This window comes from Eschrichtius robustus, chromosome 15 (genome assembly GCF_028021215.1).
Source record: "Eschrichtius robustus isolate mEscRob2 chromosome 15, mEscRob2.pri, whole genome shotgun sequence".
NCBI lineage: Eukaryota > Metazoa > Chordata > Mammalia > Artiodactyla > Eschrichtiidae > Eschrichtius > Eschrichtius robustus.
This window is the reverse complement of record NC_090838.1, coordinates 51,533,487-51,605,575: the sequence shown is the minus strand read 5'-3', so window position 1 is coordinate 51,605,575 and position 72,089 is coordinate 51,533,487.

Genomic DNA, 72,089 nt, shown 5'->3' with positions numbered 1-72,089 from the left:
GTATATATAACGTCAATTCAATCACCCCTAATAATGGTGCTAGATATTAGCAGCTGTGTTATAGGCAAGTGTAGGAAGGGTGAAAGACTTTGGGCAATTTAATCTCTTCTTGGTTTATGAAAATGTCTTGCTGTGCATATATTCAACCCACAGTCATCTGGGGACATGACATTTGTGTGTGGATTATCTCAGCTTCTTATGTTCCAAATTTCCATTTATCTGCTCGTTCAGTCAGTTGTGATGAGTTGGAAAGCTATTTAACCAGGTCCTACACGTCAACTCTTAGATCAGGCTCAAGGGAGATATGCAGAGTGGGCACTCTTGGCAAAGGCATCCTATTGATTTCATCATGGCTTTGGCCCCATGCCCTAGTGTGAAACTTGTGTTCCTGCTGAAATCTGCACTAGCATGGGTCACAGGGCTCCTTTAGCCTTTCTGGCTGAGGGCCTGGCTCCAAAGCCGTCTAGTGATCCCTTTAGTCCTGTCGCCCCACACTCTGAGCTGAGTCTTTCAATTTTGCCTCTTGAGATGAGAAAAAGTGCAGGTCTTCAAGGAAGAGCCAGTGAAGAGGACATTTCTCTTTAAGGCTAGCGTTGATCTAAGACGCCCACCTTGGCCAACCCACAGAAGTAATAATCCCAGGTTCAGTGGCACAGGAATACTAAGAGAGGAGTATGAGTAGATGAGACCGGAAAAAGCACCGGACCCAGACACTCCACACTTCTTCACCCTTCTCTCATCACAGGGAGAAGCTTGGGAGTGGGAGAAGGGGAAGAATTAGGGCACCAAGGCTGGCTAGTGAGGAGCAGGATACGGAGGAAGGTTTAACGGAAGGAGCTGTCAGGTTTCTCCTGATGGCTGGTGTGTGGGACTGCCATTTTGCCCCCCACCATAAGAAGGCCCCTGCGGAGAGAGGCAGTGATGTTACACGCTCCTTTATTTTTTGTTTATTTTTCAGGTTCTTAGGTGTGGTAGAATGGCTCCGTTGTGGTGGAAAATGCATTGTTTTCTCAAGGTGGCTTTGGATTGTGTGTGTGCTTCCCTGGCAGGGCACCTGGTGCTAATGCTTACACGATCCATGAGGAAAGGGTTTGCTGACCAGATTAGCAATGTGAACCAGACTACAGGAGAGACCGTTTATCTGCCTGAGAACAAACTGTTTTCTAGCACCTCAGTAGCACCACTTACATACAATTTTAATGTGCTAATGGCAAGTGGTTATTACTAGTGAGTTCACTTGAAAGAAATAAAATAGCCTTCTCTGTTCTCTAGTTCAGACATCTCACTAACTCAGACTTGCCAGGTGCTCTGAACTAGAGAGGTGCGACGGGAATGTTCTCTTGGATTTGGGGCATTGAGTGTGCATGCAAGCAGGGTTCCTTTTCTTCAGAAGAAAAATAAATGGCAACATTCTGTTTTGGGGTTTGAAATCGCATGACTGAAAATATAAAGGTGACCACTGTGATATGCTTTTTTAATGAGGGCAGAGATGTCAAGAGAAAGCAGCCTTCTAGGAACAAAACAATATTCTGTCAGGTGCTGTGGACTTAAGACCTTTTTCTCTCTTGGAATAATGTCCTTAAAAATAACCAAATTTTCCATTCAATAGAAAAATGTTCATACTTCCCTCCCCATCAATATGAATTGTTGTCATAGAGCATGGGGCACTAGCAAGCCATATTGACTTTGGAGATTAAAATGGGAATGTTCAAGAACGTTTTTGAAGAATTATATGGCATTTTAGCCATCTTAATGGCTTTCTTTTTAGGGTCAGTGAGAGTATTCTTGCTAAAATGTAGCCCATTGCTTTAGAAATAGTTTCCTTAATGTCTTTCCTGTTGCCCCTGCTGGGTCTGTGCAGGAAATGTAAACCAACATACAATATGTGTGTTTATTTTCATGTCCCATTTTATGGGAAATTGGATGGGATATTACGCTGAGACTTCAGCTATGAACTGTTGACAATATGGGGAGAGCAGGGCAGGCTATTGCTGAAAAAGTTTGCCAGGGAAGAAAGGGCTTCTGAAATCTTTGAGAGCCATGGGGAAGAGCCAGGCCTCCCTGCAGGAGTTCCGTTACTCAGGGGCAAGGAGGGAGGCGTTCAGTAATGAAACTGGCTGGTGAGCCACTGAGCCAGTTAACAACAACCTCACCCTCCAGCCCCAGTTGCCAGCACAGTAGAGCAGGTCTGCTGTACCACACTTTATCTCGTGGGATGTTAAGTGTGATGCTGTGTGGTCTTCCTGCGTCTGCTGGGTACAGGAAACTCAGGATACCAAACACCCAATCCGAAGTCCAAAAGGAGTCATTAACTAGGCAGAGGGCAGAGTTACCCCAAGGACCCCTGCAGAACCGGAGAGGCTATAGATTCTCAAACCAGTCATAACCTGTCCATGTGCAGGTGGTAGCTAAATAGAACCTTTTCCTGGGATCCTACTGGAAAAGTAATTTTAAAAGTGTCTGGGCAGTGTGGGGCCTGGGCAGGGTGTGTGTGTGTCAGTGTGTTTCCTGTAGTATGTTTGAAATCTCAGGGCTAGGCCCATCTGTAAGGCAGCGGTAGGTGTCAGTGGGAATGCAAGTTCTTCCTACAGAAGAAAGGAGTTAGTATGTTTGCATTTTAAGCTCATAAACAGCTGTAGCCTGGACCATCATCACAAGCACATTGGGGCTGGAGGCGCTAAGGGCGGCCGTTTGCCAGTGCGTTGTGGCAATTTCCAAGCTGTAGACTGAAATACTGTATAAACTTCCAATTTGATTAGGATTTTGTCTTGTGTTTCTAAACAAGAAAATTGAGGAGTGTCAAATTAATTTTGTAGTCTTGGTCACTTTTTAATTCCAGTTGGCCATCTCAGCCTAGATGTGTGCAAATACTGATTCCAGGAAATAGTCAAAGTGCTAAACTTGGTAAATAAATGTGTTTATTTTACAAATGGATTCAAGATGAAACACCCAGCACTTCTCCAGGGCATTTCTGTCCCTGCCTGTTCATTTTAGCAGCTTGACCAAATGAATTCGCTTCCCTTAGTATAATATTTAAATGGACTTCTGGCATCTGATGCATTGCCTGCTGCTCCAATTTCCTAAGAAAGTCATTTAAATAAAACTTGACTATCTTGCATCTACTATGGAAGCCAATCCATTAAAAATCCTGGTCACTTCTCTCTCTCTCTCTAATTTTAGACAAGCCATGTGGAATTATTGGCGTTTGAGAAAATTCATCTTATCAGAGCTGAAAGTTTTGGATTTAATTTTTAACAATTTTTTTTTTTCTTTCCTAGCTTTCTAAATGAACAAAAAGACAAATAAGAAAAGGTTGCCATGAGAAGTTAGCAAGCTGTCAATGGAGATTTCACTACTAGATGAAACTCCACTTCAGCTTTTTGGGGGAAGAGTTCCACCTCCCTTTCTTCCAATTCCCAGCCTTCCCTCTACCCTGCTCTTCCCATGCCCAATATGAGAAAGGAAAAGAACCTTGACAGGTGTCTTGTCTTCCAGGAATTTGCAGTCTGGTTAAGGAGACAGGCTCTACCCATTCAGAGGGTAGCCTGTGTGATTTGGGTTACTTGCTGAGCACAAGATGAGGGTGCAGAGTGGAGAGGGCAGAGAGATGGTTATGCACTGGTCAGGGACCAGGATGCGGGGGTGTTGTTAAGTTGGTCTGAAGGGTAGTGGGAAGTGGTTATATGAAAAGCAAGGGAGGAGATGCTGACAGTAGCACAAAGATGGTGAATATGAGAGGAGCAGCCTCCACAAAAGAAAGAAGTGCAAAGCAAAAGGTCAAGCTGGAGGGCAGGGACTTGGCCAGCTTGACTCTACCCCTAGAAAGAGAGGGGATCATGGAATTGCCGGAGACAGGGCTGAAACAGTCCCGGGGCTAGGCTGGGTGAGGCCTTGAGGTGGGGTTAAGGAGTTTAGATTTGTGGTGTGGCTGGTAGGAGGGGATGTGCCGGGAAGTGGTGGAGAAGAATGAAGCCCAAGGTAGAGGCTTCTGTTTTCAGTGTTCTTGGGCCTTGGGTGGCGCATGTGTCATATCACAACGTGGGTCACCAGAGCCAGAGCTTCCTAGAGGCAGGGGCCAAAGCATGGCTCCACGTGGCGCGAGGTAGAGGATGCTGCAGACTGGGGGTGGCTGGGAAGGTGTCTAGGAAGAGAGGAGGGTTTTGTGACATGGAGGGTGTGGTCCTAGGTAGTACTTAGAGTCACCTTTTATCACAGGAAGATGATTATTAAAGCAGCACTAGATCCTACCTTGGCATTCAAAACGTATGAGTAAAAATATATTGGTTGCCAAATTTACTTCTTGTTCCCTTTCTTCCCGTTCAAAATAGTAATTGGTGCTTTTTCCCCCAAACAGATGTTCTCAATTTTTTAGCATGTTGTGGGGTTGCAGAGTGTGTGTGGGGGGCAGCAGCTGGTGATAACATCTTTTATTTTTTATTTTCTGGCTGTGGGTTGGAGTTAGAATCAGGATTTAGAAATGAGGAAGCCGTGGCTTGTGGTCCTGCATCCTGACATCTCACACTGCATCTCAGGTAGCAGTTGTCCTTATGAGTCAAACCTGCAACCTATTAGCAAGTAGGTTGCATCTTTATATTATGTAAGTTATACCTGCTTGTGGTTAAAAAAAAAAACAAAAACCAGAACGTTTCCTTTTCTCCAGTATCTCTCTCCAGAGGAAACCACTGTTAACAGTTTGGTATTTATCTTTTGTCTTTTTTGCAGATAATAATACTGATGGCATCTAACTTTTAATATGTGCCAGATACTTTTCTAAGTGCTTTACCCATAGGAACTCATTCAGTCCATACATTAGTCCTATGAGGCAGGTATTATTACTTTCTTCATTTGACAGATAAGGAAACTGAGGCACAGAGAAATTAAATAATTTGCTTAAGTTCACATAGGTAGTAGGAGATGAAGCCAGGATTGATACTCAAGCAGTCTGAGTCCTGAATCTATGCTCTTAATTATGAGTTTATGCTGTCTCCATGAATGTGTATAATATACATACACAAAATTATATATTTAGTTCTTAAAAAAATAAAATCATTCTTTTTAAAATCTGCATAGAATCTAACTGATGTACCACCAATTATTTAATGATTCTCTTATTGCTGGCCATTTGTTTTCTTTCCAGATTTTTGCTATTATAAACAATATTGCAGGGAACATTCTAACAACAATAGCAGCAGCAACAGCTAGCTACCATTAATTCTGAATAGTATCCTTACTATGGGCAGGGTCCCGTTCTAAGCTCTTTTCCAAGTATTTCTACAGGTTAGATGCCTGGAAGTCAGGATGCTAGGTTAGAGTCCAAGAACATTTAAAATTTTGATTACATCTGCCAACTTTTCCTCCAAAAAAAGAGCAAGTATTTATTGAGTGTCAACTTTCAGTTCAACATTCTGTTAGGGATTGTTTGCAATGCAGAAGCACGTAAGATTGGGGCCCTCCTGGTGGTCTACAAGGGAAGAGAGACAAGCGGTACAAGTCATCAGGTGATTCAAATAGACTTTACATAGGGCAAGTCTGGTGGTATAGCTGGGAGCACTACCGGGGTGCAGGGAGAAGGGAGGTCTGTGAGTGACAGAAGGTATCAGCAGAGGCTTCAGATGGGCTGCAGGAAGCTTGGAAGGATTTGGAAGGGATGGGGTGGGGAGCAGTCCTGGTGAGGGTTGGAGAAGAACAATGCTGGGGGGGGGAGCTGGTGTAGTTTAAGTATGAGGCGGTGTGTCAGTGGGATTGTGGTTCTGACTGAAGCGAAGGGTGTGTGTTGGAAAATGGCAGGCCAGCCTATTGCCAAGAAAAGAGCAGGATTAGAGTAAAAACAGAAGCCTACCTGTCCCATGTCTAAATGTTTTAAAATTACAAATAAAGCTAATAAATTGCTAAAATATATCCTGTTCTTCTGCCTTGACACATGAATCTTCATAATGACCTGGAAGAGGTTTGAACTTAAAATTCGCACCTCCACGGAACATGGCACTGGAAGGTGATGAAGTATGTTTCCAGATCAGCTGCAAGTCAGAAAGGGACTAGGGCTTGTGATAATCCGGTATATTTGCCTTAGTCACTTTGATTAGCTCTTTTCTTCTGTCAGTGCTAAAGCATACTGGTGGTATAGCTGTTTTCAAGAGCAGACAATCACAGCCCAGAAAAGGTGTGTGGGTGCCCTGGACACACAGAGGTTGAACCCCCAGTCTCTGGCTTGAAGTTGAGAGGTGGAGATGGAAGTGTCCCTCTTCCTTCTCCCTCCTCACCCCACCCCCAACCAACAAAGAAAGACATGCAGGTGCTTGTCTATGACTTTCTGTTCTGCAATGGAAATGGCCTCCGTGTTTTTGTTTCACAAGCACAGTTAAGGTCTGATTTCAGTGCTACAAAGGAAACGAGGGCAATGGTAAGAAACCCAGAACTTGGATGCAAATCATGAACCATTTTTAATTTGTTCGGTATATTCAGGTAGGGGAAATTCTATATTTGAATATAAGCAGCCACTTTGAACCAGGTATGGAAGTAGCTATGTAAGCAATGTTTGGTGACGCATTGCTGAAGTTGTAAAATTTGTACCTCTCAAAACACGGACATTGAAAAGTTAAGTTTCTCACAGCAATCAATACTAACGTACCTGCATTACATTGCACAGGCAATTCTGCATCATAAATAATGGATTTACAGGCTTAACTACTACTCAGGAATATTATACATGTGGAATGTGGCTGAATTAATGTCACCATGACACCCTTAGCTTTCGCTGAGGAGGTTTCCTCAGCCTTAGGCTGGAGCCAGGTGGGGCCAGGCTGGAGAGAGCCACTGTTGCCTGGCCCAGAAACTTTGCCTAATGGGCAAGAACACTGTTTGGGACTCAAGGATTTTGAGTGCCACAAGCTACAAATCGCAGGAAAAGAGAAATCAAGCATTAAGGTCTTCCCCAGATTATTACTGCCTGGAACAGTCTGGAAATTGTAGAGTCCTTCTCAGTGTTGGCAGGGACCTGTGTGAGGTCCAGCTCTGCGGGGGTGTTTGCTTTTACTGCTGCCATTTCTCCGTTTCTGGTTTTACTTGCTCTGAGCCCTGTCAGAGCGAGTATGGAGAACTGCTCTTACTGGCTTTTCCTAGAGCTGGAAGGAGTCCTGGGGGAGAGTTGCGTGGTGGGTAATGCACAGAGACCGGGGCGTGACTTATACGCAAGTCCCTATGAGCCCCGTGACCACACCAGTCTTAACTTATCCCACAGGAGGAATTGGGTGAAAAGAGACTTGAGGGGTAGCAAAGGAGGGAAAATGCAAGGACATCGCATGTGTGCGTGTGTGTGTGTGTGTGTGTGTGTGTGTTGCAATGTCTGGAAGGAGGATGGAAGGTGGGACTGGTCTGCCACACTGCAGCTGGTCCGTGAGTTAGTGTGGAGCCCGCCAAAACGGGTTGACTTCAGGTCCTCGCACCCTGGAGGCAACTTGCCATGATGAGCTCCTCTCGGCAGAACCTCCTGGGGTGCTGGTGTGGGGCACACATGTTGGTTTCCCTTTCCTTCAATGGGAGGAACTGGAATCAGTTGACCAGCAAGTCACTATGGTGCACTTTTTGATGTGTTCTGCTGGGCTAGGGGCTGTGGAGGACGCTCAGAGTCTTTGGTCAGATGATTGCAGATGTATGTGCATTCTAAAGAGCAGCCCAGGACATGTCATGGGTGCCCAGTTCAGAGGATGGAGACCTTGAGTGTGTGGGGGGTGGGGGGGTGGGGGAGGGGCAGGGGGTGGGGGGGGTGGGATGGGGGTGTATAGTCAGGGAAGGCTTCAAGGAAGAGGCAGCCCTGAGCTGCTTTTCAAAGGAGAGGGAGGATTTTAGACAGGCAGAGAGAAGTGGGTATAACTCAGTAGAAGGAGGAGATTCCAGAAGCCCTGAGGATCTCTAGCCCTGTAGGGAACAGGGCTCCTAGTGATAGCTTTTTGGTCTGAGTTGAGGCCTGAGTCCCAATTTCAGTCTGAATGCTGGTCAGCTGAAGAAGACACTGCCACTTCACTCTCCTCCCTCCTGTTCTGCTCATGACAGTCATGATAAGTTTATAACCAACATTGTGCCCCCAGAGGCAGGCAGGCAGGTAGTTGGCCTTCGCCACTGGTGCAGAGAACCAAATCAACCAACCGGGGTTCCCGCCAGAACAGGAAACCATGGGGAGTATCTGCCTGGCTGCATCCTCTGAGACACTTTCTCACCCTGTTCCCTGAGAGGAGAGCCTTGGTGTGGCACCTGCCTCACTGCGGACATGTGGACAAGGCCTCCGGAAGGAGGGAGAGAGCCCCGGCTGGCTTTCCAGAGACAGGTTGGGTGGCTTATCATTGATGACTGTTCCCCCTCAGGCAGCTGTTTGCCCTGGGTGAGTGAGTTCCTCTCTCTGGACTCAGTTTCTGAATCTGTAGACTGAGGGTGGACCAGATGGCTTTGGAGGTCCCTTCCAGGTCAGCTCTCTCCTGTCCCTAAAGGCAGATGGAGGCAGGTGGGGAGGGCAGTGGAGCAGAGAGAAATCGAGAGGAATTCCCCAGCCAGGCTCTCGGGAACCACACAGTTCCCCATTCTAGTGCCACCTGCTCGGAGGTTGCGGGTAAGAAGGGTGCTGGCCTTGAAGGCTCCATGGATGGGTAGCTTGGCCTCCCCAGATGTGCCCGTAGGCTTCTTGGGGTCCATATGTGGACAACTGTGGAACCCTTGCTTAGGCCATTCTTGACTTACCAGGAAAAGTTCAGTCTTGCTTTGGGTATACAGCTGCCTGTGGTCCCGGGGAGGAAACTGTTGCCCTGAGATGCTCACTCACTGTCTTGTGACTGCAGCAAGGGCTGTGTCATCATGGCCAGAATCAGCAGACACAGGTCCAGGGGAAATGCCCCAGGTGCCTCCCATGGACTCCTGGGTGCAAACATGCCCTTACGCCCACAGCACATGACATCTGCAGAGCCAAGGCTGGAAGGCCCTGGCCAAGGACTGCCCTGATGCTGGAAGCCTCTTTGAAGAGTGAGGCCCGGAGAGGACAGATGACTTGTGCAGAGCTGTGCAGCCACTTGGGGATGCAGTTGCAGCTGACTCCAAGTCTCCTGACTCCCAGGCAGTTGTGCTTTCTCTTCCACCAAATTGAAAGGTGGAAGGAGGCTTGGCATACCACAGAATAAAACTTGCACTGACCCCCCTGAGGCTCAGACCATTCTCTAAAAATGTGTCAGAGGAAGTGAGAATGCAGGGCCTCTCTTCACACGTTGGAGTTGTAGGTGGGGCACGTGCTCTCAGCTCCAGGCAGGGCAGAGAAAGTTGTGGAAGGGCAGCCAACCAAGAAGCACTTATTTAAACATTTGTGTGTGCCCAGCCTTGAGCTAGTCATAGTACAGCAGGGAGGAGCTTTAAGGTACACACCTCACACGGCAATTTCACTGCAGCTGGCAAGGCAAATTTAACTCCCAAATTAATTGCAAAAACACCTAAATGCGAGCTCCTGTTTGTGTTATAAAATAGAAGAAAATATATTTACGTTTGCATAAAGAAAATCTGGAAGGATACAAAAAGCTAATAAAAGTGCTTAATGAGCAGTCACGTGACAGGAGTTGGGGGGTAAGATGTTGTCCTTTGTACCTTTTGATTATAAAAAATATTTTGGACTATGTGAATGTATTATCTTTGCAAAAAATTAGGGGTAAACGACAACACCAAAACCAATCAATCACATGCTGAATTGAGTGACTGGTGGCCAAAGGAATTCAGAAAAAGCAGAGCTCAGGGGGTCTCCTAGAGCCTTCTAGGGCTCCTGGAAGATTAGAACTGGAAGGGACTCTAGGTGCCATTTTATCTGACTTCCCACTCAATGCTGGCATGTCTCGTACAACTGCCAAGACATGGACGTTCCAGTGTCCCTCACCCAATAATTCCTAAGTCCCATGACATGCATGGACAGTGCTAATCCAGGGATCACAATGCACAAAGAGGCATCTGTCCTTAATGGTCTTATGCTCCCAAAGTGCACCTTTAATTGAAATGCAAGAAGATTTTGAGTCCCAGGGGAATAAACAAGGTGCTAAGGGGCTTGGAAGGAGGATAAAATCAGGCAAAGCAGCAGAGTTAATATAGCATTTGAAATAACAAAGGATGGGTCCCATTTTGACAGTCCGAGGGCAGGAATACCAGGTAGAGAGAACGTGAATTCATGAGTTCAGGAATTCTCAGGGTTGGCTAGAGAATAGCCCATGTGTGGTGGAATAGTGGGATGGAAATTTGGGTTGGGCTAATGTTGTGGACTGTACTGAGTGCCAGTCTGAGGTGTTTTTTTTTTTAAATTCAGTAAAAAGTGGGGAACCAATAAAGATTTATGGGCATGTGCTTGAGTTATTTTTGAGATTCTCTAATGAGTGAGTACTCTCTACTTCATCCAAGAATCCATGAGGAGAAGCTTCCTGGAAGCAGTAGGAATTGAGCTGGACCTTCAAGGATCAGTAGAATTTAGAGAGTATTCATTCTTGAGGGGGGGAAGAGCATGAGTCCAGTGTTGATGGTCACCACTGAAGGACTTTGACCATGAGAGAGCATGTTGATGCTGTGCATTGGAAAGACAGCTCTGGCTTTGCTATTTAGGATAGAATGGGGAAGGATTACCTGAAGCAGGGTGATTGGTGAGGAAGCTTTCTCTACAGTCTCAAGGCAGGACACTGAAGGCGTGACTTAGGTGGCAGTAATGGGAATGGAAAAAGTCAGACACACTGGAAAGACCTTTTCCTCTCCTATCCATAAGGTCCTCTTTGCTTGGATTTAGCTCATTTGCCAGTCCTGACGGAAGAGATCATTCTTAGCTCAACACTCCAAGCTCTCTGTTTACCGGATGTTTTCCTGGGTCATTTCACCACTGGCAAGGAGTGGCAGCCATGTTTACCCCAGCCCTGCTGTTCATTGGCACTTTGCTGCAATTTGGATTGTGTTGATGGTGGGATAAACATTTCCATCTTGGGCATCTTCTTCCCAGCAACTTAGAAAAAGTTGCTCAATGGTGGTGGGACATCGCTAATACAACTAGACTCAACATTGTCATTTTGCATGTAAGGGTATAGAGGTTTGGAGATTTAAAGGAACATGCTCAAACCAGAGAGAGAAGTGGGGACATGGGAGCAGAATTATGTCTTTTGACTCCAAGTCTTGGACATTTTTTTTTTTTAGCATACCTTACAGTTTCTGTTGAATAATGCTAATATTTACTGAGCACCTACTATGTGTCATACACTGTGTTAAAACTTCGATATCATTATTTAATCCCCCAATGACCCTATCATTATCCCTATCTCTTCAGATGAGAAATGGAAAGTCAGAGAGATGAAGTAACTTTCCCAGGGTCACATGACTAGGAAGTTGCAAAGCCGGAATTTGTATCCAGGTCTCTCTGACTCTAAGTATCTGTTCAGGTATAAGAAACCCTCAAAATTATTTATTAAAAATAATTAACTCTCAATAAGAGTTCTTCTTTTGACATTTACTGTTTGAGAAGATACAGTGAACTCAGTAATACCTTTAGGTGAATTTGTATTTGAATAATCAGTGTCTACATACATTTTGGGAAATACATATTTGAAAAATAATAGTATGTATATGTGCCAGACCTGGCAGGAATGAGTTTTTAGAGCTCATCAGTTGGGTGGAAGAGGTAGTATAGTAAGTGAGGTGGGAGAAAGTGGTGGCTTGGGAAGTACAGTAAGTCAAGCAGTCTCATTGGAGTGAGTGAGAATTTTCAGGTCTCTGGTGTAACCTGACCCACCAGCCTGTGGTGTGAATAAAGTCACACATTTGATTGGCTCATTATTCCTATCTGTATAACTCATGACCTTGGGTCCTCCTGCAAAATTTCCTACTTAACACTAGTACTCCTGGGACACTCTAAGAGGTATTGTGTATAAAAAAGTTTGTACCTGCTGATGGACCCTAGATATTTGTTATGTCTTGCTGCTCTTCCCATGTCCTGCTCAGTGCCTCTGTGCTCCAGTATGCTGCTGTATTGGAGGTTGGTGGTCTGTGGTAAAGTGGGGGGAGGGAGTTGGACAGGGGAATGTTCCTCTTCTTTGTAAGAGGCATTTGTTAGAGGGGGTCTTACAGAGGGCTGCTTGAGCATCAGTGTGTCACAGAGTTTAGGGAAACATTTCTTTCTGATTTTTGATTGAGTATAATTTATATTCAGTAAAGTACACAGATCTTTAGTATTCCATTCAATGATTATCGACAATTGTGTATGCCTATGTAATCAAAAAAGATATAGAACATCTCAGAAATTGCTCTTGTATCCCTTTAGAGTCAATTTCCTTGTCCCCAGAGGAAACCACTTTCTAATTTTTATCATCTTACTTTAGTTTTAACTTCATCTAACTGGAACAATAAATATGTACTCTTTTGTGTCTGGCTTTTTCCTCTTAAAAGAATGGTTTCAAGATTTGTCCATGGTGTTGCATGTATATAAATTTTTGTTCATTCTTTATGCTGTTGATTTATATTCCATTGTATGGATGTGCCACAATTTATTTTTTCTATTCTCCTATAGATGGATATTTGGGCTGTTTCCAGTTTTTTACTATTATGAATAAAGCTGCTATTAACATTCTTGTGTAAGTCTTTTTGTTGAAGCATGTTTTTATTTCTTTTGTGTAAATACCTAGTAGTGAAATGCTGCACCATAGGATAGATGTATATTTAACTTTATAAGAAACAGCCAAACAGGTCTGCAAAGTGATTGTACTATTTTATACATGCACCAAATATTGCTCCACATTGTCTCCAATATTTGGCATTGCTAGTGTTTTTATTTTAATTGTGCTAGTAGGTGTGAAATTATGGTTTTAATTTGCACTTAAAGATGATGTTGAGCAACTTTTCATGTTTAATTTGCCATATCTTATTTTGTGAGATGTATTTTGCCTATTTTTAAAAAATAGGGCTGTTATTTTTTAAAAGCTTGATTTGTAGGTATTCTCTATGTATGCTGGATACACATCCTCTGTTGAATATATGTATTATAAATATTTTTTCCCAGTCTGTGGATAGCCTATTTATTTTCTTTATGGTGTCTTCTGATCACAGAATTATTCTTATTTTCAGAATGCCCCAGATGCTATTATTACATAATAAGCTATCTCCCAATTTTTTTTTTTTTTTTTACTTAAAATAATAACAGCATTTATTTTGCTCATGAATCTATAATTTTGGTAGGACTCAGTAGGGATAGCTTGTCTCTGTTCCTTTAGGTGTCAGCTGAGGTGGCTTGAAGAGTGGGACTGAAGTCATCTGAAGGCTTGATTACTCACATGTCTGGCCATTGATACTGTCAGCTTAGATCTTAGATGGGACTGTTGGAAGGAATAAATACTATGACCTCTCCATGTGGCTGGGTTCCAAGGGTGAGAGCACCTCCAGAAAGAGAGAGAGGAGAGAGAGAGTTAGATGGCAGCTGTTTTCCTTTTCTGACCTAGTTTCAGAAGTCATATATCATCACTTCTACTTTAGGAATTGAGCAGCTACAAGCTCACCCAGGTTTCAGGGAAGGGTTAATCAACTCAGCTTCTTGGTAGGGGAGTGACAGAGTTTTGGAAGAGCATGTGGGACTGCTGTAGCCATTTTTGGAGAATAAAATCTTCCCCAGACTAATTTTTTTTTTTTTTTTTTTTGGCCATGCTTTGCAGCTTAGTTCTCTGACCAGGGATTGAACCTGCACCCTCAGCAGTGAAAGTGTGGAGTCCTAACCATTGGACCACCAGGGTATTCCTCCCTAGACTAATTCTAATACATGAGTTTATTTTGTATTAGTTAGTGCTTTTTGCAACCATCCTAAAAGATCTTTGCCTATCCCAAGATCGCAAAGATATTCTATGTTCTCTTCCAGAAGGTATATAGCTCTAATTTTTACATTTAGGACTATGATCCATCTTTCTTGAATTAATTGTTGTGTAAAGAGTGAGGTAGGTGTTAAGGTTCACTTTGTTTTAAACACAGATATCAAGCTGATCTAGCACCATATGTTAGAAAGACTTTCCTTTGTAACAGAAGTTGAAATCAATTGACTATATATATATATATATATATATATATATGTTAATTAATGGATTCTCTATCATGTTCTATTGATCTATTTGTCTATTTTTACATCAATATCAAATTATAACTTTATGATAAGGCTTGAAATCATGTAGTATAAGTCCTCCAAATTTGTTATTCTTTTTCAGATATTTTGGATATTCTATGCCCATATAACTTTTAGACTTAGCTTGTGAATTTTTCAAAAAGGTCTACTAAAATATTTATTGGAATGGCATTGAATCTATAGATCCATTTAGACAGAGTGGACATTTAACAATATTTTGTCTTCCAATTCATGAGCATGGTACCTTTCCATTTATTTATCTCTTTAATTTCTTTCTGCAAAAATTTTGTGACTTGCACATTTTAAAATAGTTTTATTTATCAATATTTAATGTTTTTGATACTGTAAATGGAATTTAAAAATTATTTTCCAGTTATTCATTAGAACTATAGAGAAATTCAGTTGTTTTTTGTACATTGGCCTTGTATCCTGTGACCTTCCTAAACTCATGTATTAGTTCTACTAATTCTTTTGTTGTTCCATAGGATTTTCCACCTATGCAATCATATTGTCTACAGATAACAATGGTTTTACTTCTTTTCTAATATTCTTGTGTTGTATTTTTTTTCTTGCCTTATTGAACTGGCTAGGACTTCTAATATAATACTGAATAGATGTGGTAAGAGTGGATATAAGAATGACATTAGCAGTAGGTTTCTGGAGATTCCGTTTATCAGATTAAGGAAGTTCCCTTCTCTTCCTATCTTTCTATATGTGTATATAAAGCTAAATTTTTTGCTAATATTTGCTTAAAGATTTTTGTATTTATGCTCATGAAGGATATTTGTATTTTCTTCTTGTAATGTCTTTTTCAGGTTTTGATATAAGAGTTATATGAGCTTCATATAACAAGTGGGGAAGTGTTTCCTTCTCTAATTTCTGAAAGTGCTTGTGTAAAATTGGCACTAATTCTTCCTTAAATGTTTACATAATTAATTGGTGAGGCCATCTGAGCCTGGAGGTTTCTTTTTTAGTAGGTATGTTATTATGAGTTTAATTTCTTCTTTTAAAAATTTTTATTTATTTATTTATTTTTGGCTGCATTGGGTCTTTGCTGCTGCGCACAGGCTTTCTCTAGTTGCAGTGAGCAGGGGCTACTCTTCATTGTGGTATGTGGGCTTCTCATTGTGGTGACTTCTCTTGTTGCAGAGCATGGGCTCTAGGCATGTGGGCTTCAGTAGTTGTGGTATCCAGGCTCAGTAGTTGTGGCTCGTGGGCTCTAGAGCACAGGCTCAGTAGTTGTGGTTCACAGGCTTAGCTCATCCGCGGCATGTGGGATCTTCCTGGACCAGGAATTGAACCCATATCCCCTGCCCTGGCAGGCAGATTCTTAACCACTGCACCATCAGGAAAGTCCAAGTTTAATTTCTTTAATAGATATAGGACTACAAATTTTGTTATGTTGTGTTTTCTTTATTATTCAGTTAGAGATATTTTCTAATTTTCCTTATGAATCCTGGATTATTTACAAGTGGTAATTTGGTCCAAGATGGCAGCATGGGAAGACCCTGAGGTCACTTCCTCCCATGGACCTACTGAATTTCACCTATATATACAGAAATTCCTCTTAAAGAAGAACTGAGGGCTGACTGACACTACCTTCTGCACAAGAAACAATAGAGGGACAACATAGAGATGGATACGAGAGATGGAGACGTGGTATTGACAACTTGCAGAGCGAGGGATATCATGAGGAGGGCCTGCATGTGGAATCAGGCACCCTGGAGCACAGAGAAAAAACAGTGGTCTAAAAGGCACCTAGATTATGTGAAGGAAATCCATTTAGTAACCCTAAAGCATCTGCCAAATGGGTGGGGAATTGCTGGAACTCTCTCCAGGGTTGGAGGCACTGGAGAGCACCATTTTTTTTGCATTCCCCCTCCACCTTGATAGCATGGGCAGGAACTTCAGCCAGCCTGTCAAAGCTGCCTCAGCATGCCCCTGGCCTACACCAACTCTAGTTCTCTCATGAGAGCAACCCCAGTGTGATGCACACTGGGACACCCTGTCCCATTCCAGCTGTTCTGCCAGGGCAGCCCTATTGTGTTGAGCCCTGGAGCCCCCCTGGCCCAACACTGCTCCAGCTCTAGCCGACCAGCCAAAACCACTTGGCACATGCAGTCACAAAGAATCAAACAAAATGAGAAGACAGAGAAATATGTTCCAAACAAAAGAACAAAATAAAACCCCAGAAAAAGAAGCCTAATGAAACTGAGATAAGTAGTTTACCTAATAAAGAGGTCAAAGTAATAGTCATAAAGATGTTCACTGAACTTGGTTGAAGAATGGAGGAACACAGTGAGATCTTCAACAAAGAGTTAGGAAATATAAGAAAGAATCAGTCAGAGCTGAAGGATGCAATAACTGAAATGAAAAACATTAGAGGCAATCAACAGCAGATTAGATGATACAGAAGAATGGGTCAGTGATGTGGAAGACAGAATAGTGGAGATCACCCAATCAGAAAAACAAAAAGAAAAAAAGAATTTAAAAAAGTGAGTATAGTTTAAGGGACCTCTGGGGTAACATTAAGTATACTAGCATTTGCATTATAGGGGTCTCAGAGGGAGAAAAGAAAGAAGGGGGTAGAAAACTTATTTGAAGAAATAATGGTTAAAAATTTCCCTAACCTGCAGAAAGAAACACATATCTAGGTCCAAGAAGCACAAGAGTGTTTCCAACAATATGAACACAAAGAGACCTACACCAAGACAAATCATAATTAAAATGCCAAATTTGAGGATAATGAGAGAATTTTAAAGGCAGTAAGAGAAAAATAACTACTCAAATACAAGGAAACTCTCATAATACTATCAGCTGATTTTTCAGCAGAAACTTTGCAGGCCAAAAGGGAGGGCAGGATATATTTGAAGTGCTGAAAGGAACAATCTTACAGCCAAGAATACTCTACCTGTCAAGGTTATCATTCAAACTGAAGAGGCTGTAAAGAGTTTCCCAGACAAGTAAAAATTAAAGGAGTTCGGTAACACTAAACTGGCCTTTTAAGAAATGTTAAAGGGTCTTCTTTAAGCAGAAGGGAAAAGGCCACAACTAGAAATAAGAAAAAAATATGAAAGAAAAAATCTCACTGGTAAAGGCCAATATATATATATATAAAAAAGCAGTGAATCAGACACGTAAAAAGCTAGTATAAAGGTTAAAAGACAAAATTAGTAAAATCAACTATAATTTCAATAAGTAGTTAAGGGATCCACAAAATAAAAAGAAGTAAAATGTGATATCAGAAACTTAGTATGTGTGGGGTAATAAAAATGTAGTGCTTTTAGAATGCATTCAGACTTAAAATAAACTGGTTTATATATCATATATATGTCAATATATATGAACCTCATGGCAATCACAAACCAAAAACCTTCAATATATATGCAAAAAATAAAGAGAAAGAAACCCAAACATAACACTAAAGAAAATTATCAAAACACAAGGAGAGAGACCAAGAGAAGAAGAAAGGAAGAGAGAACTGCAAAAACACCAGAAAACAATTTAAAAAATGTCATTAAGTAAATACCTATCAATAATCACTTTAAATGTGAATGGACCAAATGCTGCAATCAAAAGACATATGGTGGGACTTCCCTGGTGGTGCAGTGGTTAAGAATCCAACTGCCAATGCAGGGGACACGGGTTTGAGCCCTGGTCCAGGAAGATCCCACATGCCGCGGAGCAGCTAAGCCTGTACGCCACAACTACTGAGCCTGCGCTCTAGAGCCAACGAGCCACAACTACTGAGCCCATGTGCCACAACTACTGAAGCCTGCATGCCTAGAGCCCATGCTCTGCAACAAGAGAAGCCACTGCAATGAGAAGCCCATGCACCGCAACAAAGAGTAGCTCTTGCTCGCCGCAACTAGAGAAAGCCTGCGTGCAGCAGCAAAGACCCAATGCAGCCAAAAATAAATAAGTTTAAAAAAAGACATATGGTGCCTGAATGGATAGAAAAATAAGGCCCATATATATACTGCCTACAGGAAACTCACTTGAGATCTAAAGATACACATAGACTGAAAGTGAAGGGTGGAAAAGGCTATCCCATGTAAATGGAAACAAAAAGAAAGCTGGGATAGCAGTACTCATATCAGACTAAATAGACTTTAAAACAAAGACTGTAACAAGAGAAAAAGAAAGGCATTATATAATGATAAAGGGGTCAATGCAAGATAACATTTGCAAATATTTATGCACCCTACATAGGAGCATCTAAATATATAAAGCAAATATTAACAGACATGAAGGGAGAAATTGACAGTAACACAATAATAGTAGGGGACTTTAATACTCCACTTACATAAATTGATAGATCATCTAGACAGAAAATCAATAAGGAAACATTGGCTTTAAATGACACATTAGATCAGATGAACTTAATAGATATATACAGAACATTCTATCCAAAAACTGCAGAATAAACATTCTTTTCAAGTGCACTTGGAACATTCTCCAGATGGATCACATGTTAGGCCACAAAATAAGTCTCAATGAATTTAAGAAGATTGAAATCATATCAAGCATCTTTTCCAACCAACAGTATGAAACTAGAAATCAATTACAAGAAGAAAACTGGAAAAAACACAGTCACATGGAGACTAAACAACATGTTACAAAACAACCAATGGATCAATGGAGAAATCAAAGAAGAAATTAGAAAAAATTCCTTGAAATAAATGAAAATGGAAACACAACTTTCCAAAATCTGTGGGACACAGCAAAAGCAGTTCTAAGAAGGAAGTTCATAATGATACAGACCTACCTAAAGAAACAATGTAAAGAAAAAGACCCTCAAATAAACAATTTAACTTTACACCTAAAAGAACTAGGAAAGGAAGAACAAACGAAGCCCAAAGTTAGCAGAAGGAAGTAAGTAAAAAAGATCAGAGTAGAAAGAAATGAAATACAGGCTAAAAAATCAATAGAAAAGATCAGTGGGCTTCCCTGGTGGCGCAGTGGTTGAGAATCTGCCTGCCAATGCAGGGGACACGGGTTCGAGCCCTGGTCTGGGAAGATCCCACATGCCACGGAGCAACTAAGCCCGTGAGCCACAACTACTGAGCCTGCGTGTCTGGAGCCTATGCCCCGCAACAAGAGAGGCCGCGACAGTGAAAGGCCCACGCACCGTGATGAAGAGTGGCCCCCGCTTGCCGCAACTAGAGAAAGCCCTCGCACAGAAACGAAGACCCAACACAGCCAAAAATAAATAAATAAATTTATTAAAAAAAAAAAAAAAAGATCAGTGAGACTAAGAGCTAGTTCCTTGAAAAGACGAACAAAATTGATAACCTTTTAGCCAGACTCATCAAGAAAAAAAGAGAGCCCAAATTAATAAGTCAGAAATGAAAAAGGAAAAGTTACAGCTAATACCACAGAAATACAAAGAATCATTAGAAACTACTATAAACAAGTATATGCCAACAAATTGGACAAACTGGAAGAAATGGATAAGTTCCTAGAAACATGTGATCTTCTAAGACTGAATCATGAAGAAATAGAAAAGATGAACAGACCAATTCTAGTAATGAAATTGAATCAGTAATCAAAACCTCCCAACAAGAAAAAATGCAGGAGTAGATGACTTCACAGGTGAATTCTACCGAACATACAAAGAAGAGTTAATACCTATACTTCTCAAATTATTCCAAAAAATTGAAGAGGAAGGAGTGCTTCTAAACTCATTCTACAAGGCCAACATTACCCTGATACCAAAATCAGTCAAAGACTACAAAAAAAGAAAATTACAGGCCAATATCCCTGATGAATATAGATGCAAAAACCCTCAACAAAATATTAGCAAACCTAATTCAACAATACGTTAAAAGGATCATACATCATGATCAAGTAGGATTTATTACAAGAATGCAAAGATGGTTCTATATCTGCAAATCAACCAATGTGATACACCACATTAACAAAATGAATGATAAAAATCATATGATTATCTCATTAGATGCAGAAAAAACTTTTGACAGAATTCAACATCCATTTATGATAAAAACTTTCAACATAATGGGTACTGAAGGAACATACGTCAACATAAATGTAAAGGCCATATATGACAAACCTACAGTTAACATCGTAGTCAATGTTGAAAAGCAGAAAGCTTTTCCTGTAAGATCAGGAACAAGACAAGGATGCCCACTCTCACCACTTTTATTCAACGTAGTATTGAAGTCCTTGCCACAGCAATCAGACAAAGAAAAAAAAAAGGCATCCAAATTGGACGGGAAGAACTAAAACAGTCCCTATTAGCAGGTGACGTGATACTGTATATAGAAAGTTGGAGACTCCATCAAATAACTATTAGAACTAATAAAGAAATTCAATAAAATTGCAGGATATAAAATTAATATACAGAAATCTGTTGCACCTCTATACACCAATAATGAACTATCAGAAAGAGAAATTAAGAAAGCAATTCCATTTACAATTGCATCACAAAGAATTTAAAAACTGGGAATAAATCTAACCAAGGAGGTGAAAGACCTGTACTCTGAAAACTATAAGACATTGATGAAAGAAATTGAAGAAAACACAAATAAATGGAAAGGCATACCATGCTCTTGGATTGGAAGAATTAATTTTAAAATATCCATACGATCCAAAGCAATTTACAGATTCAATGCAATCTGTATCAAAATACCCATGGCATTTTTCACAGAATTAGAACAAATAATCCTAAAATTTGCATGAAACCACAAAAGACCCCAAATAGTCAAAGCAATCTTGAGAACGAGAACAAAGCTGGAAGCATCATGCTCTGTGATTTCAAACCGTACTACAAAACTATAGTAATCAAAATAGTATGGCACTGGCATAAAAAGACACATAGATCAATGGAATAGAATAGAGAACCCAGAAGTAAACCCACACTTATATGGTCAATTAATCTACAACAAAGGAGGCAGGGACATATAATGGGGAAAAGACAGTCTTCAATAAATGGTGTTGGGAAAACTGGATAGCTACATGCGAAAGAATGGAACTAGCCCACTTTCTCACACCATGTACAAAAATAAACTCAGAATGGATTAAAGACCTAAATGTAAGACCTGAAACCATTAAACTCCCAGAAGAAAACTTAGGCAGTAAGCTCTTTGACATTAGTCTTAGCAATACTTTTTTGGATCTGTCTTCTTGGGCCAGGGTAACAAGAGCAAAAATAAACAAATGAGACTACATCAGAGTAAAACCCTTTTGCACAGAGAAGGAAACCATGAACAAAATGAAAAGGTAACCTACTGAATGGGAGAAGTTATTTGCAAATGATATATCAAACATGGGATTAGTATGCAAAATAGATAGAGTTCATACAACTCAATATCAAAACAAAAACAATCCGATTAAAAAAATGAGCAGAGGACCTGAATGGACATTTTTCCAGAGAAGACATGAAGATGGCCAACAGGCACATGAACTCATGCTCAACATCACTGGACATCAGAGAAATGCAAATCAAAACCACAATGAGGTATCACCTCACACCTGTCAGAATAGCTATGATCAAAAACATGAGAAATAACTAGTGTTGGTGCGGATGCAGAGAAAAGGGAATCCTCGTGCACTGTGAGTGGGAGTATCAGTTGGTACAACCACTATGGAAAACGGGATGGAGCTTCCTCAAAGAATTAAAATAGAACTTACATATGATCCAACAATTCTACTTCTGAGTATTTATCCAAAGAAAATGAAAATAATAATTTGAAAAGATTTGTGCACCCCAAGGTTCATCACAGCATTATTTACAATAGCCAAGATATGGAAATGACACAAATGTCCACCAATAGATGAATGGATAAAGAAGATATGATGTGTGTGTGTGTGTGTGTGTGTGTATATATATATATGTGTGTGTATATATATATATATATATATATAGTCTATTGTATATATATAAATATATATACACACACACACACACACATATATATATATATACCCACACACATACACAATTCACTATTACCCAGCCATAAAAAAAGAATGAAATCTTGCCATTTGTGACAACATAGATGGATCTAGAGGGTATTATGTTGAATGAAATAAGTCAGACAGAGACAGACAAATATTGCATGATTTCACTTATGTGTGGAACATAAAAAATAAATGAACAAACATAACAAGAGAGAAACAACTCATAGATACAGAGAACAAACTGGTGGTTGCCAAAGGGGAGGAGGTGGGGGGATAAGTGAAATAGGTGAAGGACATTAAGAGGTAAAAACTTCCCATTATAAAATAAATAGGTCTTGGGATGTAATGTACAGCATAGGGAATATAGTCAGTAATACTGTAATAACTTTGTATAGTGACAAACAGTAACTAGACTTATTGTGGTGATCATTTTGTAATGTATAAAAATATCGAATCACTATACTGTATACCTGAAACTAATATAATATTGAAAGTCATTATACTTCAATAGAAAAAAAAGAAATGGGTATTTAAGTTTTGAAATATTTCAATATTTTCTAGGTTATCTTATTGTAATTGCTATCTAACTTAATTCTTTTGTGATCACAGAATGTTATTTTGATACTTTGATATGATTTTGAGTCTTTGATAAATTTTTGAGATTTGTTTTATGTCCCAGCATGTAGTCTTTCTTGGTGAATGTTTTAGGTGCACTTGAAATTAATGAATATTTGTAGGTATTGGGAACAGTGTTTTATAAATGCCAGTTATGTCAAGCTATTTAAAAGTGGTGTCCAACTCATATTCTTACTGATTTTTTTGGTCTATTTTTTATGTCAATAACTGAGAGAAGGGTGTTAAATCTCCAAGTACAAATGTGGATGTCTCTCTTTTTTCTCTTTAGTTCTGTCAGTTTCTGTGCTGTGAATTTTGAAACCCTGTTTTGAGTATACACTAGGATTATTAGGTGTTCCTGATGAATTGACCCTATTTATAATTATGAGATGCTCTCTTTGTCTCTGGTAACATGTTTTGTCTTAAATCCACTTTGCCTGATTTTAATATAGCACACTAGTTTTTTATACTTAGAGTTTACTTAGAATATCTTTTTCTGTTCTTCTTTTCATTCTATCTATGTCTTTATATTTAACGTATGTTATTTTAAAATAACATATAGGTAAGTCTTACTTTTTTATCCAGTCTGGCAATTTATGCCTTACAGTTGGTGTGTTCAGTGTATTTATATTTAATGTAACTAAATGTATGAGTGGGTTTAAGTCTACCATTTTGGTATTTCCACCATATGCTCTTTCTTTTTTTTTTTTTTTTCTGTATTCTTTTGGCTGAATCAAGTATTTTTTAGTTTTCTCTTTTGTCTTCTCTATTGACTTTTTAGCTTCTTTTTTTGTGTTATTTTTACAACATATGCACTTTAGAAATTAAACTATGTATCTTTAAGTGACCACAATCTACCTTCAAATACATTCATTCATACATTATGAATAGTGCAAGGACCTTACCTGCCTCTTGCCCTTTGTGCTTTTATTTTCATATATTTTACTTCTATTTATGCTATAAACCTCATAATTCATTGTTATTGTTGTTGTCTTTTTTAAGTCGGTAGTTTTTTACAGATATATGTATATATGTTCTTTCTCTGTCTCTCTCCATCTCTGTTTCTGTCTTTGTCTCTTTGTCTCTCTCTATATATATGTATATATGTACATATATACACACACAGAAGTGTTTATATGTATTTCTATATATTTATCTACAGAAGTATATATATCTCTTTATATTAGTGTTTGGATAGATCTTTCTCCACACACACACAGAAACAAATATGTATTACACACATGCACACACACACACACACACACACACATATATATATAAAACATTTTGAGGGGGACATTTCTTGTAGTACTGGTCTGCTGGAGACAAATTGTCTCTGTTTTTGTCTCTCTGAAAATGTCTGTATATTGCCTCTGTTTTTGCAAGATATGAAACATTAAGTTGATAGTTTTTTTCTTTTTTCCTTATAGCACTGTAAAGAAGTTGTTCCAGTTTTCTGGCCTCATTCTCATTGTCGTTCCCTGTTAAGTAATGTATCATTTTTCCTCTGGCTACTTTTATGAATTTCCTCTTTATCTTTGAGTCTCAGCAGTTTAAGTATGACTAGGTGTGATTTTCTTTGTATTTATCCTACTTGGGTTCATTGAGCTTCTTGTATCTATGGGTTTATTTTGGAAAGCACTTGGCTGTTATATCTTTATTTATTTATTTATTTTTGGCTGTGTTGGGTCTTTGTTTCCGTGCAGGGGCTTTCTCTAGTTGCGGTGAGCGGGGGCCACTCTTCATCGCGGTGCGCGGGCCTCTCACTGCCATGACCTCTCCCGTTGTGGAGCACAAGCTCCAGACGCGCAGGCTCAGTAGTTGTGGCTCGTGGGCCTAGTTGCTCCACGGCATGTGGGATCCTCCCAGACCAGGGCTCGAACCCGTGTCCCCTGCATTGGCAAGCAGACTCTCAACCACTGCGCCACCAGGGAAGCCCTGTTATATCTTTAAAAAATAATAAAAAATAATAAAAAATATATTTACCCTCTTATCCCTCTTTTTTTCCTTCTAGAACTCCAATTACATGTTTTCTAGACAGTTTGTTATTATCCCAGAGTTCTTTTTTCTTTTTCTCTTTATTTCACTCTGTGTTTTTGTTTGGATAATTTCTGTTGATTTGTGTTTAAGTTCACTAATCTGTTCCTCTGCTATATCAAATTTGATGTTAAGTCCATTAAATACACTCTTCAGTTTTGATATCGTATTTTTCATTTCTGTTATTTCCTTTGGGTCTTTTTTTATAGTTTCTTTCTCTCTTTTGAAATTACTAATCTGTTCATGCATGTATTTTTTCCACTGGTTTCTTTGAAATATTTATCACTGTTGTTTTAAAGTCCCTGCCTGGGCCATCTCTGGATATGATTCAGTTGACTGTTTCCTCTTTTGAACATGGGTAACATTTTCTTGCTTCTTTGCAGCTTTCATATATTTTGATATATGGGACAGTTTGTATAGAATGCCAGTAGAAATTAAGTAAGTAATAGTCACCTCCAGCAGAGGAGATCGTCTTTTTCTGAGGGCATGTGTTGGGAGATGAGTCAGTCTCATCTGAGTAGTTCAGCTGAGTCTGGGCTTGATTGCAACTGAAGTTAGATTCATTTTGCCACTGCCTTAAAACAATTTGAGGAAAGAATCAGAACTCCTTTTAGCAGGGTTTGGGATCTGAGCACTGGTGAGATTTCAGAAAATTCTTCATCTTTTAGGAATATAAAATGTTAATATGAAAAATATTCTCTTTGCTTTCCAGTTTTACCCCCAGCTTTCTGCATCTTGAGAGTTCTCTCTCCACACAGATGCCCTGCACACATATTATGGAGAATGGCTGTAATGCACTTGGTAGAGGCCCCAAGTGCCTTGGAGGGATTTCTCTCAGATCTCCTGCTCCACCCCCAGCTTCAGCCTTGCCCTTGGGGAAGGCCCTGGGTACCTCAGGAGGATCTATCTCATCCCTCTTTCCCTACCCCCCAGCCCTCAGCATACTAACTTTGGGTATAGGTGAAAACAGAGGGGGTGGGGTGGTGGGTAGGTACAGATTTACGGTCTGGCTGGGACCCCTGAGGGTCCTAATCTGTTGTGCTAACCCACTCACCACTGTAAGTTTGTCAGAAGTTTGGCAGGTTTCTCCTTACCCCCATCTATGGCAGATTTCTGTTTCTCTGTGTCTTCACCAATGATGAAAGCATCATGGCTCTCTTCTTGCCAGGAAGGGGTTATTGCTTTCTGAAATTTAGTTCATTTTCCCTTCTTTGCATCTCCGGTTCTCTGATGATTTTTAAACAATTGTGATTTTGTCGCTTATCTGTCTTGCTCTCACTGTTAGTGTGGTAGCAGCGGTCTCTTGTGATTTTCTGCACTCTTAACTCGAAATGGAGCACAGTTCTTTCTATTTTATTTACTTTCTATGCCCAGGACCTAGACACCTATCCATGTAGCTGGGATAGGGATAGATTTGATTGACTCCAACTCAAAACCCCTTATCCCTTTCTGTGGCAAAGGCTTTCTGTTGGGTGAAGCTCGTAATTCCTAATTCCTTCACTCAGGAGGAGTTGTCCCCCTAAAGTCTCTTCAGACCCCATTAAGTGGGTTTCTGTTGGGCCCACCCCATCAGTGTAACAGAGATACTTGCATCTCACCATTCAAAGTGTGGCAAACTTCCCCACCCCTCAACTATACACTGCATTATATTAAAGTGAGAATACCTCATAGAGGGGCGACAACTTAAGAACATTTTCAGGTTGGTGACATCAAGTTCTACAGCCATGAGAGAGATCTAAGGGTAGGGGTCACAGTAGGAAACTCTTACCTATTAGTATCTACTTTGAGTCACCCTTTTTCACAGTTAATCCTGTGGTGTCCCCTTGAGATAGATATTTTCACTTTACACCCAGGGAAGCTGAGATTCAGAGACGTTATACAACTTGCCTAAGTGGCAGAGCTGGGATTTGAACTCACAACTGACTCATTCCAAAACCAAGGCTTTTATTTTTCTTTACCAATATGGAGGAAGGCACAGCAGAAGGTGGGACTGGGCAGACCACTCCTGCAGATGTTGGTCACGGGATCAGAACCAGCAGTGGGGGTCTAGTGTCCGAGACCCCGCTTTTCCCATTAGGACCCCACTATAAGCAAACCTTGTATTTGATGGGTGACCTTGAGCACTTAATCTATTTTTTTTGAACATCAGTATTTTTCTAAAAATCTGAGTTTCCCCAATTCTTTTGGGGAATTCAGTGCAGCTCCTCCAGGGGTCCTCTTTTCAGCAGGCCTCTCTCCCAACAACTGGATTTGTAGAAAAGAAAGGAGAGAAAACAGCAGCCCCCTCACCCACCCCAGCCCCTACCCATCCCAATCTGCAGAAGCCTTCTCTCCATGCCAGAGGCCACTTCACACTTGGCCTCTTCTCCCTGGCACAGAGGCAAACACAGGAAAAGCCAAAGTGTAATTAGTTAATAGCAGAGCTCCTCTGTTAATGGAAAGGGCATTTCAAACTTACTTATGCAAACACATACTGGGAAATTTGTCAGAAACCATGAGTAGGATGCAACAGAGAGGACTCACAGGTCACTTGTCAAGTGGGGACAAAGCTTGTCTCATTTAAGCTTTGAGACCTAGAATAGCTCTCTGGACCACAGGCTAGCTTGGAGGTAAAAGTACTGGGAAAAGAAGCTGGAGACCCCTCTTCTGAACATCTTCTCCCTAATAGTAGCCATGTGTCAGGACTGTGCTACATACCCAGCATTATTTCAGCTTTTCCTCTCTACAACCTGATGAAGTAGATAGATTACTGTCCCCATTTTATCATGGAGGAACTTGAGACTTAAAGAGCTAAGTAACCTCACTAAGGTCAAGCAAGTGGTCAGTGGTGAGCCTGGGATTTGAACCCAAGACTGCCTGAATTCTAGGTCTAGGTGGTTCACCTCTTTGCATGGTGCCTCTGCACTCAGTGGTTGGGCATTCGAAAACCTGAGTTGCTAATAAAAGATGACACTTGGACCTTCTTAAAGCTGGTAATTGATCACCATAACTCTTTTCTCCTCTTCCTGGGCTCACAACCACACTAAATTTCCCAGACTCCTTTGCAGTTGTGTTAGTCATGTGACTGAGTGCTAGCCATGGGACAAAGATGGTGGGCCCACAAGTTAGAAAGAGCCTGGGTCCCTGATTCACCAGTTGGAGAACATTCCTACAAGGAACACGGGTGTCAGACTCTTTTATTGTGTTAACCCACTTAGAAATGAAGGTTTATTAAATGAAACAGCCAGTGTTACCTTAAGCAATACAAGTATAAGTCTCCAGGAAGGGGTTGGGAGTCACTAAGAACTGAGGGAGTGGGCCTTGATCCTTTCTATGGTTTCCATGGTTAACCTGCCTAGCATGGTAGAGGTGAGCAAGCTTGGTCTTTGTTGTTGCACAGAGTTAGGCTTGGGTGCAGGGTTCACCATGGATTAGCTGGGAGACCTTGAGCAATTTATTTAATTTTTCTGAACATAACCCTTTTTTTTCTGAAAATTGAGAATGATGGTTACATCATTCTGTATGAATTTAATTCATTCAAAAAATTTTATTGAGCACTTACTACATGCCAATGATTATTCTAGTTGCTGGGAACAAAGAAAAAAATCCTTGCCTTTATGAACTTACCTTCTGGTGGTGGTGGCAGGGAAGGGGGTTAAATAGTAAATTAGTAAGCATGTCCTATGGTGATCAGTGATATGGAGAACTTATAAAACGGTAAGGGGGAGGTGAGAATACCAGGAGTAAGGGGGTTAGGGACAGGTGGTCAGAGAAGGTGTTTCTAATTAAGGATACTTGAGCAGAGACCTCAAAGTAGTGAGGGAGTGAGCCTGTTGGGTATCTGGGCAAAGTGTGCTTGAGGCAGAGGGACTGGTGAATGCAAAGGCCTGAGGCTGGAGACTGCTTGGAATGTTGGAGGAGCCAGGAGGTGGTTAGTGTAGCTGAAGCCATGAAGGCAGGGGGTAGATGTGGTACTGCTGGGGAAAGCATCCAGCATGGGAACTTTTAATAAATGTTAGACCCTTTCCTTCCTATCTAATGGCTTTGTAGTCATCCTAGGAAGTCTTCAATGTAAAAACAAACAAACAAATAAATAAAAGTGGAAGCAAGTCAAACACAAACTTCCCTCATTGACTGGGCTGTTGCTCGGAATTTCACCAGGAGGTCTTGCTCTTTTCGTCTAAGGCTCTGATTCCTATATCATGCAAATACTTCAGGCGAAGGATAATATTCTAAGCTATTTTTAGTGGTTATACTGTAAAGGGGTTGATTGCAAGTTTGACTGAGGTTGGTGGGAGAGAGGGGTTTGAGAAAGGAGGTAACTGGGAGTCTGGAAAGAGGTGAAGTAAAGATGGAGCTAGGACTGGGGAAGGGCAGGAAAAGGGAGATCATCGAAGCTTAACTTGGCCTGAGGTCACATTTTGAAGCTCTTCTGTTACATAGCTTTAGGTGGGTGTCAAAGGAACTTACATCTGCAGATATCACTGGTTCAAAGGAAGGACTGCCTTACCTTAGGAGGTTGCCTTGCACTGAAAGAATTAGTTCCCTGTATCCCCAGGAAGGGATGACCCCTTTCCTCTACCCTGTCACCAGTGGAAGGGAGCGCTCCCACAGAGCATAGACAAGTGTCAAATGTCTGTGTGCCCCAGGCTCCTGCTCCTTGGCTTCTGAAATGCATATTGTCAGAGTTCTTTTTTTTTTTTTTTTAAACATCTTTATTGGAGTATAATTGCTTTACAATGGTGTGTTAGTTTCTGCTTTATAACAAAGTGAATCAGTTATACATATACATATGTTCCCATATCTCTTCCCTCTTGCCAGAAACCACTCGGACTGTTTCAAGAAGAAAATATATTTATTAAATGATATTTGGTTCCCTCCCACCCCCCCCAAATCATTGGGATTTGTGGGAGAAGCAGATTCAAGGTTAAGCTTCCAGGAAAAGTGCCCCAACACTGTAGAGTTAGTTTGAAGATGAAACCACCATTGCAACTGCTGAGAACTCAATGCCAGGAACCCATCATCTCAACTCACCTGCATGCACTGCTGTCTCTGGCATTAGGGCAGCTTCTGTGTCTGGATCCGTACCTGGTGCCCCAAGGCCTGATGCCCCTGCTGCTAATGGGGTCAGCCAAAGGGATGCCCTTGGCAGAGCCTGGTTCCTTGTGTTGCTCTCTTCCTCATTTCTAGAACAAAATCTTAGGTGGATGTGTATAATGACAGAGCTAGGTCACAGGCCTGCCTCTCAGTTGCAAAAGAAAGTGGGAGTTTGAGTTGTGACTACAGTGAGGAGGCAGGAGTGATATCATGGGAATTTCTTCAAAGATATGGCCAATGTTGCCTGCAGGCAATGTCTGCATAAGACCCTTATTAAAATTTAGAATCTTACTTAGACCAAAAGGCCTAGATGACCTTATTGGGCCCCTGGGAAGAACGATGCCCAGGAGGGTGGCCTTTGTCATGGAGTAATCACCAAGGATGGCAGCGTCTACTAGGACATGGCAGAGGGGCGTGCTGGGTGTGGGGTCCTCATGAGCATGGAAGCAGCCACCTGGGAACTGGAAGGAGCCCAAGGCAAGCTTATGTCACCTTGGTCTTTCTGACAGTACCCTACCCTGCAAAGAGAAAAAGGCCTTCGTGGGAAATGATGGGAAAGCAAAAAATCATCTGAGTTTGGTTTGTGTGGGGACTTAATTACTGAGTTATCCTGATGCCTGCATAAACTCACAGCTCAGAAAAGTGAAGAATTCTTTCTGAGAAAGTTCTGGTAAATAGAAGCCCATAAGTGTTTAGAGGAATCCAGGGATGTTTTCCATTTATCCTGAGCTGGACACCAAACAGATGAGTTGGTCTTTCCCTGCCCACTTAGAAGGCCTCTTTCTGTCCTGAGTTAATATATTTCAGGTTTGAAGGGGATGACATCCACCTCCATTTTCTGATCTGACCTAATCCCATTTAGAAATTTTGAATAAATTTTTTTTTAAATTATTATTTATTTATTTATTTATTTATTTGGCTGTGTTGGGTCTTCGTTTCTGTGTGAGGGCTTCCTCTAGTTGCGGCAAGCAGGGGCCACTCTTCATCGCGGTGTGCGGGCCTCTCACTATCGCGGCCTCTCTTGTTGCGGAGCACAGGTTCCAGATGCGCAGGCTCAGTAGTTGTGGCTCACGGGCCTAGTTGCTCCGCGGCATGTGGGATCTTCCCAGACCAGGGCTCGAACCCGTGTCCCCTGCATTGGCAGGCAGATTCTCAACCACTGCGCCACCAGGGAAGCCCCTGAATAAATTTTTAATAAATTGGAACCACTGTCACGAGTCAGAACTCCAAGATGACTCAATAGTGAATTCCCCACATAACTCAGACAAAGATAACTTTGGTGTTTCCCAAAGCACTTTCTCACGAAGGGCGAGGTTCTCTCGGCAGGGTGGGGCATGGTCAGAAGGGAGACCTTCATCTCCTGCTTCAAAACAAGCTTCCAGCCCAGCTGTCGCTCACCCCCTTGTACATAGCACTATGCTTTGTTTTCTGCTTCCCCACCCTGCTAGGCCTGACATCCTTTAAGGCAGGCCAGGACCTCCTTCTCCATGAAGCCTCCTGCCCATGGCATGCACCTCTCTGGTAGCCCCAGTCTGACTATTTTGTGAGATGAGATCCAGTACAGAGATGCTCTGGGAGTCCCAGAGGCCAGTTCAGGTCTGACTTTCGGGCTGCAGGACTCCTGCAAAGCCTGATTCTTAAAGACATTGACTCATTTGGTCCCTGAGCCTTTCTTGGTTTGAATTTCCCTGCTGAGTTCCTTTTCTCCAGCAACATATGCCCCCCTTTTTCTACTTCAGTAACCTCAGTGGTAGCTCTCACCATGTTAAACAATGGTCTGATTTGGCATGGAAAAAAGCAGTCAGTTGTTTCCTTTAGATCTTAATGTCTTAGCCCTGGGAACATTTAAAGTAACTAATGAGAAGACTTCTGGTGAAACATAGGTAAGATCTTAAAGGCTCTAATTGCTCCCTAGAGAAAGCTGTCAGGGTTAAGTAACCTCATTCAGGTGGTGTACGTGGAGCAGGATGAGCAAAACAAGGCAGAAGCGAGGCACAGAGGCTGCAGGGAAGATGCCCCCAATCTGGCGGATGAAACTTCTTGGACCTGGAGGATTTCTAGAGCCATACCTTGAGCTGTCAATAGCAGGTACCTGCTGGTCTACCATTAGGCCCCCAGATGGTCAAACAAATGACTTACTTTTTCGTGGGCCTAGCTGCCTTCTAATTTAGAACCCAAATTATAGTTCTTTCTTCTCCTCTTTCATTTAAATACAAAATGAAACCAAACAAAACCAAACCCCAAACTCTGTTTTCCCTTCTAACCCCCACTTGAACTTTTTATTTGTGCATCATTCATGTGTTTATTCACTACAAAATATTTATTAAGTGCCTTTTGGGTTTCAGGCACTGCCCTAGGCACTGAGGATGTACACAATTACTCCTTGTAGATAGTGGCAATAAAATGAATTTACGAACAAAGAGGCGAGAGGACAGGAAGACACCACATCTGCTGGCAGGGGCATCTTCTAGGTGGAATTCCACAAAAATGCTGGTGTTTGGGGCAAGTCAGTATCCCCCCCACCCCTAAGTTAGGACTGTGCATGGTATAATGGGGGAGTTTTGTCACAGAAGAATAACATTCACTGTGTGCCCAAGGCAAGGGAGAGGAGGCACTTTGGAAATGGGGCTCAAATTGACTTCTTACTTAATTGAAACAAAAAGCCCTTTGTGTGGGCCTTCCCCCGCTCCAGCCCGACAGAGGTGGTCTGTTCATTCTGACGGTAGGCCCTGCAGCTGCCTCAGGTAGAAATGCTGCCTGGCCCCGAATAGCCACAATGTCTGTGACCATTACACAGGCCTAAGTGGGTTTGGAAGCTATACCCTTGGAATTAAGTAAGAAAAATGGACACGAGAGCAGGGCATGCTGTAGCCCAGACAATTCAGTCTTCTCTTGATGTGAGTGAGACCTAAATTGGGAAGTATTTGGCTGATGGCAAGGGCAGATAAACGTTATGGATTTGATGTAATCCCAGACCTCAGGCTTGAAACTGAGCTTGACCCTTCCCGTTGAGCACTTTTATGCAATACTACTGGACATGTAGTAACAAGAAAGGAAACAGAGGAAGGATATCGGCTCAGCCATGTGTCAGCTCTGGGAGAGCAAGGCATGAGATGTGCATGGAGTCAGGAGCTGAAGGAAAAAAAGAAAATTCTGTAAAGGTTGAGGTAGCGTGTCCTTGAGGAGACAAATGAGCTGATGTGAGGGAGATGCTGTTCCGTCGTAGGTTAGGGGAGGCGTGTATATTGGTGGGGGAAGCTGGGGATGTCATCTGGTTGTTTAGAAGTCCAAAACAACCATATGGCCTGAAATCCAATTTAAAATAATTACAGATTGCACTCATTTGTCCTCATAAGCCTAAATGTTCACTATGCCTGCATTTAAAATGGGGAAACTGAGGTACAGGGGGTTTACATGACTTACTAGGGTAATACAATTGGTGGTTGAGTTTTGTACAAAGGGCAGTGCTTGCATCCTGTCCTCCCATAATGATGATGCCCTGAATTTATCAAGGACATTTACATTTGTTATCTCATTTGACCAGCCCCAAACCCCTGTAGGAGGTGGAATGGGTGAGAAAACTGAGGACCAGAGAAAGATTGAGAATGAAATGGAACTCCCATTTCTTGAATACTTACTATGTGCTGTGTGCTTTATGTATGCTGTCTCAGAAATTACAGTCTTTTAAAGGTAGGTATCATTAATCTTTGTTTTAAAGATGAGGCTAAATCATGGGAGAGTAAGAAACCTGCCCAAGGCCGCCCAACCAATAAATGGTAGACTTGAGATCCAGACCCAGGTGTCTGATGCCAAAGGCTGGGCTGTTCCATCACAGCAGATGACTCCCACCCCCCACCACCTGCTTGTCGATGCCCTGGAGCCAGTCAGGGCAGAGTCAGCATTAGAACTCCATTTTCTGTACTCCTAACATTTCCATCAAGTAGCTCACAAAATAACAGCTTGGTGGTCAATAGCAGAAGTGTGGAACCACAGGGTCCTGAGTTTGGATCTGGGCTCCCCTATGTACTAGTGAAGGATCTAGTGTAATTAGTGCCTCTTAGGTCCAGTTGCCACATTTGTAAAATAAAGATGAAAACTCCCTCCAGAAGGTTTGTGGTGAGGGTTAATGAGTGTAAACTGCTTCAAATGACACTGAAGGTGTGTTGAGTGCCCACAAATGGTAGCAGGGATAGCATGGGACAGCTGGGCACCTGTGTCCTGACTTGGTCTGTCCATTTTCCCCTATCCTGGCCCCTCCTCATTTCCACAGGCAGGCACACATTTTCGAAATCTTCCTGTGTTCTCTCTCCCAGACCTCTTCTCTCTTTTCTCCTCTCCCGAGTTTTCATCATGGGTGTGGAGTGACCTCTTTTTTTCACTCATATATGCCAAAGCCAACGCATAAAGGTGCAGAATGGATCCATCAGTTCTGACCCCGCCTTGGCTTCTGTATCAGTCAGCTTTCTTCAGAGAAACAACAAGGAATAGGCTTATGCAATTGGGCGCACTAGCAAGCCTGAAACCTGTAGGGCTGGCTGGCAGGCTGGAAACTCAGGCAGGAGCTGGTGTTGCAGTCTTGAGGCAGAATTTCTACTTCCTCAGGGAAACTTCAGTTTAGCTCTTAAGGTCTTTCAGTTGACTGGATGAGGCTCACTCACATTATCTAGGGTGATATCCTTTACTTAAAGTCAGCTGATTGGAGATATTATCCACATCTATAAAATACATCCACAACAACCCCGAGATTAGTGTTTGGTTGAATAACAGCCTAGCCAAGTTAACATATAAAACTATTATAGCTTCCACAGCTGCCCTCAGATGAAGGTTCTTTTTTTTTTTTTTTTTAATTTTTATTTATTTATTTATTTATTTATGGCTGTGTTGGGTCTTCGTTTCTGTGTGAGGGCTTTCTCTAGTTGCGGCAAGTGGGGGCCACTCTTCATTGCAGTGCGCGGGCCTCTCATTATCGTGGCCTCTCGTTGCGGAGCACAGGCTCCAGACGCGCAGGCTCAGTAATTGTGGCTCACGGGCCTAGTTGCTCCGCGGCATGTGGGATCTTCCCAGACCAGGGCTCGAACCCGTGTCCCCTGCATTGGCAGGCAAATTCTCAACCACTGCGCCACCAGGGAAGCCCCTCATTTGCTCATTTTTAACGATATTTTAATTTTTCTTATAGATTGCAAGAGCTGATTGTAAGAATATTAATTCTTTATCTGTTTCATGTTGCAAATGTTTTTATCAAGTTAATATTTGCCTTCAATGTTTGTTTATGTCATTTTGATTTTTAGAAGTAATTTTCATGTAGTTAAATCTGTTAATATTTCCTCCCTTCCTCCCTCCTTCCTCCCTCCTTAATTTTATTCATAGAAAAGTTTTCCATACCCACCATCAGATTGATATTCATCTACATTTTTGTTCTTTCATTATTTTTTGAACATTTTATTTTATTTTTTGAACATTAAAAATCCATTTGGAATTTTGGCATGCCATATAAGGTAAGGATTGAATTTTACATTTTATTTCAAATAGTTACCCACTAGTCCTACAAACCATTCTTAAAAATTTTATCTTTCCTGTTCATTTGAAATGTCACACATTTCCTAGACTAAGTTTTTATCTGGTTGGTCCTGTTTTGGTGCTTACTGTTCTGTCCTGCATTGTTTTATTTACTAGATTTATAATTTGTTTTGGCAGCTGAAGTTCAACTTGTCATTATTCTTGCTTTTTTCAAAACAATTTTTGAAATTCAAAACCATTTTTTTTGATTCCCTAAATTCTCACTGTGATTTTGAGTAAAAGTCCATTAACTTGGGGAGAATTTACAGCTTTCCAATATTAAATCTCACTATATAACACTCTTTCTATTCTTTATGGATCTTTGTGAAGCATGTCATTAACTTTATAAAGATCCTGCACATTTTTTGTTAAATTTATTCCAAGGTACTTTGTAGTTTTGTTGCTATTAGAAATGGAACCTTTTAACCTTCATGTTTGCTGGGTAGTTATTGCTGCTATTTTAAGAAGCTACTGGTATGCATATATTTATTTTGTAATTGTCTAGTTTACTGGGTAATTTGTTTCAATGGTTTACTACCTTGAGTTTTCTGGATGGTGACTGTCAGTTATGCAAATAATGCTAATTTGGTCTCCTTTTCAATGTTTACATTTCTTATTTCTCCTTGTCTTACTGCATTGGCTAAACGTCTAGAAAAAAAATTTAACTACAGTGGGAATAATGAGCGTACTTAACCCTCCTTGAAGTGTTTTGATCTTTTTACTTCTACTAACATGAGATTGGCCAGAGTTTTGTTAGACTGTTTATTGTGCTGTTTTTGTCTTTGTCAGATTTTTGTATTGGCATTAGGCTAACTTCACAAAATAAACAAGGGAGATTTCAAAAAATTATAGGGTCTGGAACATTTTATATAGCAATAGAATAGTCAGTTTCTTGAAAGTTTGAAAGAATTTGCCCATAAAGCCATCTGGGTCTAATCCCTTGGCAGACTTTTCCAATTTCTTCCATGGCATTTGTTTGTTTAACTTCTCTACTCCTTTTGGATACAGTTTTGGTAATCTGCATTTTCTTAGAAAGTTATCTATTTTACAGAGATTTTATTTTTTATTTGTTATACTGTGGCACTTGAGATTCTTATATAAGCAAAAGTATTTTCATGTTGGTGGATTATACACTTTTTTATTCCTAATTTTGAATATTTATATTTTTCTCTTAAATTTATATAAAAGACCAACTCTTTTCTAATACATTAATTTCTGTTAATCATTTCTTCTTTACTTTTTCTAAGTCATTTGATTTGAAATTTTAGTTTATGTATTTTTATCCTTTTACAAATTACTGATGAAAACATTTAAGGCTATATATTTGCCCTCTAACTATAGATTTGAGAGCATCTCCTAAGTTCATGTTTATAGTTTTCTGTATAGTCCTGAGCTATACTTTTTCTCCTTCTTTAACTGAAATTATTTATGAGTGAATTTTTAAAAATTCAAGGAGCTAAGGGTATTTTGGTAGGGGATTATCACTTTTGTTAATAATTTCTAGATTTGTTCTATGGTGAATTGAGGATGTGGTTTAAACAATTTCTACTTTTTCAAGTTAATTATAATTTTCTTTATTAGAAGGGTATCCACTTTATACATACCCCTAGTTCACTGTGTACATTTTTTTATAGTTACATGCCCACATGTCCATCATTCCATTAGCCAATGAGCCCAGTGTGCCCTTGGTCATTTCTGTATTTTTAGTGTTGAGAGCAGTTTCTGGTAAATACCAGACATCAATAAATGTTGGCTGAATTGACCTTGAATGACAGATGGGAGCATGACAAGTTCAATTGGCTAAGGGGGCTGAGATTCAATTGGCTAAGGGGGCTGAGATTGTAAGTCCCATTTTCAGATGTACCAGTTGACTTTAGTGATTTACAGCAAAAGGCCAGGTACAAGGGGATATTTGTAAAGGAGGGTAAACATATTGGGAACAAATTAGTATCATTACTGACAGGATTAGATCTAACTTTTTTGTGGTGCGACCAAGTAGGAGCATACCTAGTCCCAAAGTTATGGGGAGAAGCACTCTAGATAGTGGAAAATAGCTGTTCTTAGAGCTGCATCTAGCCAGAGGTCAGACCATGATTTGCTCCGGTAAGTCACATAGGCTCTCAGGGCCTCAGCTTCCATGTCTGTCAAGAGAGGACACTGGACAGGGTGATTTCTAATGATTAAAGAAAAAAAAAAAGAGACATTTGGTAAGTGGCAAGAAAAAAAAAGTAACTCACAACACCAAAAGAAATTTTGTTAAGGGACACAAGAAACATTTTTATATTTTGGAATTAATTTTTAAAATTACTTAGATCTCTGAAATAGAATGTAGAATTTTGTATTTATGTGTTTTATATATATATATATATATATATATATATTTTTTTTTTTTTTTTTTTTTTTTCCCTGCAGAGAGAGTCTAATTAGGTTTTAAAAGTGTCCATGATCCAGAAAAAGCTAAGAACCACCTTCTTAGCAGGATTCCACATGCGAGGGTCAGATATCCTAATGAAATATGGGAGAAGTTTTATTTCCTTTTCCTTCCAAACCTCCCCATCACATCATCCCCTCACCTGTCAGTCAATCAAATATTTATAGAGCAGCTCCCATGCTGAAGGCATTCTGCTCTTCCAATGAGGAGAAGTGAAAAAGGGCATGATCCTGTCCCTGCCTTTTAGAAGCTTAAGGTATGACAGGGGAGAGAGGAAAAATGTGGAAGGTTAGCAAATAAGACTTCTGGTGCAGGGCAAATACATTGGCCACAGGCTGAAGCTTCCCCTTTCTACCTTGAACACTTACAAATGATGGGGAAAAAATTTAACAAGTACCCAGTCAATGCTTAAATCAAGAGAGGAAATTTCCAGCAGTCATAAATGCAGAGGTTTCCATAAAATAATTTAATACATGGGCCACACTGAAATTTGGAGGACTTAGCTGTTAGGCTTGTGGGGACTGGGAATGGAACTGACTAATCAATGGGCTCAGGCTGGGACCCTGTTACTCTGAAAGCCAGAGGCTTGAGTTATACAGCCTACATAAAGGTAAGGCCTAGGATCAGGCTCTCCCTATTAAATGTGGGAGGGAGGCAGCAGAAAAACCCTGCTTTCCTGCCTAGGGTTGTGGCTAAGCTCCTAAGAAGCACAATCCAGCATGACAGGGCCTTGGGAACTTGCTGTATACTCAGGGCCATGGTTAGTAAGCATATTACTTTGAGCTGAGAAACCTGAGTCTGATTATCAATTCCTCCTTAAGACTGCCCTGGGTTTTCTGGATACTGATAGAAAGAAATTTTCATAAAAGATAATTTCACAAATAAAAATTACACAGTGCCCAGGAAGTCCAGCACCATGAAAGACAAATAACAAACTCAGCAAATGGATGAATCAACATTCAAAGAAAGGAGGTAATAGAGCAATCAAAAGAAAAAGTTTTAAAATAAATAATTTAAATGTTTTCAAAGATAAGGGAGGGCAAAGAAATGAAATAAAAACAGAAGGCAATGAAACAAGAACAGGTGGTTATGGAAAAATTAGAAACTTCAGGAATGAAGAAATAGTTACTGGAACAAAAAAAATTGAGTCTATGGGTGGATTAGTTAACAAATCATGTCAAAACTTAGTAGCTTAAAAACAATAAACATTTTTTATCTCGCAGTTTCTTTGTGTCAGGAATTCAGGAATTGCTTAGCTGGCTGGTTTTTCAAGGTCTCTCGTGAGGTAGTGAGTATGTCAGCCAGATCTGCAGTCATCTGAAGACTTGACTGAGGCTGGAGGAAAGATGGCTCTTTCATGGGTCTGTTAGTAGACGACCTCAGTTCCTCCCCATGTGGGCCTCTCCATAGTGCACTATGATGTGTCCTCATGACATGGCAGCTGGCTTGCCCTAGAGCAAGTGAGAGAGAGCATAGAGGAAGGAAACCACAATGTTTTTTATGACCAAGTCTTGGAAGTTCACATTGTCACTTCCACCATATTCTATTCGTTGGATGAAAGTCATTAAAACTAGCCCTAACTCAAGAGGAGAGGAGTTAGACTCCACCTCTTGGAGCAAAAGCTATCAAAGAATTTTCTGGTATATTTTAAACCCCACACAATAGGCCAGATAGCATATTGCACACAGAAAAAAAATGAATTATGAAACTGTAAGTCTGAGCTGAGGAAATGTCCCAAAATGTGGCATAAAGACCTAATTAAATGAAAAACATGAAAAAAAGTTAAGAGATCTGAAGAACAGATCAAAAGGCCCCAACATATGTTTAATAGGAGTCCCAAGAGGAGAAAATAGAGGAAAAAATGCAGAAGCAATATTTGAGGGTGTAATGGCTGAGAATTTCCCAAGACTAGAGATAATATTTCCCAGATTATACAATACCATTAGGACTGAGCATTATAACTAAAAGTTAGCCAACTCTACAAGCAATTACATTGGCAAAAAAGAGTGGTGAAAAAAATTGCTTCAAAGAAATGAAAGGCAAGAGATTGCAAGAGCTGGAGTAGCCAGAAAACTCTTTATAGGTGGTAGTGGGAAGGCTGGGAAATTCTGCTAGGTCTGGGGCAGTGGAGAGAATTTTGAGCTCAGAGGGCAGAAAGGGACCAGCTGTGTTGGGCCGCCATGATAGTGCCCTTGTGTCTTCCACTGACCCCGGGACAACTTCCTCCCCATCTCTGCCACTCTCAAAAAGCCAACAAAGATGAATGATGCTGCCCTGGAGCTCTGAGGCCCAGGGTATAATGGCGAGGCCTGAAGACATTGCACTTCTCCTGAGCGAGGTAAGTTGGCTTTCTGCGCCAGGATCCCCTCTCCAGCTCTTGGGCCTCAACTGTCAAAATGCTGCAACCAAATGAAAACAGTTCTCTTCTGCACGAAGGCCTCAAGTTGCCACACTGCTGTTTATTTTCACCCCCCAAAGCTGTAATTAGTAGTCAGACTTGGTTTTCCCTGCAGACTTAGAGACAAGAGTAAGTGTTAATTTGAACACTTGCAACTAACAAATGTCTTCCCATTGGCCATGCATAACCCAGCAGTTTTGAGAGATGCTGGATCCCCTGAGGCGGTGGTCAGGGAGAGGGGTGGGAGGTGGGAGGTTCCAGGGAGGCGGGAGCTGGTGCAGTCCAGCCCTGGCTGCGTTGCCCGTATCATCAAGCTGAGACTTGGAGATGCCGCAGCCTAAAAAAAGTGATGGCCTTGATGGGAAATGGCAGGAGGCAGACATCTACACCCAAACCCCGAAGAGACGCAAACATCACTCCTCTTGCAAGGGAGTTAAAGATTTGGCTGGGAAAATCAGTCACTTGAAGAGAGAAAACAATATCAGGGGAAAAAAAATCCCTCCGGCCAGGCAGTGTGATCCGACCCCCTGAGAAATTTTTCTTAGGGTCAAACCTTTGCCCTTTGTGTCCTGGTCTTCTGCCTCGGGCTGAGGCTGCCTGGATATATGTCTCTATGCTGAGGTCACTATTGTCTGAGGTTCAGTAAAGCGAGGCCTAAGGGAACAAGTCTGGGGGGAGAAAAGAAAAAATTATTGGCAGGGAGAAATCAGAGTCATAAAACCACAACAATTTGATGGCCACAGGAACTTGCACACTCAGTTCTTAGTCCAGTCACTGTCTTTTCTTCCAGCTGTTGCTGTTGTTGTTTTCCTTGGTCTACATTTTCTCCCCAGCTTCCTGCAGACTATTAAAAAATTGGATAGAGAGAAGACATCGTCTGCTTTCCCTCCTCTCAAGGAAAAAGAAGTTTCCATCATCACCAACAATGATGATGATTTATTCATTGTGGTTTCATTTCTAATCTCTGGGAACACTGAGGAGAGGAGGGCACCCCCTTTGTCTTCCCTGCCTCTTTGTCTCCTTGTCACTCATCCTGTCTCCTTCGATCACTTGGTCTCCTTCTAGGTCTCTCTCCTTTTCTCTCTTTCTCTCTGTGTATTTGGGTCTTTCTCTTCAGCTAGATTCTTTGCAGAGCCAAACTGTACCAATATATCAGTGAGCCATTCAGCACCCTCAGCCAGCCACGATCTCACATCCCACACAGCCATCACATACCAGGTTGTATTTTCAACCTTGTTTCGGCACCCCTAGGCGATCTGCACACTGAGTAACTTTAGTTCTTTCAGCCCTCTGGATGATCTTTTATTTTAGTGACCCTGGGCAGACCACAGACTGAGCTCAGGCTGCAGACCGAGACCTGACCTCTTTTTACGCAGTTAATGTCGAAAGGAGCATCTGTGGGATAGCCAAGTTTTCAGGCCAATAGTTTTGGGATGGTTGCATGTGAGTGTGTGTGTTTGTGTGTGTGTGTGTGTGTGTGTGCGTGTGTATGTGTGCTCGCCATTCATTTGGTGGATGATATTTAATTTCTTAATTCCTATGAAGTAACTTGAAAGCTTTTTTTTTCTTCTTATGAGAGAAGAAAATTGGCAATAATGCCAGTTACTGAGGAAAAGAGTGAGGCTTTCTGTAGTGGGGGCAGTGCTAAAGTTTATATCATGATGCAGGTAGAGGGTCAAAGGAATCAGGGCAGAGAAAAAAAATGGTGACTCTGTCAGGGCTAGAAATAGCACGATGGCAGGGAGGCCGCTGGCCAGAAGCTCCAGGATGATTCAGACGCAAGGCAGCTTTTCTGTGACTCAAGGACTCTGATTCTGAAGGCCAGGGGAAAGCATGACATGTGGTTTGAGTGAAATCCGTGGCTTTCTTGGGTGCTGCAGTGGTTGAGGATGGAGGTCAAGTGTTTTAATAAGTTTGAACAGCACACCAGAATTTTAGGGAAAGAATTTTTGTTTTACACATTGCTGGATGTTTTCCGGTGAACAGGGTGCTGGTTGACCTGTCTTGACTCCTGGCATTACAGAGATTTGTGGGAAGCCCTGGGGAAGAAAGAGGAGGCCAGCTGCCTAGGCAGAGATCAGGGGGAGTTTCTCTACTGGTCCAAATATTGGGGGGCCTTAGAGTTTTGCATTTAGACCTGGTTCTGGAACCCAGGCTTACTGGCAGCTGAGCAGAGATTTTTGCCAGTTTCTTGTCTCTTATAAATATAACAGTAACTCAGAATCTTGGCATTTAACCCTATGGGTATTTGCGTGATCACCTCTTCATTACCAGCACTAATCCTCAGCAAAATTGCAAAGTGGGTTTATCTTGCCTCGGTGCCTTTAGCTTTTGAATTTTCCTCCCTCACTTCCTTCTTCCCTCTCAACTTGGTCCTGTGCTCCTTTTTCCTCCCCCACTAAAAATCCTGTAGAAAACACAGACGTTGGTAATTTATATCTTAGTTATCTTTCCCCAGACTGTTTGCATCTCTCATTGTCTTTTGAAAGGCTTCATCCTTCGTGGAGGGATAGAATGTAAGTTCCATGGGGACAGATATTTTTGTCAATATGGTTCACTGTTGTATCCCCAAGACCTAGCACAGTGCCTGGGGTATAGTAGGTGAACAATACATTTTATTGAATGAATGAATCAACTAAGTGAATTCAAATTTTGGTCAGCACATAGGGACAGCTCTTCCTTGTTGGGGTGTTGGGGGGGGGGTGACTGGGGAAGGAGAGGCCCCAAGACTGTCCCGGCTGTCTCTGGGGTTTCACATGCAGGCTCCCACCTCCTCGGTGCCCCCTGAATAAGGCCAATCCCTTAAATAACTTTTTAAAGATGTAGCTTTCTTTCGTCAGGCTCTCTGGGATCCTAAAATCCTCTGCTTCGGTTCCTGGCAAACTTTCCATACTTTCAGGGCAAAGATGGTTTCCTTTTCCACTCTCCCAGGCCCCGGGCTTCATTACTGTGACCTCTTCCAGTGTAGTGGTCAGTGCCTAACGTTCATGCGCCCCTGGGGGATTGCAGCGCTGCATATGCACTGCCCACCTCTGTCCTCACGGCGTCGGGAATGGAACAGCGTCTTCCGTTCCGCAGACCTCCAGTGTCTGCATCTCCTTTGTACAACTGCTTAATAGGAAAATTGACCTGCTTCTGGGCAGGGGATTGAGGCCTGGTGACTTGGCCTTAAAGTCATACATGCAAAGGACAATTGCTCGGAGCTGTCCCTCTCTGAGGACTGCCCCTTGTTAAGGTGTGAGATAGAAAGTTGACAATGGAATGAAAATATTCGGGCCGTTTGGAGAGCTATTTTTAACACGTGCAAGGGATGTGGTATTCCTTGTTTAGACCATCTTCAGTTTGCCAGGGAGCTCTGTGAATGGAAAATGTGAGCCAAAGGCTTGAGGTGGAAAAGGGAATATAAACGCAGGGACATTTGCGATCTGGAAATTCACCGGCTGTTCCAAGCTGCTGGGGGTTTGAGTTCTGTGTGTATTAGGGATGGCTCTTCCTTTATTTCTAGATATTCTCTCTTCGTCCTTTCAGCTGGTGAGTAAATACCCATCGGCACCCCGGTCTGCAGGACCATCCCAGACAGCTGTACCATCCACAGTGTATTGTATACATAATGCAACACCATTAACTATAATGCTGTCACACGGCAGAAAGAGTGCTTGGGAAGTGCTGGAAGGAAGGCAGGAAGCTGCTGACCGGCTGGCTCTCTTTTATATAATCATAAACTCAAACCCACATTTCTATGAAAGCAAGAAAAATCACCCAACTGCTTTTTGATTACACTTTTACACAAATTAGTGTCATTTTCCTTTCCAACAGTATTGACTACAGGATTCAATTTGGTCCAGCAGGCACTGGGTAACGGGAAGGCTGCTAAGAGCCGCTGCGTTAACAGCATCCCTCTTGAGAAAGGATTCTCTGAGGAGGCTGAGAGGAAAGAGGGAGAAGAAGATGAAGAAGAAGAAGACAAGGGAGAAAAAACAACAACTTGCACACACACGCACCTCCCTGCGTGCTGCGGCTGCCGCCACGGCGGCTGCTTGGATGCGTCTGAGATGGCACCTTGGTGCCCTGCCACATTCGGTCTCCTTGGTACCGAAGCGGCGCTCAGCTTCTTGTCACTGAGTGGATGATGATTATCTGCACCAGGGTCTCAAGAGTGCTCAAGCTTTGCTGGCGACTGGAGCTGAGATGCTTCAGCTGAAGGATTTTAAAAGCTGTACAAGGCCAAAGAACCATTACCAGTCACTTGCTGTGTGATGCCTGTTGAAGAAGGGGTGGGTGTGGGAAGGAGGTGCTGGGGGTGCAGGGTAGAGCATAGGAGATCTTCATCCCCTTCTGTTCACGCTCTCTCCCTGCTCCTCCCACCTTTCCACCTTCCCACGCCTTTTTAGCCACTGTACCCTTGCCGAGCCACAACAAGGTTATGTCATTGTGGTCTGAGAATCTATTGATCACGACCATCAAAGATCTTCGCGGGAGTTTAGGGATTTGGGACTTTGCAAAACACCTCACGCATCTCGGTTAACTCCTCCCGTCCCGGCCTGGGCTCCCGTCACCTCAGAGCTGAGCTGTTGGCAAAACTGGCTAATTTCCGTGACAGCTGCTTTCCGAACTATACTCATAAGGCTGTCAAAACCATGGTAATTGCTATTATAACAGAGCTCAGGTGCATGACCTGGGCAGCAAAGAAGCAGAGGGATTGGACCAGACATAACAGAGGGGAAAAACCCACCTATATATGCTACCCGCCCCCAACAGACCTGCACACACACACACACACGTGTGAATGCACAGATACATGCATGTATTTGCCTTGTCTTCTTCCCCTTGAGGGACCACAAAAGAAAGGCTCAATAAGCAAAAAGGATGGTGTTGATCTCCTGCCCAGGCAATTTTTCTTTTAATCTGTGAAAACTAAAAGAAATGCCAGAAACCACTGAGACACATGCTTGCATTCTTCAGCATATAAAACTTTTCAATAAATGTTTATTGAGCATGAAGTGACAGCCAGCATTGTTCTAGGTGCTGGGGCTAAAGCAGTATACAAAACAAAGTCCCTGCCCGCATGGAGCTGACAGTCTTGACACACTGACCCAAAACATTCTGGATGCCTGTCTCCAAAATCTGTAAGCAACTGAGACACCCCCACCACCACCCCCTGTGACCGAACGATGACTGCATCACTATTTCCCTCGGTGTGATTTGCACAAACACACATACTCATGCACACATTCACACATAATCATCATAGGCTTTAATGATACAAAGATGAGAAAATATCTGGGTCCTGCAAAAGTTAGAAAAATGAAAATGTCCCAAACCAATGAGCCTTGGAGAAAAATTATGGTACTTTTTCAGCCTGAAGGTCCACTGTGCTGTGGGAGGTCTTTGTGTGAGCCAGACTCTGTCCACTAGGAAGGACAATCACAGGGACTTGTAGTGCATGGAAAAGTCCATTTCTTACAGTGAGAGGTGATATTTGCCTGGAAGGTACTTGGATGGGCAGTACCCATGGGTACCCGACCACAGGTTTCCTGGGATGGGGAGGGGAGGGTGGGATAGAGCACAGATATGAGTGTGGGTGGAGTGGTCTTGGACAGGGGAATCAGGGTGTAGAGGAAGAGGCCAGGGCTTGAGGGCACCATTGTACTGGGCAAAAAGCACCGGGAACCCTCCTGGGATGCAGGGCATCATCAAATCTAAGACCGTGACCCTTAGCACCCCACCCGGGGTGGGTCAGGTTGCCCAGATGCCCGGGGAACAGGACACGCTCAGCCTGGCCAGAGGAGACTTGCAGGCTTCTGGCCACAGCTGGCAGCAGAGAAGCCTCTGCTTGTTCCTCTCTCCTCTAGCACTGGGTGTCACTGCAGCGAACGAACGAACGAATGTGCATCCCTTTAGAGACTGTCTTGGAGCTTGGAATTAATCACCTGGCTGGGGAGGGGGCAGGGTGGAGGCTGGAGGGAGAGCAAGTCAAGAGGAGGGGAGAGAAGGGCCATCCCAGTTCAGCAGTTCCCAAACCCCCTCAGAATCGGACGCTGCATCCTTTGCTGTCCTAAAAGCGTCATTTGTGGAGACAGATGCAATACCTCCGCCGAATCCAGGCGTTTTATGCATTAATGTGCTGCCTTTGAACACACTGGGGGCTCTATAGGTTGGAATTGCAGACACTTATATTCACAGAGTCCTCCTAACAGCTCTGAGAGGCGGTGGCATTTGTGTCATTGTCTCAGAGGCAAGGGCATGCTGGGTCTGGGCTCTACGTGGGAACGGGGAACATTTGGCAGCCACCTCACTGTCCAACAGGGAGCCCCAATCCCAAAACTTCTGTTTGAATGGGAGCCTGCAGAGGGTCAGTGCAGCATATAGCACAACCTTGTTTCCAGCGTGCAGCCGAGGCGGGAGAAGAAAGAGAGCTTCTTTTCTCCTTTTTTTTTTCTCTTCTCTTTTCTTCTCAGTCTTTATGCTGTCTTCAGAGTTGGGGGGCTGAATTTTGGGTGGTTCTCAAAAGGCATCTTGTTGTAGTTAAGCGCGTCTCCCCCATGCTTTTGAATCATACAATGACTTTATTCATGAGGTCACCCCTTTCAAGGCAGTCGATCAGGGGATGAAGAGTCTAGGTACACAGTAACATCATTACCAGCCAAGCCCAAATCAGGGGTGTGAGCAACAGAAGTTGACATCTTCCTCCAAAAAGGATTTATTTTTAAATAATGAGAAGATAAGTTGTGTGTGACAGTGTGTGTGTGTGTGTGTGTGTGTGTGTGTGTGCGCGCGCGCACTATTCATGGACTGTATCACTGCATAACTCTGGGTGAACATGGTAAGCAACTCGAACTTGGTCTTTGTGATCCCTTGTATTTTTATAAATAAACAGAAACATGAAAACAGAGTCATTAGACTCCAGCCCCACCTCCAGAAGGCTCCCCCTTCTCATCCCCGTCCTCCTTCTTCCTCTCTCCTCCTGCTCCTCCCTTCTCCCTCCTCCTTGTCAGACAGTTTCACTTCTGTCATGTTTTATCATTTTCGCCTTTAGGTTTTTTTGCCTTACTGAATACCTTTGTAGTGAGGAGTGGGCTTCCTTCCCACCTCTTCTCACTTCTGCCGTTTTTGTGATCTTGCCGTTTTAATGAGAGCACAGTCAATAACTATGGAGAGGTGCTGACGACATTACAAAGGAACTTGCCCTTAACAAGTCAACTGTAGACGAGGTGCCAACGGGATGGACAAGAGGATTAGAGTATTTATGCCAAAATATTAGAAGCACACGCGGAATTAGTTCTCCCGTGTTAGATATTTTACTTTTGGCAAGTCCGTATTTAAAAATCTGTTATCCTTGTTTTGCTTAAAGTATTACAATAAGCCCCGGATTTTTCACAGTTACACTTGTATATTTTCACAGCTGTTTTAATCAGAAAAAATTAATGTGCTTTTGATAGCTCAGAAATCTATCACTAGCAAGAGCTTTGCAAAAAATGTGCTACAGAGCAGAGTGGAATCCTCAACATTATATATTTTGCTGGCTATTTGAAATTCATAGAATTCCCTCTAAATATTTCCTTTTGCAATTCTTGCCTAAATTAATCTAACAGCTCAGGCTGACTTCTTTGATAATCTCTTTTGTTATGAATGCAGGGATTGCTATTGTTAACATTCTTTGGGAGCCAAACATGAGCTGTCTGTTACTAGAGGAAAATACAATTGCTATTTTTGCTTGTATCGGAAGTATTTACTCAAATAAAATATACAACATTATGAAAAGGCAGGACTGGCAGTCTCCTTGATGGCTTTATGGCCACTGGTTTAGCTACAGTGCTCCCCTGGATTTTCACAAGGAGCACAGAAAAGAACTTGACTTTTGCTTCTCCAGGTCTGGGACACATACAGATCCACAGACGCACACTTGACTGTCAGGCATGACGAGTACACATGGTCTTGGATTCAAATGCTAGGCACACATCCTGCACAGTGCAAGAGAGGGAACTACCAGGAGTATAAAGTTCTATGAGTGTACATCAGTGATAATAAGAACACCCACCCATAATTAAAAGTGAAAAACAAAAAACTAAACTAAAAAACTTGCAACAAGGGAAGGAAAAGATGGGGAAGGAACAAAAGGGATGAACAAAAGTCTTGGTTGCCCCTATCTGCCTGGCAAAGAAGAGGCTGATTTCCAGGGGAGGGAGAATCAGTGGATTAATGTGAACTTTAATACTGAAGCAGTGTGTATTTATTGCTGGTGACCACAAGACATAAATCTTGCAAGCACAAAATACAATACGATGCAGCCCCCAGTTTTTTCTTTCCCCTCTCCAGTCTCAATTTGTGTGTAAGTGTGTGTTAAGTGCTGTTGAAAAATAGTGACCTTTAATAAAAGATTGTATCCTGCGACTATTTTCCCAGACACACAGTGACCTTTCAAACCAGACTGAGGTGAGGGGGTGTGGAGTTTGGACTTTGAACTGGCCAGACCCTGCTGTGCTCCTCTGTTAGCCTGGCCACTTTTTATTGTGTCACCAGGGAGCGTTCTGTATGCAAAGCAGCCCAGGCTGGCAGCCTGAACCTTTGCAAATCAATTTGTCTGTGAAGGCGAGTCCACTGGAGTGAAAGATGGTCTAACAGGGCACACTGCCCCCTCTCTTTGTGACATCATCGCCTGTGGTACTCTTGTCAGTCATGGCTGCCCAAAGGACTGTTGGAAGGAGGGGGAATGCTGGGGTGTGGGGTGAGGGGGTGGGAGGGGTTAATCCTCCTGACCAACTGCAGCCTGAGAGACAAGGGGTGTTCTTCTTAATAGGACAGAGCTGGGGGTAGTCTGCTGGGCTGTGAGGGTGATGAGGGAGGGCGCCATTTATACCCGATCTTGTTGCCTGGCTGTGGTCGCCAGCCCTACTGTTGCCTCTCCCTCCTGATCTCAGCGTGTTACAGGAGGGGATTACTATCTCCTTGACCAGGAGAGAGCTTGGGTTCAGAAGAAACGTTAAAAATCACAGTAGCATGAGAGTTTGTCCCCCGCCCCACTCCCTGCCCATAGCACTGGTGTCCGTGGACTCTAGCCTTTGGCTGTTTTCCATCGAAGACCCTGAGCTACAATTCTTTCTCATAGCAAACCTTTTCATAAGGGTTAATATTATTATTGATCTCCCTAAGTCTTTCCAACACTCGGGACTCTACATTAATCAGTAGCTAAAAATGTGATGGAAAAATTAAATTACTTTGTTCCCTAATTCAAATTTCTTCAAGAAGTTCCTTTAAAGATACGGAAATCCTGCATTTTTCATAAAATAGTGGTTAGATCAATTTCTGTATAAGCAATTAATCATCTTTATACTCCATAAAAGATGGGGAGCAAAGCTTGACCTACTCCAGCACTGCTGACTGATTAGTCGCCTGGTGAGCAGGCTGGTGGGAGGACCTCAAACTCCGGAGCCTTGTATAGGTTTAAAAGGTAACCCTCCTCGGAACCCTTCAGGAGGAGGAGCACATGAGGGTGGTCACCCCGATCAGCTCTGGAGGTGGATGAGCTTGAGCTCTAATTCTCGCTGTCACTTGCCAAATTATGGGAACTTTGGCAAGTTACAAATTCCCTTTAAGCCTTGGTTTCCTCGCCTGTAAAACAGGAATGATAAGAATAGCTACCTCATGGGGTTTTGGTGAGAATGAAAAGTTAAGGCATGTATGCTGCTTAGCAGAGTGCTGGCACTCGGTTAGCACTCAAGTGTTAGCCCTGGTAATAACAGCATATGAGATGATTATTGAGGTAAAGTGCTAAACAGGATGTAATTGTACACATGGATGAAGTATATACAACTAGGGTTTTGAATACCTTTATCATCCATGAGACACTTGTTTCACTTTAAAGATCTTAGGATGTTTGGGCAGAAGTTGTGTTTCATTTTGCAGATTATCATGCTGGTTTTAAGGCTATTGACATATGTACCATATATGTAGCATATATATATATATATATATATATATATATATATATATATATATATTATATTTGTGCTATACCCATCATTTTTTTCTGACTACACAAATCTGTTTTCAGTTATAACCCCCAAGCACAGGACACTACAATTTATTTGTGTATCATATCTTTTCTACATGGGATCACAGGATGATTTGCAGAGAGTCAGTGGTGAGCTGACAGGGAGAAAACGTTTCGGGGGAAGGATTAGAGAGGAAAAGTTACTGTGAGGCAAGACTAGCCATCCATTTGTAAAGAAAACAGACATGAATGGCATGGGCTCAGGTCTGAAAGAAAAATTCCAAAAACTGTATGACTTTTAAGTTGAGTTTCACTGTAAAAGTGGTGAAGGGGAATTGGTTGGCTGTATCTCATTTTGAGGGGAAAATTTTTCTACTGACCCTTTTACTTAACTCACAACCAAGGGAAGAGTAATGGGGGATTTGAGAAGGATTATGGACACAGGTAGGGATTTCAGAGAGGCCCAAAGTAAGATGGAATGTTCTAGGTGATGAAAAGGAAGTATTAGAGGCAAAAAGCTAAGAATGAGGTCAAATATCAGATACTGGAACCAAAGTTAGGATCCTAGGATCTCTTAAAAATAGTAATAAAACACAGCAAACAAACAACCTCCCAGACAGATAATACAGAAACAAAACAGTCCTCTAAGCCACAAGTTAGTGGTATAAAATGAAGACCTCGAAAGAGCAAGCAAAACAAAGAAAACAAACAAAGAAAAAACTTATATTGAGCATTCCTTATGAATCATTGAAGGCTCTGGGATTGAAAGCAGATATAATGTTTAGTATGGAAGCAATTAATGCTATATTCCAGAAAATGAAGAGAGGATGATAAAAGCAGGGCATGCAAGTTCAATAGGATCTTGTTTTCTCATTTCCGGATTCAGTTATCCAAGGTGTCACATCATATTTCCTGGATGATAAAATTAGATGGTTCCAAAGCCTAATCCAACAAAAGCAGCATCTGAGGTGGGCTGCTTTCTGTTCCCTTGGCTTCAAGTCACCTTAGTTCCATTGTACTCCCTAAGTGAGAGGTGAATCAAGATGGCTGTAGCCAAGCCTGGACAAGGCCAGGCTGAGAAGTGGGGCAAGGGGGAGTAACTTATTGGGAAAAGATGAGAAACTGTTCTTAGGAAATCTGGCAGTGTTGATAGCATTAAAAGTGCTTAGGCATAATGCTTCCAGGGTACCCAGGGGCTGAGCTGGAAAAAGTGGTAAGGGAAGTTGGAAGTAGTGTGGCCTCTGTGAACCTGTTAGATTCTGCTCTGTTTTTCTTAGATCTTGGAAAACCCTTGTTGAATCATCTCCTTCAGCTGCTTATGAATAAAAGGGATTACATTATCTCGAAGTCCTCTTCTACAGTGAGAGAAGGTTGATGACTATTATCAACTGGAATTATGGAGAAAAATGAGAAGAGATTAGGAATCCATAATGAGACAATAGAAGGGCATTTGTCACCTAGGGCAGGGCAGCCATTTGCCAGACAGAAGTGAAAGTCTGGGTGAAAGTGATCTGGGAGGAGGTGACTGGTAGGACCACAGACCTTTATTAGGGAAAGGAAACTCAGACACTGTCTTTCTCCCTCTGTCCACAAAGGAGGGATCATGGAGCCATTTTCTGCTATTCTTTGGCCATAACATGTGTTCTGACAGGGGCCATGTTTTGGGACCCAGTCCAGTTTGTACTCTAAATGTCCCTGAGGCATGAACATCTTAATCAGTTTAAGGCAATGTGTATGAGGAAAGTAAGAAATGGAAAAGAGCAGGGCCCCTTATCCTAATATACTCAGATTGGTGATTTTAATTATTCATCAAATAAGAAGCCAGTGTCTCATCTGGCATCTCTAACAGCAGGGTGGGAGCTTCCTGGTGGTTTCCAGCTGCTCAGACAGGATGCTCGTGATTTCTGGACAAGGTGTTGGGCGTATTATATGAGATCCTTTCTGCGAATGTAGCTAGCACAATGCCTGATGAGGACAAGGTGCCCAGTGAGTGGGAACTGTATTATTACACTCCTACACTTAATTGTACACTGTCATTTCAGTCACAGTGTGATGCCTTGAGGGTAGGGCCTGTATCTCTACAGTAACATTCCCTAGACTCTAGGACAAGACTGACATGCAGTGGCCAGAAACTTAGCAAGTGGGATGACCTTGCCATCTAGGTATTGAAGGGGTGGGGAAAGGAGGATAAAAGGCTTAAAAAGAGATCCCCCAGCTGTTGGGAAGGGCAGTGTGTGGGTGGTGGAAGAGGACATATGGGTGGTTAATATTTTTTCTGAATCCTAGTGAACTTTATCCGAGTGTCTTTTCTGCTTAGAGCTTATCTGATGCCTACAAGGGCCATGGAAAGCTGCTCGGGCTGGGTGCTTGTCTGGATTTATAGCTGTGGATACGAATGTCTCAGGACAGTGCCTGTCCTCAGTTAGTTGGGAATTAGGATTAAAAGCCAAAGAATTTTACTCTGTGTAGCACTCTGCCATTTTGCAAGTGCATTCATAAAGTGGATCTCCAGGTAGAGTTGCCAAAGAGAGTGCAAAACACCCAGTTATATTTGAGTTTCAGACAAATAACCAATAATCTTTTAATATATGTCTGCCCAGAATATTGCATGGGATATACTTAGACTAAAAAATTATTTGTTTTTTATCTGAAATTCAAAGGTAGCTGGGTGTCCTGTGTTTTCTGTTTTTTCCCCTTAAGTCTGACAGTGCTATCTCCAGGTGGAGGACTGGCATGATGGTTAAAGCCAGAACACTGTTAATATAGACATGGTTTGTACTCCAGGCTCTGTAACTTGGCAGCTTTATGTTTTGGGTAAGGTTTCTTTTCTAAAATGAGACCAGAGTTTTCTGGCCTGTGCCAGGCCACGCTGTGAGGATGTAATGAGAGGATGCATGTAAAGTCTCAGTGCATAGTGCCTGCTAAGGAAGTTGTAGTTACTGTTATTCTCTCATTCGAGCCCGGTGGTGGCCTGGAAAAAGGCAGCCAGGCATTTCTCTACCTATGTAGTGGAGATGTCTCAGGCCTTGACTCCCAGTTCAGCTTTTCATACTAGGTTGGTAATACTAGGCTTTTGTTTTGCTGCCGTCTTGACATGGAAAAGCAGACTCTGCTGCAGAATCGCCTGGTGCTACCTGTCTTCTTAGAGCAGGGAGAGCAGGCCTCTCCCTCACACATCCAACCAGGAGGCTGGTGAGCCCCTTTGCCCATCAGCTACTGCAGCCAGCAGGGAAGAAGGGAGCATTTTTCCCAGGGGTTTCGGTCATGAGCCTTTGATGCTGCAGGCCATGACCCAGGTCACAGCAGGCTGAGAAGCACTACCTGAAAACACCCTTCCCGTACCCATCAGAGGCCCTGCTCAAGAGGAATCCATGGCTCAGTTCTTGGCATCCACTTGTGCAGGACAGCCTAATCCATACTTGTTCCTGGACTAGTTTACATGCCCCTCCTGGGAAGTAGGTATGTTATGAGGACACTCTGGGTACAAGTTGTTTTTTTTTTTTTTTTTAATAAATTTATTTATTTATTTTTGGCTGCGTTGGGTCTTTGTTGCTGCACACGGGCTTTCTCTAGTTGGTGCGAGCGGGGGCTACTCTTCGTTGCAGTGCGTGGGCTTCTCATCACGGTGGCTTCCCTCATTGTGGAGCACAGGCTCTAGGTGCGTGGGCTTCACTAGTTGCTGCACGCGGGCTCAGCAGTTGTGGCTCACGGGCTCTAGAGCACAGGCTCAGTAGTTGTGGCGCACGGGCTTAGCTGCTCCGCAGCATGTGGGATCTTCCCGGACCAGGGATCGAACCCGTGTCCCCTGCATTGGCAGGCGGATTCTGAAACCACTGCGCCACCAGGGAAGCCCCTGGGTGCAAGTTGATAGAAACCCAACTTAAGCAAAAGGGAGATCTGGGGTCCCATAACTCAGTCTTCAGCAGAGCAGCAGGGGCTACCTTAGGAATCACTGCAGCCAGGGCTCGACCGTGGTCAATACTCTCTCAAGTTCTGTCTTCTGTTTTTTTCCTTCATTTTCTCTAAACACAGATGGTTTCTCTCTTCCAAAAGAGAACAGGCAGCTCCTGATTTTCATGCTTACACCCTCAAAGTCAGAGAAGGAGGAGTTCCTCTCTGCCAGTTCCAGTTAGAAAAATCTATGGGGAAGGATCTTATTGGCCCAGCTTGGGTCATCCCTGGACCAATCATTGTGACCAGAGGGGTGGGTTGCTCATCTTTATGGTTATCCTTGGACGAATCATTGTAGCCAGAGGGATGAGATACTCGGCCCTGATCAGAACCATTGGTTATGTTGGGAGAAGAGTAGTTTCCAAAGAGTTGGATGGGGGAGTGTTATTATCAGAAGAAGGAAGTGTTGATGCCTGTGCCTCCTTGTAAATGAAGAGTTCAGGGCAAGGAGGGGCTGTGTTGGGTTGGACTGGTTGGATGATCTTCATGAGGTGGGAGGTCACCTGGGTCATGGAGATAGGCTTACTGACCTCTAGTTTGGTCTCTGCTGGACCATACATCATTTTGGTTTGATCTGGGCAGTCGGATAGGGCTGGTGGTAACTTCCAAAGAAAAAACAGAGGTATGCTTGTGACTTTTAGTACTTAAGGGGGTAATTACATCTGTGGACATTCTACTAGGCATTTACTTGATGGCAAGTAAAGTACTAAGCACTTTAGGAGTTTCAAAATCAACAGAAGACAAGATCCCATCCTTTGAGGAATTCATAAGCTTCTTAGGTCGACAAGATGTCCACATGTGAACCACTTAGAAAACCCTTTAAGGAAGTGCCAGAGAACAGGCTCTGAGCTCTGTGACACATCAGGATGTGGGGATTGGGCCTTGGGCTGAAAGAAATGGGGAGGCTGTCTAGGGGGATTTGAGCTGGGGCTTGGAGAACAGAGTGTAAGGTGAATGCAGAGGCTGAGCTCACAAATAATAAAGGTTTTAACATTTTTATTGTGCCTTAGGATAGATAAATGAAAACTGCGTTTTGTGAAGGATGTAGCCAGGGTGGATGCTGCCTTAGGATGAAGATCCAGATTTCTTGTCCCCCGAAATATGAAAAAATTTGTTTTTTTAACCAAGCTAAAACTTGGGGTTTGGCAAAGGGCAATTTGATTTCTATGGATATCTCTGCTTTGCTAGTGTGCCAGGAGGTACTTAGCTGTGGATCATGTATTGATAAATAAACGCAGAATAGGGAAAATCACTGATACTTTTTATCTTAAGCAAGCTAAAACTTGTTTATGAGTGAATAAATGGGAAAGGGAAAATGTTAAGAGAGAAACCTTTAAAAAGACCACACAGGCAAAAGTTTTCATGAATATTGTGAGGATACAGGAAGCAGCAGATGTGCAGGAAAGAACAGGATTTTTTTTTGCCTGAGTTGGGTCTTCATTACTGCACTCGGGCTTTCTCTAGTCACGGCGAGCGGGGGCTACTCTTTGTGCGGTGCGCGGGCTTCTCGCTGCGGTGGCTTCTCTTGTTGCACAGCACAGGCTCTAGGCGCACGGGCTTCAGTAACTGTGGCTCGCGGGCTCAGTATTTGTGGCTTGTGGGCTCTAGAGCGCAGGCTCAGTAGTTGTGGCACATGGACTTAGTTGCTCCGCAGCATGTGGGATCCTCCCGGACGAGGATCAAACCCATGTCCCCTGCATTGGCAGGAGGATTCTTAACCACTGCGCCACCAGGGAAGCCCCAAGAACAGGATGTTTAAAGTCTAGAGGATCCTGGTTCGAATTCTACCTCTGCAGCTTACTAAGGGGCATGAGACTGGCATATAAAAGGGGAATAAGGATGGTACTTCAGAGGATTTTATTTTTGAGGATGTAATAGATTATCTATGCAAAATACTTAGGGTGGTACTTGGCAAACAGTAAAGACTCAATAAATGGTTTTAATTGTTGTGAAATATAAACTAGTTGTGGGCAGTTGGAGCAGCAACCATTGTGGTTCAACGCCTATTATGTGCTGGACACTGGATTATGTAGGCATTTTACATGAATGATTAAATGTCATTGCCACAAAAGACATGTGAGGAAGATACTGTGATTTTCATTTCAGAGATGAGGAAACTCAGCCCCAGGGAGGTTAAGGGGCCCCAGCCAGATCAGTTTGAACCAGGGTGTGTCTGAATCCAGAATCTTGTTTTCTTTTCCTTATGGGGCAGATCAAAGGTGGCTGGTGGGGATTGGCAGGTGATTTCCAGGCCAGGGCCCTGCATTGTAGACTCTTCGTTCAGATGCCTTAGAAGGAACCCAGAAGGTTGGGGGTGAGGGGGCAGTGATGCACACCCAGTGGAAATGGTTGGTAAAGGCAAGATATAGGTGGACAGTCTTTTCTTGAGCCAAACTCCATAATGAACTCCTGACACCAGCATTTTCCTAGGAATGCCAGAATGAGAGAGAGAGAGAGAGAGACACTAAGAACCGATTTGCTGAGGAGCTTTGCTAAGCAAGTGTGACCTTTCCCTTCCCTTGGGTCAGTGCTTCCTCTCTCAGGGACACCTGGAGCCCTTTTGCTCCTGTGACCCCTCTCCAGCCCCATGGAGGAGGGATACTGGCTTGAGCTCCCCATGTGCAGTTGGCAGCTGGCCTCTGCCATGGCGATGGCTCCCATCTAACGAAAACACTGCAAGATGGACAAGGCATAAAGCAGAGCAGAGCCACTAGTGTGTGCGGGCAGGTGTAGGCAAAAAAAAAAGGTGGGGGGAGGTTAGCATTCAAAGTTGAATTGCAGAGACGTGGGATATCTTAGTAGTATGGGCAAAAGGGATTGTGAGATCAAAGGCTGTGATAAGAGAGAGATTATTTCATCCTGACTCTGCTGAGGAAAAGGACAGTCATATACGCAGGCAGACACCCCACACACGCCCATTTCTTTGATTTCAAAGTGGGAAACACTCAACCCAACCCCACACAGCCTGGCCCCCTTCCCTGACTCCCCACCCCACTGGCTGATTCTGCCCTGGTTTTATTTGCTGGTGGGATGCCTGACTTCCAGTGCCCGCCAAGTTTGCTCTTGTGTGATGTTAATTTTATTTCCAGCTCATATTTTTATTTCTTCAAAGCTAAATAATTTTCTCTGGTGGAGCATCCTGACTTTTGCTTGAAGTCTCAGCCTATGTTCTTTACTTGGTTGTAACCATTGGGAGTTGATTTGGAGGCTTAAAAAAAAAATGATTGTGTTTTAAGAAAGACAAACCAGTTTGCCAGCATTATTTCTAGTTCTTAAAATTCAAAGCAGTTTTTTAGAGACTGTTCTTTGCTTTTGGAGATGGAGCTGATTTCAGTTTATAGCTCGTTGTCTTCACACCCATCTCGGTGACCAATACTGTAAGATGGATTTCCTTTTTTTTTTTTTTCCTTCCTTGAAGTGGGTTTCAAATCCCCAAAGAATTTCTGGGAAGGGAAGAAAAATCCTTTAATTGAAAGCAAGAGAAAACAAAACAAAAAAGCATAAGAGAGCTGACAAAAATATCATGTTTAATGAAACCAAGTTCCATTCCTGCAGATGGCTGTGGAGGCACAGAATGACCTAAAGATAGAAAAACGGGTTTTCTTTACGTGCCTTGTGAAGGGTGGTTTTTCTTTTGAATGTCACATGTGTGACTGGCCGGCGCCTTGCAGAGCCCCTCAGCAAGAAGGTGGGGGTCCAGCTACCCTTCCGGCTGTGGAGGGTCCCCTGTGACAGTGCTGAGGTGGCTTCTGCAGGCGTCCTGGGCTCTGCTCTCCGCTGACTGCTGTAGCACGGGCAGCGTGTTCCACGTTGTTCAGCATTTGGTCAGACACCTTCAAATCTGGACTCAGCCACTTAGTAACTGTGTGACCTCAGGCAAGGGACTTAACCTCCCTGGGCCTCTCTCCTTCGTAAGCTGGTAAGACTCATATCTACCTGCATGGGTTTCTAGGAGGAGTATTTAAGATTCAGAGGGGAATGTTCTTGGCACGACGTCTTTAAGAAAGGGTGCTGGTTCTTCCTGTGGCCTGGTCCTCCCCCTTGTGTCCTGTGAGGTGGGGCTGGGCCTTGCACACCTGAGGAGCTTCTTGGGTGCTGGAGACCAAGGAGACCCTTACAGTCTGTGGGGACTAAACGAGTAACCAAGAATAATGGAATTACTCAGGCAGGCTTCTTAAAATAACACAAAAAAGTATCAGTCTCTCTGAACTTCCCTCTTACACAAAGTAAACAAAAGCCATAAAGATATAAACACATTTAAAAACTCCACAAGTTTGAAATTAACTTTATTTAATTAGGAATTAATGACTTTGAACGTTTTCCTGTTCTGCTGTCAATTCTTGCATCTCCGGTGACTTTTCCTTTTCCACCTTCTGTCTGTGAAATTACTCTCCCTGAGGCTGAGAGAACTTGGGCAGGTTTTGCGGCTGGAAATGGACTTGACCTTTCTCCATTAGGGAAGGGTGCTGTGGTTGTAAGGATGGCGTATGGACCTCTGGTTCGTGAGACTCCAAGGTAGCAAAGGCACAGTTTATTTTGGAATCGTCTTTGCTAGAGAACAGGGGAACCTGTGTATCTCAAAGCCCCCTTTTCTACCTTCCTCTTCGCACACACTGTCTCCTCCCAGCCCAGGGCTATTTCAGACACTTGGCTGGAGTCTCCGACGTCCCCCAGTACCCCTAGCCTGCATGCGTTTTTCCTGACCTCACTCCTTTTCTCCTCCTTTGCTCTCTGTGTAGTAACACCCTCTGTCTTTGGTTTTCCAGCCTGACAGTTCATCTCTCTGCATGCTGTTTGCTCATCTCCGTCCCTTTTATGATGGGCACAGACATCTTAATTCATTGCACTGGGTTTGCCTAACCCAAGGGCGCATTGTCTCTCTCTTTCTCCCCTTTTCCTCTTCTTTCTCTTTCTCTCTCTTAGTTTATTTCAGTCCATGTGCCTGGCAGCTACATTTCTGGCTGGAGTTCCATACTTTAATAAGTTCAGGAAACTCTTTTTTTTGATATCCTTTACTTTATAAAAATTCCGTATCATACCTAGCAACCCAGATTGGCCCAAAAGATAAATAGCAGCTACTTTTTCAAATTACAAAAGGTTTCCCTCTAGGAACAATAGCTGGTATGCTGACAGTGAATCCATTTATTAAAACCATTTATAGTTCACTTTTACGAAATATATCTATTCTGTAACTTGAGGCAAACCTGTGTTCCGTTATGGGTTTTTCACCCCGTCATTTTTTTCACTCCAGCTCTTCCCTGCCCTATCCTAGCCGTTGCCAGTTTGGTAGAAACTTAGCAGCATGTGCACCTTAATACAGTCATCTGGTGAGTCAAGTCCCGGTCTCTTCGATTTGCATCCTTCCCTCGCTTTGTCAGGGCCAGACGGCAGGGGTGCGGTCGGGGTGCAAGATAGGAGTGAAGGGACTGACACTGCTTTTTAATCACTTGGAAAACATACCCTCCCTTTGGCTTTGCTTTTATTCAGAGGCTTTTAAGCCTGTTAAGTCATACCTGGTCTCCCAATCATTGCCTCCTCCGCATTAAAGTTTACTGCCCCCTTCAGTAGAGATGGAGTGAAAACTGGGGAATTTAGAGACAAACCACAGGCTTTCACTGAGCAGCGAGATTCCTCAGGGCATGATACTGTGGGGCTGCAAAGCATCACCAAGGAAGAGGAGACTCGCAGGGGGCTGGAGAGCACCGTCATTTCCCACGGGGCCTGTGGGTTCTGAATGCATGAAGCCTGTAGACCCTGAACAGCAAGAGGGACGCGTGCTTGGGAGACTGGTTCATGATACCCCCTACTTGTTTGGTGATCTTTTCGTTCCATATTTCTAAAAATTCTTTCTTTCAAAGAGCCTCAAACTGTCTTATTGCTTTCATCTCTGCCAATGCCAAAGGAGCAGCGTGGGTTAAATCTAGTTAGCTGTGCTTGTGCTTAATTTCTGTCTCTTTGTCTCTGTCTCTCTCTGTCTGTCTGTGTCTCTAGACTTAACTGGTTTAATTTCTGTTATGAAAGGTGAAGTCCTGGTAGGGAGTTGGGGGATTGGCTTTGGGAGCAAACTTAACAGCACCCAGTTGGAACACTGTGCCTGAGAAAGGTTACCTTTTTTTAAAGGATGATAAGTTGATTGATCTGGGCACAGGCAGGACACCCCAGGAGAGCCTTGTATACTGCACACAGGCTGTTTTTGCCCCCTTTTCTGGTCACCCGATCTCTCTCCATGTGCTGCTTTTAGAACTTCCTGGTGCTCAGGCTTGGTCTCACAAAAGGGAACAGCCATTCGTGTCCAGACACATTGCAGACTTCTGGCAAAATAGCTGGAGCTCACGAAAATTTACACTTTTTCTGGCACCTGGCCGAGAGAATGAGCAGGACTTGGCTTGGGTTTGCTTTCAGTTAGAAAAGCCCTTTGCGGGGGGCGGGGTGGAGAGTTGGGGGTGGGGTGGCAGCAAGATCCTCGTGAAGGGTCAGAGCTGCTGAAATAAATATCAGCTCGGCTAGAGAGCAATTCCTGTAATTATATCTACCCGATGACTTACAATCAGCATTCTTAGCAGAGTCTGTAACTTTCATGTCTTCTCCTTCTGTGTGCAGTATGGGTGGCACTGACGGTGGTTGTGCTGTGAAAATCACCTTGATTTTAAAAAAGTGGTGGTGTTCCTGGTGGTTGTTACTGTTAACATGAACATCATTCTCACTGAAGATTACCTTTGAAATAATGGCAGTGGGGCATTTGCTGGAATTTCTGGTGTTGGGGAAGGGGCCTGGGGACTGTGTATTGTTTTTCACCAGGGAGAATCCTGTGTATATAGACATTTAAAAGAGCAAAACAAAGCTGAGTGTGTGAACAAAGCTCAGACTTGCCATATTGGTCCTGCCTTCCAAGCGAGGGTCCATTTTGGATCCCAACCTAGTGTAGCCCATTCTCCATCTCCCCTCTTTGAAAAACTTGAGAGAAACCAGCTGTCTGCCAGTCCACAGGCTGTGTGTCATTTCCTTCCCTCTCCAAGCCTCAATCTTTCCACAGAGGAGTCTTTTCAAATTAACGTTTTCAGTTCATTAAAGACCTTTTCGCAAACATTTCGTTCTGGTAAAGGCAGCAGTTCATCTGGAAGTGGTCAGGCTCACGATGGCACAGAATGGCACGAGAAAGGGGAAAAAGTCAAATTCCTTCTCATCAAGTGGACAGACAGTGTGCAGTAAGCCTCAAATGGGTCTTCCTTAGAAGCTGGGGAGATTTCTTTGGAAGGAAGAAGTAAAGTCAATGAATGAAAATTATTTGCTCCTGTTTGTTTTGCAAAACTAGCAAGGGAATAGGGGAGCTGGGCTTTCATTCCTTTTCTTTAAAAAAAAAGGATTCTCTGGGAAGAAGCAGCTCACAACTGTGACCGTTTGTCTTGCTTTTGCTAACATCCACTGCAGCCTCTCCCGGGCTTATTCTGTGTTTGGGGAGGAATGCATGAAAATCCTTCTGCCTCCAGATGGAAATATGGTCTTCCCCTCCCTGCCTTGTTTGAACCAGACACTCTGAGAGTCTCATGCAAATGGCCGGCTTCCCCAGAACAGACCAGTGGAGCAGAGCAAGGTACCAGTGGAGCAGTACCTTGACAAGCTTGAGTGCTTGGGGCTTGTTGGACAAAGTTACAGAAAATCTTTGGTTGACGTAGGACTGGAGGTAGGCATGCAGAGCATGAGTTTCTGCTGCTGTTGTTGCCCCAGCCTGGGAGAAAAGAACCCAAGAATCTTCCAGGAAGTAACCTGAGAGATTAGCTAGTCTGCGTGGTGTTTGTTTGTTTGTTGTTACTGTGTTTTGCAGACAACCTTAGGATCAGCTCCATTTTTATCTGTTTCATGTGCTGGAATTTGGCATAAGATTTCCACTAGGCCTCAAGCTTCCTGAGGCCTGGGCCACGTTTGTGCTGTTCATGTTACTTACACAAACTCAGTTCTAGGTAAATATTTGTTAATGAATAAAGAATGAATAATGTAGCTTAAAAGGCGTTTGAAAACCATGGATCTAGTCCTTTTGCCCTCCCCTGCCTCCAGCCATATTATGTCAAGGCCAGAGAAGCTTGGTGAGTTTCCCAAGGTCCTCCACCCAGCTGGCCACTGGCAGGGCCAGGACTGGGAACCCAGGCTTAGTCCATAGCTTGTGTCTTAGTATTCCTTCCACCAGTGGGACCCAAAAAACTCACAGATGCCAACTTCTTGAAGGCAGCTTTCAGATAGGGACACCATTCCCCACTCACCATCCAACTAGTGGGCATGACTAGCTGGGGTATTTGTTTATTATTATTATTTTTTTGAATTTTATTTTATTCTTTTAATACAGCAGGTTCTTATTAGTTATCTATTTTATGTCAGTCTCAATCTCCCAATTCATTCCACACCCTCCCCTTTCCCCCCCTTGGTGTCCATACATTTGTTTTCTACATCTGTGTCTTTATTTCTGCCTTGCAAACCAGTTCATCTGTACCATTTTTCTAGATTCCACATATATGCGTTAATATATGGTATTTATTTTTCTCTTTCTGACTTACTTCACTCTGTATGACAGTCTCTAGGTCCATCCATGTCACTACAAATGACCCAATTTCGTTCCTTTTTATGGGTGAGTAATATTCCATTGTATATATGTACCACATCTTCTTTATCCATTCGTCTGTCGATGGGCATATAGGTTGCTTCCATGACCTTGATATTGTAAATAGTGCTGCAGTGAACACTGGGGTGCATGTGTCGTTTTGAATTATGGTTTTCTCTAGGTATATGCCCAGTAGTGGGGTTGCTGAGTCATATGGTAATTCTATTTTTAGTTTTTTAAGGAACCTCCATACTGTTCTCCATAGTGGCTGTATCAATTTACATTCCCACCAACAGTGCAAGAGGGTTCCCTTTTCTCCACACCCTCTCCAGCATTTGTTGTTTGTAGATTTTCTGATGATGCCCATTCTAACTGGTATGAGGTGATACCTCATTGTAGTTTTGATTTGTATTTCTCTAATAATTAGTGATTTTGAGAAGCTTTTCATGTGCCTCTTGGCCATCTGTATGTCCTCTTTGGAGAAATAGCTGTTTAGGTCTTCTGCCCATTTATTGATTGGGTTGTTTTTTTTAATATTGAGCTGCATGATCTGTTTATATATTTTAGAGATTAATCCTTTGTCCGTTGATTCATTTGCAAATATTTTCTCCCATTCTGAGGGTTGTCTTTTCATCTTGTTTATAGTTTCCTTTGCTTTGCAGAAGCTTTTAAGTTTCATTAGGTCCCATTTATTTATTTTTATTTTTATTTCCATTACTCTAGGAGGTGAGTCAAAAAAGATCTTGCTGTGACTTATGTGAAAGAGTGTTTTTCCTGCATTTTCCTCTAAGAGTTTTATAGTGTCCGGTCTCACATTTAGGTCTTTAATCCATTTTGAGTTTATTTTTGTGTATGGTATTAGTTAGTGTTCTTAATTTCATTATTTTACATGTAGCTGTCCAGTTTTCCCAGCACCACTTATTGAAGAGGCTGTCTTTTCTCCACTGTATATTCTTGCCTCCTTTGTCATAGATTAGGTGATCATAGGTGCATGGGTTTATTTCTGGGCTTTCTATCCTGTACCATTGATCTATATTTCTGTTTTTGTGCCAGTACCATACTGTCTCAATTACTGTAGCTTTGTAGTATAGTCTGAAGTTTGGGAGCCTGATTCCTCCAGCTCCATTTTTCTTTCTCAAGATTGCTTTGGCTATTCGGGGTGTTTTGTATTTCCATACAAATTATAAATTTTTTTGTTCTAATTCTGTGAAAAATGCCATTGATAATTTGATAGAGATTGCACTGAATCTGTAGATTGCTTTGGGTAGTATAGTCATTTTCATAATATTGATTCTTCCAATCCAAGAACATGGTATATCTCTCCATCTGTTTGTGTCATCTTTGATTTCTTTCATCAGTGTCATATAGTTTTCTGAGTACAGGTCTTTTACCTCCTTAGGTAAGTTTATTCCTAGGTATTTTATTCTTTTTGTTTCAATGGTGAATGGGATTGTTTCCTTACTTTCTCTTTCTGACCTTTCGTTGTTAGTGTATAGGAATGCAAGAGATTTCTGTGCATTAATTTTGTATCCTGCAACTTTACCAAATTCATTGATTTAGCTGGGGTATTTATGACTGTGAGCTACATAAAAGCAGGGAGTATGTTTGTTTTGTTCATCACTGGGTTCTGTGTGCCTAGCGCAGCGGCTGACAATAGCTGCTTCATCACTGTAATATTTGTTGAACGAATGAACACAAACGCAATTCCAGCCCAAGTTACCTTCTTTAGAGAGAAGATAATTCTCAGTCCCAAGTTTGTCTTCAAGAACTCTAGGGTCACAAAGGTTTTTGGGTCTTAATTGAAGTCTTAGCACCAGTAGAAGTTCACTCTGAGCTGCACCCAGCCTCTGTAGTCATCGTCATCATCAGCATCAACATCATGAACAGCAGCAGGAAGGTATGAAGTGCCTTATTCTTATGAGGCTGCACAGGGAAATAAGCTGTTCTTGCCTTTTTTGATAATGGCTACCAGTTGGTCTTACCCCTATAATCTTCTCACTCTTGCCCTGTGCAAATTACAGACTTCTACACCCTGAATTCACGGGTGATGCAAAGAGCACTGGACTCCTGAAGTAGCAGATTTGGGCACTAGAGTTGGCTCCTCAACTTCCTGGTTCTGTAACCTTGTACGCATTCCTTGTCCCATTTGACCTTCAGTTTCTGCATCTGTCAAAAAGGAAAACAAACCATGTGGATTTGCTACTTACCAGCTGAGTGACGTTGGTCAAACTACTTCATCTTAGGTCTAAGCCTCAGTGTCCTCAGCTGTAAAATGGGTCACTAACAGTATGTTCCTCTTGGGGTTAATGTAAGGATTACATGAGCTAATGTATGCAAAGTGCTTGGCATAGTAAGTGCTCCATATATAGTGATACTTGTTTTCATCACACAGGAATTGTAAAACTCGTATGGAATGGTTCATTCTGCAGAAGAAGTCTATATATAAGGGACGGCTATTGAAATTTTAATTATTTTGTCTGTGTACCCAATTACCTACTAGCATTCATACTTAGCTGTTTTACAGAAATACCAGAGGTAAATGGTTCCAAATGGAAGTCATGACCTTAGCTCATTTCTAGCACTCTCCCCACCCCCCTCACCCTTCTTGCCCCCAACTCATCTCCTCTTCCTGTGTTTCCTGTTTCAGCGAATGGTGTCAACATCTTTGCAGTTGTCCAAACCAACAGTTGGGAAGAAGTCAATTTCTATCTCACCTTCAAAACCAACCAATTACCAAGTCCTCTCAATTCCCCCAGTTAGGGGGACCCTCTCCTAAGGCTGGATATGCATCTCCCTCGGCACTGTGCTCCCTGGTGTCATGCCAGAGTCTGTGCCTGGGCTTGGGCAGCTGTCTCTCAGTGGTCCTGCTACCCCATTCTTGCTCTCTGCCCTCATACGTTTGTGTCTTCCCATTTCTTGCCTCTCGCCTTTACACAGCTGCTCCTCTTCCCCTTGCCTGGACAACCCTTCAGAATTTAGCTTAGATAATTCCTATAAAATGCCCTCCTTGACTATCTTTCTGCAGTCTGAGTGAGGAGTTCCTTCTAGGGGCATCTTAAATATACTGTGCTGGGCATACCTCTGTCATGGTATTTATCATCAGACCATACTAAAATTTTTAGAGACATTAAACCTGGAATGGATTAAGGTATCTTTGTTTCAATATGCAGTCTAAAAAACAATGCCAAACTATATATGTCATAGTAATAATAGTTAACATTTACTGGGCACTTGTTATGCACCCGGCTCTGGTGCTTTATGTATATTAAAATTCACATAATTTTCACAGCTAACAATCACATAATATGTTCGGTGCTATCCCCATTTTACAAATAAGAAAATCAAGGCCCAGAATATTTAAGTAACGTGTCCAAGGTCACAGATCTAGTAAATGGCAGAGCTGGGCTTCAAAGACAGGCAGAATTATTTCAGAATCTATGTTCTCAACCATGCACTGTGAAGAAATTTAATAAAGTTCTGATCTTTCTCTATTTTGCATTTTTTGGAGAAAAATCCACTATGAAATTTGTTCAAAAATATTTCTCTCTCTCTCCTGTTGTTGCCACTGCTATGCTGAGCCCCTGTGCACGCGCTTAGCTGCCTCCTAGTCTGCCTGTGTGCTCACCTCACGTATGGAATTGCCTTTGACATGTCTGTCTTCCCTCCAGACTCCAATCCCTGAGGGCAGGTCCTGCGTCTGTGTCTGGGTGCCCAGTGGGGAGAGGCTCACCCAAGATGCAGAGCCAGTGAGGGTCACTACAGCCTAACTAGACCTCCAGCTCATGCTGGTTTCCTCTTTGTTCCTTCCCCATCCAGGTTCAGCTTACCTTGTGTAGTGATAGGGCCGGCTGAGATAAGGATGCCTTAAATGTCTCTAGAACCTTCCATTCCCTATCCTATGCTCCTGCAACCAATTTCCTAGTAGTTTCCTGCCTTTCCCCATAGTTCTCACGTGCCCTTAAAAACTGTCTCTTGAGCAGGAACTGTGAGCAGTAAATACAGTGTAATATACTAAATATAAATAATAAAGAAATAAAGTTTCTCCCTCGCTCTCCTGGTTCTCAGTATCCCTCATTCTAAAACAAACACTGTAAGATTAAAAATACACAGAGGGAGCTGCCTCTACTGGGTGGAGGTCTAGCTGAAGTTTCAGCAGTATTATTCTGGAAGGCTCCTGTCCTCTGCAGCCACCCCCAACCCCGATGCTCAAAATATAGATGGGCCCATGAGTTCTTCAGTTCTCTGGGGGACCGCTCTCCTCCATGGGGCTAGCTAGTTTTCTGTGTACTGTTGAGTTACATTAGCGTGTGCGTATTTACTCAGCATTACGAGGAGAAAGCTTGCATTTGCCTTGTCAATGTTTTGTTTGTTTGTTTCTCTTTGGGTGCTAGATTCCCTTTCTCTTTGCCCCTCAAATAGATTCCATCCCACAAAGGAAGCAATGATGCCTTTCTCCAGAACTTTCACTTTTCTGACTCTTTACAGTTTTATCCAACTTGAGCTAACCTATTGGAAATGTGGCTTTCAATATGCATTGCATTTTATTCTTTCCACAAATAAGGATTGAGCCTACTATGTGCCAACAAGGGTGCCAGCCTTGTTGTGGGAGAGAGTTCAATGTGACAGGGGAGCAGGGGTTTTGGGTACCACCGAGGAAGGATGCAGAGAAATGACTGTATTCATGGCCACGGGGATTCGTTCTGGGTGCAAACAGCCTCCTGGGTCTGACAGTTGTAGCTTTCTTAGTGAGGGTTCTGAGTTCTGTATGCATACTTTGGTTAAGTTTCCTCTGGTCTTGATTACTTTAGGTGTAATATCATGGGAGTCAGAGACAAAATTACTCTTAACTTTTCCATCACCCTCAGATTCTTTGACAATTAAACCGGAGAGTTTAGACCTCTCACCTTCACAGCTGATTGCAAGTAGGACCCAGATATGTTTAGGATTAGAAGAGAGCATTAGATTTTTGGATTAGGGGGCTCATAGACTCTGATTCCATTTGGGCAACTAGTTTTGTGCGATGCAATAAATGAAAAAAAAATTGTTTTTAGTATAAGTATATCCCAAATATTGCCTTGGATATGCTTATACTAAACAATTATTTTTTGTTTACATGAAATTCTAATTTAACTGGGTATTTTGTATTTTTAAAATTTTTGTGTAAATCTGGCAAACCTAGAATGTAGGCACTTGAGGAATGGGCTTTGAAAAGATTCATGTTGTATGTGCCTGGGTGGGTTTCTGTTTTAGGTGTGTGTTTGGGGGAGAGAAGGGAGGGTCTAGAGAAAAACGTCTTGGGCAGTTGGACAAGTGCACATCATAGGAAAAGTCTGATGGGAAAATTAATGGTGAGTATCTACTCATAAAATAATTCTGATTATTTTAGGAGAGGTCAACCTGGGCTTGGTGATCTCCTAAGGAGGAAGGTCTCTAGTTGTTCTTGGCACCAGGGCTTTAGGGAAAGACATGGTGAAAGGAATTCTAGTGTGTGCCAGGAAAGCTGAGTTCCTTTATTATGGCCAGTCAATGTGACCTTGGGCAGCTCACTTAAGTCTGGTTTGTCTTACTTTCTGCATCTGTCAAATGGGGCTTAATGATAATTATTTTATTTACTTCATGGATACAAGCAATGCTCAAGCTCTTAGAAACAGTGTAAACTACTATACCACTAAAGGAAATGGACCCTTTGTCTTGGCAAAATACACTGGAGCTGTACCACATAGCTTTGGGAGTCTGGACCGTGGAATCCATGCTTTGGGCACTCTTGGCAGGAAGAAGCAAACTCATCTCCCAACCAGTCCCCTCTCCTCCTTTCAGCAAGGAAGCCCTTTGGGTAAGTTCAGATGATTTTGTCTTTCTCTAAATGCTGTTCTGAGGTGACTCCTGTTCTTGGTACCTCAGTGGGATGCAAAAATGTGACTGAAGTGAACGTGGGATATTTATGTACAAGTTGGTTCAGCTTAGCTGGGAAGGAATATCTGGGTAAAAACTGAGAGGAGAAAATGACTGTACATGGATTTCTCCACAATGACTTCAGTATCTCTACTCAGGTGAATAAACAGAATGTGTCACATGCATAATAAGACAGATAATTCACATAGCACTTGAAAGTTTACAGTGTGCCTTTTCACACACATTATCTCATCCATGTATATATTATCTCCCTTTGGACAAAAACAGGCCTTTTGCTTCTCTGTACACATCCGGGGAGGAGCACAGGCTGCGGAAGGGGCGACCGAGCAACCAGACCCAGCTCACACCCTGCCTCCTGCATGCAGGTGTCCTTGACCATTTGGGCAACACCATCTCCTTCGCTCCTCACTGTGCTCCATGAAAAATGCTCATTTAGCGTTTTTATCATTGGAGCTTATGTTGAACTTGGTTCTTTCTTATACTGTTGTTCAAAGGACTGTTGTACTGTTAAGCTCCATGAGGGGAGGGAATTTTGTGTTTTTTGTTCATTGCTTTGTTCTCAGTATCGAGAGTATTGCACATAACAGGTGCTCAAGAAATATTGAATGAATAAATGAATTGTTCTTCATAGCTTAGTCATATCTCTTCAACTAGATTCTAATAGCTGTGAGAGCAGGGACTCTATCTTCATTTCTCTGGTTCCCTCAGTGTACCTGGCATGCTGCTGAAGAACTTGAATATTAGTGGTGTTATTTATATGTAAATGACCCACATGTGCACATGGAAATGTGTCTTGGATCAGTAGATGTGGCCACTTTAGGACCTTCACAGGCTGAAGGCACCCTTATTTTTGGAAGCCTCACCCAACATTATATTATCTTTAAAATGCATGTACCTTCCACTCTATATTGTGTGTGTGTGTCTGTGTGTATGTACGTACACACACATAATTTTGCTGTAAAATGTAAAATAACATTTGTAATTTGCCTTGTTAATTATTATTTCAATTACCATGTTGATTTCACAGTTTCAGTTTTGTTATCTGGAGCCAAAATAGTTTTTTCATCTCAAACATTTTCTTGGCCCTTTACAAGCTCACAGCCCCTAGGCACTGCGGATGTATCTAATGGCTTTGCCTATGGGTACTTCCAGGACAAGAGTGGCTGACCTAAAAGGAGTAAGAGGATGCATTAATATCGCATTCAGCCTCCCAGCGAAACTGTTCTCCATCCCCTTTTATCCTGTTCCTGGGCCTTCTCTCCTGCCCTGCCCCATCTGCCAGACTCCAGGCGTGTGCTGAGAGAGGATGAGCTCTGCGTTTTATGGTATCCGTAGTTGTCCCCCAAGTGTAAGCGTCTAATTAGGCTTGACACTACCGAGGCGTTTCCCTGACATTTATGTCACTGTCTCTCAATCTTTAGCAGCATTCGGTCTTGTGGGAAGCACAACAAACAATGTCAGAAACAACATAAAATTCCCCATTAGAGGGGGCCCTCGGAAACCGAGCCGCTGTTTATTAGGCACACTCAAAGGGAAGGCCGAAGGGTGGGGCTGGTGTGTGGATTCCGGGCTTGGAGGAAGAAATAAAATGGCTCATTTAAATTCTTAAGAACTGCATAGGAGGCAGAAGACACAATGAGTATCTTAGAGAAGAAAGGCCATCAGTTGAACAAACTAATCACATGGTAATCAAATGGGAGTGATTCGCTGCCTACTGAGAAGTACTTTAGAAGAAGTTCCAGCCAGGGAGAGTAAAGACCTTATCGAATGACAGCTTTCATAAATTATAGATTTTTAAAAATTGCACAGAGGAATGTGTAATAACGTGCGAAATGGATTTAAAAACGAAAAGTGCCCAAAGCATCTGAGAAAGACCAGGGAACAGGAAAGCCTGAGGAGGGAGGGGCTGCGAGAGCCTTGGCGGGAAGCCCCGCCTCCCGCACAAGCCCCGCCCCCCCGGGTCTCCTGGAGTGGTTCTAGGGGTACCCCGTGTGATGTGATTGCTGCCCGGGTTTGGATGCCTGGAGCCTCACTCTACAAAGGCCCTAACAAGGGGGTCGGTGCCAGTTCTCCCTCCCCGCTGCTCACCGCACCCCCAGTTTTACAGACTGGGGATTCTAAGCTTCAGCCAGGCCCTGGGAAGGCTGGGAGAAGCTGCATGACTAGGTCTGGCTTGTGCGCTGAGGCCGGGCTCTCAGCCCAGGAGTCACGGTGTGCTCCAGCCTTTGCAAACCAGTAGACCCTCCTCCTGCCTGCGCACCGCAGCTGCCTTGAGGCCTCTTCTTTCTCGGGTAAGTGTCAGCCAGTTCCGTTAGCTGATAACCAAGGTGATAACTGGTAATGCCTTCATATGTGACTCTATCCAGGAGTTTTTGTCTTTGAAAAGGTGATTTGAGAAGTTGGGAAAGTCATGATAAGTTAGAAGTGTTAGGACCGGGTGCTCTCTCTAGCTGTGTGATCTGGGGACAGTTGCTTAACCTTTCTGGGTCACGTTTAAAATGGAGATATGACTCGTACCTTCTGAGTTGCGATGAGAGGCTCAAATGAGGTCCTGGATGTAAAGTGCTCAGAACATAGCCCGGCGCAAAGTAAGTGTTCAATAGTGTCAGTCATTGTGCTTCTATGGTCTCCCTGAGAATGGCGGCCGAGGCAGAGACAGACATGGGCGGGTTTACCTCTCTTCTGACCTCCTAGAGGAGCCGCAGTGGAGAAGGAGTGTTGGCCCATGTGAGTTACTCATATGCCTCTGAAGAAATGGAAAGCTCCTCCTCTCACCACTAGATTCACCCTAGTGAGTGAGTGAAAGTCAGACTGCAAGACTTAAAAGTTTATGATGCCCAGGCTCTATTGCTGGTTCACCCCTTCTCCCTTTTTCAACAAGGTTCTTGGGTGATCCTAATATTAAGCCAGGGCTTAGAACCACTCCTCTAGGTGAGGCAGAGGGAAAGGGAATGCTTGGGCTGGATATCTGTATGAAGGAGCCCTGTGATAGGGTAATTATGCTAGCTACTGTAATGCATGACCCCTAATTCTCAGTGGCAGACCACAGTAAAGCTTTATTTTTAGCTCATGTCACAGCCCTGTGTAGACTGGTTGTGGGGAGGTGGTCTGTCCGGGCCATGTTGTCATTCAGGGATCCAAGCTCCTTCCATGTAAAGGCTCAGTCATCTTCATTGTGCAGCTTCAAAGCATCCCTGGAGGGACTTCCCGGGTGGCGCAGTGGTTAAGAATCCGCCTGCCAATGCAGGGCACATGGGTTCGAGCCCTGGTCCGGGAAGATCCCACATGCCACAGAACAACTAAGCCTGTGCGCCACAACTACGGAGCCTGCACTCTAGAGCCCGTGAGCCACAACTACTGAAGCCTGCACACCTATAGCCCGTGCTCTGCAACAAGAAAAGCCACCACAATGAGGAACCCGCACACCGCAAGGAAGAGTAGCCCCCGCTCGCCACAATTAGAGAA